This window comes from Microcebus murinus, chromosome 15, assembly GCF_040939455.1.
Source record: "Microcebus murinus isolate Inina chromosome 15, M.murinus_Inina_mat1.0, whole genome shotgun sequence".
In the NCBI taxonomy this organism is placed as follows: domain Eukaryota; kingdom Metazoa; phylum Chordata; class Mammalia; order Primates; family Cheirogaleidae; genus Microcebus; species Microcebus murinus.
In genome coordinates, this window is record NC_134118.1 from 26,648,122 (window position 1) to 26,719,372 (window position 71,251).

Here is a 71,251-nt window from a genome sequence, read left to right on the forward strand (position 1 = left end):
GAAAGAAATTAATTGGCCAACTGATATATATATAAAAAAATTAGCCGGGCATGGTGGCGCATGCCTGTAGTCCCAGCTACCCGGGAGGCTGAGGCAGAAGGATCACTCGAGCCCAGGAGTTTGAGGTTGCTGTGAGCTAGGACGCCACGGCACTCACTCTAGCCTGGGCAACAAAGTGAGACTCTGTCTCAAAAAAAAAAAAAAAAAAAAAAAAAAATTGTAGTTTATTATATCTCAAACAAGAAGCAATACAATTAATCAAAGTATGCACCTATACTATCAACACAATTTTGTCATCTTAACGATAGCTTGCTTGTGCCAGTAGCAATGCAGCCTGGAGAGAGTGATGATGAAATCAAAAAGAGTGTTTTCCACAGCTTGTTGAGAATTGAATATTTTCCCTTGCAAGAAGTGGCCCAAAGCCTGGAAGAAGTGGTAGTCAGTTGGTGCAAGGTTTGGTGAATATGGTGAATTACAGAGAGTTTCCAAGTCCAGCCTCTGTAGTTTGAACAGCACTATTTGTGCAACATGTGGTTGAGCAGGAGGATTGGCCTGTCTCTGTGGACCAATTTTGGTTGCTTACTCACAAGCATCCTCATCATTTTGTCCAGTTGGTTGCAGTAGACATCTGGTAATCCATTGACCAGGTTTCATGAAGCTGTCTGGATAATAACAACACTGGACCACCAAACAGACACCATTAGCTTTTTTTGATGAATATTTGATTTTAGACTGTGTTTTGGCACTTCATATTTGTCGCGCCCGCCTCGCCAGCAAGGAAGACGCGGCAACTGGAGTTCTTCTGACAGTGCTTTAATGGGGTTCCCTTTAGACTTACATGATGCGGAAGACCCAGCCCGGCAGCGCGCAGGCTGCTATAAACCCCAGAAGCACAACCCCTAAGCTGCGATAGGCCGCTCAGCTGTCGAGCCACCAAAGCATTAGTCCATATCAGGACCCTTTGTTTGCATGCTTGCGCCACAGGGCAACCGACAATTGCGCGTGCGCTGAACTTGTTAGCTGCTCTAGGCAAAGCCGGAAACAGGCGCCAACTTGTAAATGGCGTTGACACCGCGCCCCACATCTCCCCCTGTTTTATTAATTTAATGAGAGCTGAGCAACCGTTCAGCACCGTCCTTCGACCGTGCGATCAAGGTTGCAGAGCCTCACTTTCACCAGCAACCACCTATCCTCGTGCAATGAGCACAACTCGGAGGTGTGCAAAGGCTGGCTGTGGGATAGGAGACATGCCTTATTTGGTGCAATGGGAGAGACCCCTCAGAGTGCAAAGGCCATGTCTACTAAAATACCTGGGGGTAGGAGCGGGTGCAACCCAAAACTAGGCTAACCTTTTAGCATGGTCAACCACACCTGTGCAGACTGTCTCAGTTCAAGCGCAGCAAATGTCTGTGCCAATACCACATGGTCCGTGGCTGCAAGACTGAAACAGAGTCATAGAGCTAGGAGCTTCAACAGGAACAGGAATGTATCTAGGCAAGTGGGTAACAATGGCAGAGGGGTGAGACGTGGCATTCCAACACAATGTATAATTGCACGTATTAGAGGAACAGTTCACATGTGTACCAGAGGGTTTTTCCGTGGATACCACCCAGATAAACGGGGGCCAAACCCAGACAGGTATAGGGGCAAAGGTCGCGTTTCGCCCTCCCGCAATCACCCTCACAGAACCTTTAAAAGAGTCGCTAAAATTCCATGCGAAACTAGCATTCCCTGCCATACCCCCCGCCACTATGGACAGGGGAGCCAAGTCTGTGCAGCTTCCGTTAACCCCACACAAAACACAAAGTCCCCTTCAAGGAGAAGGATCTATTTCCCTCCAGTTTACTACTCTGCGTGTCCAACGGCAGGTACGCAGTGCCCAAGGAAACATTAGTAGAAAAGAGGCGGGGGAAAATTGGTGAGTTATGTGTCACAGGCATCGGCAGGGGAGGCACTGACAGGATCCCCCAGCGTGGCTCCGCTGCCATCCTCGCGATCATCCATACTGTCGTCAGGAGGAGTAGCCACTGGGTCCCCATGCTGCTCTGGAGGCTGCTGCACCGTTCTAGTCAGCCGCGTGGGCACCCAGATGGGATTGTCCTGGTCCTGTGGAAAAATACAAATAGCTCCCCTGGATCTCATTAACACTGGATCCGGGCCTTTCCATAGATTAGACAACACATCTTTCCACTTCACTAATTCTTTTTGTGGCGGAGCAGGCGTGACATGCCTGTCTGAGGCCGAACGTCCCTTGACATCTAAATTTAAAAAATTTAAAGTAAAGAGAGCAAAGGAGAGGCGTCCTTTGGGTGATAGCCCTAGCTGTAGGGCATCTCCCCCTTTTTGTTTTTGTAAGTACATTTTGAGCGTGCCGTGAGCACGTTCCACGATGCCTTGCGCTTGAGGGTTGTAGGGAAGACCGGTACGGTGCTCCACACCCAAGCGAGTGCAAAACTGCTGAAAAGATTTTGAGGTATAAGCTGGGCCATTATCTGTCTTAATAACCCGGGGCTTGCCCCAGGCTGCCCAAGCTTCTAGGCAGTGAATGATAACGTAACTTGCCTTTTCTCCAGCCAGAGGCGTGGCATGAAGGACGCCTGAGCACTTGTCAACAGACACGTGAACATACTGAAGCTTCCCAAAGGATGGGACATGAGTTACATCCATTTGCCACAGTTGTAGAGGACGCAAACCCCTAGGATTTACGCCCGTATGAACAACAGTGCGATAAGGAGCACAACTTGGACATTGCAGTACAATCTCACGAGCATCTGCACGTGTGATGCTGAACTTAAGTCGTAAGGTTTCAGCTGGCACATGATAAAGTTTATGAAAGTCTATGGCGGCGGCGTGGCCATCAGACACCCAGAGGGCGCGAGTGGCGCGATCTGCCATAGCATTTCCCGCAGCCATAGGTCCAGGTAACAAGGAATGAGCTCTGATATGCTGAATGGAAAATGGGTTTTTCCTATTTTGAATAGTATTCCTAATTTCTGTAAATACAGAAAAGACAGTACTCTTGGCAAGAATGTGAAAGGAGTTCTCTAACTGTTTAACTGCGTTGACCACATAAAAGGAGTCTGAGATGATGCTGATAGGTTCAGTGATGGTACTGAGAACCAGACCGACTACGGCACACTCTACTAGCTGAGGAGAAGAATAATTAAACTGTTTGGTATACACCTTGTCCTGAATGACATAGCTCCCAATACCCGTCTTAGAGCCATCGGTATACACATCCAAGGCATCAACCAAAGGTTGCAGTGAAGTTACTCTTGGGAAAATAAGCTCGTTCCGCATTGCAAACTGCAGTAAGGCATGTCTGGGATAATGGTTGTCAATGCTCCCCGGGAAGGTGCATCTCAATATGGTCCATGCATCAAGAGTGGCACATAAGGTGTTCACCTGATTGGCAGTATATGGACAAATCAGGCTATCAGGGTGACGCCCAAAATGGGATACAGCCAAACTAATACCCTTTAAAGCTATCTCGGCCAAACAGGTAGGATAGTGGCCAATCACCTTTCCTGGAGAGGCTTGAGGATGCACCCATAAAAGGGGCCCATCCTGCCAAAGCACTGCCGTAGGGAGCATGGGAGAAGGGAGTACACAGAGGGAGAAAGGATCATGGTGTTGAATGCGCACTAGTTGCGCCTTTTGAATGGCTTCTTCTACCTTATGAAGAGCCTTAAGGGCCTCAGGAGTCAAAGTTCTAGGGGACGTAATGTGTGAGTCTCCCTCTAGAATCTGAAATAATGGCTTCAGTTCTGCTGTGGTAAGACATAGGAAAGGTCGAAGCCAATTGATATCTCCTAGCAGCTTTTGGAAATCATTTAATGTTTTTAAGGCATCTCTTCGGATGGACAGTCTTTGGGGTACGATTTTGTCAGGGAGAATGCTACTACCAAGAAACGCGCCTACTTCTCCCTCTTGCACCTTTTCTGGAGCGACCAGCAAGCCTTTTTCCCTTAAGTGAGCCTGAAGGGACGCATAAGCTTGGCGAAGTACGCCATCATCACAATGACACAAGAGAATATCATCCATATAGTGTATAATTCTTACCTTTGAAAACTTCTGCCTAACCGGCTGGATAGCTGAGGCCACATAAAGTTGGCACATAGTGGGACTGTTAGCCATGCCCTGAGGCAAAACCTGCCATTGATATCTTGCATCAGGCTGCTCGTGGTTTATGGAAGGAAGCGTGAATGCAAATCGGCTTTTATCTTGTGGGTGCAGGGGAATAGAGAAAAAACAGTCCTTGATGTCCAAGATGATCAGACTCCAATGTTTAGGCAAAGCTGAGAGAAGGGGCAGTCCTCTCTGAACAGGCCCCATAAGCTGCATCTGGGCATTAATTGCTCTAAGGTCATGCAACAGTCTCCATTTACCAGACCTTTTCTTAATCACAGAAATAGGGGTATTCCAATGAGATTGAGAGGGTTCAAGATGCCCAAGAGTGAGCTGCTCTTGCACTAGATTATGGGCCGCGAGTAACTTTTCAGAGGGCAAGGGCCACTGAGGCACCCACACTGGCTTCTCTGTATTCCAGGGTATGGGCAGAGGATCCTCAGTGGCCCCTAAGAAAAACCCAGCCCGTGCCTAGAAGGTCGTGGCACAGGCTCTATAGGTTCAGTTCTTCCCTGCAAGTTCCTCCCAAGCCCTTTACCTGGGACACAGCCCATGCTTTTCATCAGCTTTTGACTTTGAACAGAATAGTCATTGGTCAATTTGAAGTCCAATTGCCATAGCAAATCTCTACCCCAAAGATTTACAGGCAGAGGTAGGACATAAGGTTGAAAACTACCCTCTCTACCCTCCTTATCCTTCCATTTCAGGGTCTGGGCGCTGATCACTGGAGAGGATGCATATCCCAATCCCTGCAGAGTCTGAGCTGAGGGGGCCAATGGCCACGTTTTTGGCCACCAGCGTTCAGAAATTATACTAGTGTCAGCTCCTGTATCTAGGAGGCCTGTAAATGTCTTTCCTTGTATGGTTAAGTCCATAGTAGGACGTTCATCTAAATTCAATGACAAATATGCAGTTTCCTCCAGAGGAGCCAAAACCCTTTTCTCCTCTGATTTTTTGTTTACTAGGGAATAAAGAATGGAGGCTAGGTAAAATTAGCAACTGTGCTATCCGGTCTCCTGGATATATGGAAACTATGCCTCTAGTGGAAAAGCAAAGAATTTTTACTTGCCCTTCAAAATCTGAATCAATAACTCCTGGGTGAATTATTAATCCCTGCAGAGTTGATGAAGACCTGCCGAGGACGAGTCCTACAGTATTATCAGGTAACGGTCCCTTAAAATCAGATGGGACCGGTTGGCACCCCATGAGGGGGGTTAATACTGTTGTGGTGGTGGCACAGAGGTCCAATCCTGCAGAACCTTTAGTGGCTCTCCTTGGCTCCCCGGAGGCGCTAGGAGCGACCTCTCCTGGATATTCCCCTGCATGGCCCCATATATTTGCGGGCCCTGGGATCGGGGCCCCGCCATCCGTTTTTTTTGCTTAGGTACAGGTTTTCCATTTTGATCCCGAACTATGGGTTTTCCATCCTTATCCTTCATCGAGCGACATTCAGAAGCCCAATGTCGCCCCTTGCCACAGGTAGGGCAGATGCCTGGCTGTTTGTTAGAGGAGCTCCCTTGCTTAGGAGGTCTTCTACATTGCCTTTTAAGGTGCCCAGGTTTGCCACAATTGTAGCAATTGCGTTCCTGCTTTGCTTGAGCTGCTAAAACAGCGGCCGCCAGGCCAAGGGGCAATTGCATCAAGTTACCCTTGACCTCCCCACGATTGGGCAAGCTCTTCCACGCCTTGATGGCTATGGAGTTGATCTGGGCATATACCTCCTCTGGGTAGGCGACCTGATTGTTGACCCACTGCCCCTGCCCTGTGAGCATGTCAAAATTCCATGCTGGTTGCCCGCGTTGGGCGTTTCTCCGGGATTGCTCCATGCACTCTTCCTGGTTAATGGACTTCCAATCTAAATACTGACCTGTAGTCAGTACTGCCTTGACGAGCTGACTCCAATCTCTGGGCGTCATTGCTGTATTGCCCAGTCTCTCTACCAAAGATAAGGTGTAGGAGGCCCCATGTCCCCAGTTTCGGACAGCCTCCGCCAGCTCTTTCAATTGCTTGGCGTTCACTGGCTCCCAGCCCCTTTGATTATTATTCTCAAAGACAGGAAAGGTAAGGAACAGCTCTTTTCGCTCTTCAGGGTGGATGAATGAGTCACCCTGCCATGCGCCTCTCTGCCTGGGGCGAGCGCCTAGTTCCTCATAAGGCGGGGCATACGGAGGCGGGCGGTACCGCCCATTCCTGTCTACTTTCTGAAAGCCTTGTACCTCTTTCTTTTCTAGTTCCTCATCTGACTCTGGGCCCTCTCCGCACTCTGACTCAGAGTCAGCAGTGTCCGACAAGTGAAGATTGTCAAAATCTGGTAAGGGGTCACAATTAGGCAGATCGGGTTGCGCTTTCCCTCCCTGCATTTCCTTTTCTAGAGCTCTACATTTTCTTATTCCCGTGGTCCCTCCCCTACTGCTTCTTTCGGAACTTGCGTCTTGCAAGTCATCTAAGGCTTTTTGGCTAGCCGCTACGCGCGGGCCTGAGCTTTCATCATGCAGGCACTCCATAATTAGGTTGTGAACAAGGAGGGTGCCTGGCCTCAGAGTCCCCGCACTACGAAGGTCCCGTCCTAACTTCCCCCAAGAGGGAATAGTCAAAGAACCGGAGTGGAGGAACCAAGGAGCTACACGGTCCACCTCCTTCAAAAATTTTATGAGGGTCCTTTCCTCACAGTGCACTCCTTGTGATGCTAAGAGGTTCTTAATAGGCCACAAAAAGCGCCGCAGCGGATTATTACCCATTTTTTGGAAGCAGGGGAGTTTTGGCCGTCCCACACGTCAGTTCTGAACTCACCTCTGTCGAGGTCGTCTCCGCTGGTGCCTCAAAGTTGTTTCGGTTCCTGGGTTTCGGCACCACTTGTCGCGCCCGCCTCGCCAGCAAGGAAGACGCGGCAACCGGAGTTCTTCTGACAGTGCTTTAATGGGGTTCCCTTTAGACTTACATGATGCGGAAGACCCAGCCCGGCAGCGCGCAGGCTGCTATAAACCCCAGAAGCACAACCCCTAAGCTGCGATAGGCCGCTCAGCTGTCGAGCAACCAAAGCATTAGTCCATAGCAGGACCCTTCGTTTGCATTCTCGCGCCACAGGGCAACCGACAATTGCGCGTGCGCTGAACTTGTTAGCTGCTCTAGGCAAAGCCGGAAACAGGCGCCAACTTGTAAATGGCGTTGACACCGCGCCCCACACATATTCATCCAACCATTGTGCCAAACACTTGTGAAAAAAGGATCCATTTTTCATTTTTCATTTGTCAAAAAGAATCCATTTTTCATCACACATAACAATATGGTGTAGAAATGTTTCGCCTTTGTGTCGTGGCAGCAAGCTTTGAGACAATTTCTCTTCGGATACTCCTTTGATTCATGGGGAATCCATCTATCCAGCTTCTTTACTTTGCCAATTTGTTTAAAATGGTCCAGTATTGTTGGAATATTAATAGTAACCTCAAACTTTACTGTTAATTCATGTGTAGGTTGAAATGGATTCGCTTCCACTACAGCTTTCAGCTCATCATTATCCACCTTGGTCTCAGGTTGCCCACGTGGCTCATTTTCAAGATTAAAGTTACCAGAAGAGGACTTGTCAAACCATCAATGTACTGTGCGTTCATTAGCCACATCCTTCCCAAACCCTTCGTTGATATTTCAAGCTGTCTGTGCTGTATTGGTTCCACAAAAGGACTCATACTTGGAAATAACACAAATTTTCAACTTATCCATGGTTTCACAAAAATTACTCTAAAAAATGTGAAAGATAATCACAAGACAAAACATGCATTTGAAAGACTGAGGATGTGCCTTCACAATAAAAATAAAACAAAAAGTGTCAAAGTGAAATGTCAGAGATATCAACTGTCAAACTTAGTACTTAAGGAAACCGGACATTTCATACTTAATAACCTATTTACTTCCTCTTAGTTCTTCCCCTCGCCCTCCTGTTTGTATTCGTCCTTGTCTTATTGTAGAAATTATTTCATAGACATCTGGCTATCCTTGGTTGTCGTTCATATTTAAAATAAAGGACTGATTTTCTGGAGGGTCTGTGGACCTGGGCCAATAGTGGACTGGCGAGTTTTGGGGCGTCAGATGGAGGCCTGGCTATTTCTTGGGGGGACCTTCAAATGTTAACGTCTGTCATTCTTTATCTCTAGGAAACTTTATCTCAGTTTCCGCTGACATACGCGTCCAACCTCCCGACAGCAGTAGGGGGAGGGGAGATCAGCCGGTTCGCCCAGTTCCGGAGTCTAGCGAGGAAAGAGATGGGAGGCGCGCTCCGTGCTGACATTTCCTTCATGCCACTCTGGTTCGCTACGCCCGCACTTCTCCCTCCTTCACCCCCTGACCACAGCTCCCGCTGCTCGCATCCACAGCCAGTCTTCATGCTCGGGGCCCCTGCACCCTACTTGCCCTGTCCCTCTCCGGTCTACACTGACTCTCCTGCTTTCTTGCCTGATCTGCAAGGCTCGCTCACTTCTTCCCTGCTGCGCTCATGCCGATTCGGTTAGTTTGCCAACCAGCAGCATCTCGGCAACAGAGCCCGTGCTTTCTTGTCACGGAGAAAAAAGTGCTCTCTCTCTCTCTCTCTCTCTCCCTCTTTCTCGTCCAGTCCGGATTCGGGACTGGGTTGTTACCCTGCACCCGGGAGCGGGCAGGGAAGGGTAGATGGAAGAGAGGAAAAGGGCGAGAAACGCTGAATTCTAGTTCAGATTGAGAGGAAAGCCTGGAGAGTTGAATCAAACTTCCTGACTCTGTCGAGAAAAAAAAATACAAAGAACTTTCTATTAATTTATAGGGATTTACTTTTCCGTTTCTCAGATGAAACCATAAAGTATAAAAGTAATAATAGCACATACTAGCACACAGTCATCGTAATATTGGAAGATTATATTCATTTGGGAGCTTTTTTACAGCAGGTGTCAGGATGGCCGAGTGGTCTAAGGCGCCAGACTCAAGTTCTACTTCCTCAAACTGAGGATTCTGGTCTCCGCATGGAGGCGTGGGTTCGAATCCCACTTCTGACACGAGCTTCTTTTGCGCCCTCGCTTTAATCTGTCGCTTTCTCAGACGTTTCTTTGTTTTCATTCTTCGTTTGACCTTTTCCTTTTCAATCCTAACAAAAATGATGGACCCTCAATGAGCTCTCTCCCCTTCCTTTCCATCTTGCTCACTACTTAATCATGAATCACGTGTTCTTTGCTCTGGTTAGTTCATTAAAGGCACATTTACTAAATGCACACTAACCTAAGGCAGCCTCGGGGGAAAATTAAGGTGATGGGAACAGAAAGACATACGGCCTCAGTGATTATAGCCTGATCCTGATCTCACGGATTAGGATCGCATGCTACATATCATTACTAGGTGTCAGAACCGATCAAAAATCAAAATGCTGGAATCGAAAGCAACACGGTTAACTCCGTGTTGCAAGGCAAAATGAGGAACACGAAAGGTTCCACCGAGATTTGAACTCGGATCGCTGGATTCAGAGTCCAGAGTGCTAACCATTACACCATGGAACCCTCCTCTACAACACATGCACACATGCTCCATCTGGGGTCTCTTTTCTTGTTTTCTCAGAGACTACAATTAAAAATAAAATACCTTGAAGCTCTGACTCCAGGATGGAGGGGGGCATGGGCAATATACATAACCTTAACATTTGTACCCCATAATATGATGAAATAAAAAAAAATGACTCATCACCTTAGATTCTTTCTGGAAAAAGTTGGCGGGGTGATTAAATAGATACAATACAAAACAAAACAAAAAAACCCCAAAAAACTACTTTAAGTGAAAGATCTACATTTCTTCCTAATTTATGTAAAGTAATTTTTGCAGGGACGATTTTTTTTTAAGGAAAATCTCTGCGCTTCTCCGCGGAGAAGCAATAGAAGTGTCAAACACTGTGATGGGAGGGGAAGTGGGAGGGGTCTGTACACTGTATCCCCTTCTTCCCAGGTTTCTTACCCGCTATCTCAGGGGCAGGGTAGGATCCTGATCCAGGAATATGGTTGTTCCTGGAGATTTTGATTTGCTGTCATGTCCAACCCACGAAAGGACAAATTGGATTTGTCTCACCATTTGAAAGTGAGAAAAGTAAAATATAGTATCTCCTCTGTACAGTTTCACATGTTCTTTCCGTCACATCTGTAGACGCCTCCAGAGCAACCTCGGAGTATCTTGGTACTTCGCTTCCCTTGAACTTCACTCACTCTGTCCCCTCTGGTCTGACCCAGTATCTTGGTACTTCCCACTCACCTGTAATCATAGGCTTAAACTTTGAAAATCTGTCCTCCCGCTCCAAAATGCCTTAAGTGCAGGACTGAGTCTCACTTTTTTGATAGCCCGAGGTCTGGTACTTAGTTTATCAACATTTGCTGTATGAACGCATAAATGAGAGGATGATTGAATGAATGAATGAACGAATGAATACTTAGTAGAATAGCCCATCTTCAGACTTTTTGCCTTTTAGACTTCTTTTTGCACTCACTCAATAGGCTAAATTTGACAGAGTTGAAAGGTGCTAATTTCTTCTTCTTCTCCTTCCTCTTCCCTCTCCCCCTCCTCTTCCTCCTTGGCCATCTTTTGCCTTTCTGAGTCCTAGCTCCCAGGAGGATGTTTCAGTGTTCAGATGGCCCCACAAATAGGGATCCTACAGTGTGAATTACCAATTGAGGATATCATAGTGCTGAACATAGTCATTTGTTTTTTCAAATCTTAAGATAACATGATTATTTATCTAGTAACTGTAAGAATATGTAACAAATAGACCATATATGTAGCATGACTTGAAGAAATACTCAGGCATAAATTACTACTTTAGTCAATATATTAATAAATATTAATTATCAGCCATCTATGTTTAATGTGTCTCTGGTAGTATCTCAAGGCTGCATTGCTAAGGAACCCTTGAATCATTTTCTGGCATTCATTTTTGTTTATCTCAAACCAAGAAAGGTACCTGCCACAAAATGCCTGCTTAATAAATATGGATTGAATTGAATACATCTTTTGGGAGGTAAGGAAAATACAGTTAAATTTGAGGACTTCTGGCTAAATTACTATAAAATGTTCTTAAATATTTACCCCCTTCCTCCAAACACATAAACTTTCCATTCTATTTCTTTGAGACCCCTAGCCTTAATAAATAATCTAAACTATCTCAGACCCAGCTAAATAATGGACTGGGTCTTTCTTCTTTAGCTAGCATAGGTATCTTTTATTAGTAGTATTATTATTTGATTTTTTTGAGACAGAGTCTCACTCAATTGCCTAGGCTAGAGGGCCGTGGCATCAGCCTAGTTCACAGCAACCTCAAACTCCTGAGCTTAAGCGATCCTCCTGCCTCAGCCTCCTGAGTAACTGGGACTGCAGGCATGGGCCACCATGCCCAGCTACTTTTTTCTATATATTTTTAGTTGTTTAGCTAATTTATTTCTATTTTTAGTAGAGAGAGGGTCTCACTCTTGCTCAGGCTGGTCTGGAACTCCTGAGCTCAAATGATCCAACCGCTTTGGCCTCCCAGAGTGTTTGGATTACAGGCTTGAACCACCTCCCGGGCCCTTTTATTATTATTATTCTATGAGCCTCCACCTTATGCGTCAAAAAAAAAAAAAAAAAAAGACACGAATTACAAGAGGAAGAAGCGGAGGAGGAAGAAGAAAAAAAAATAGAGAAAGAAAATAAAATTAAAATGTCCATTGGTTTTAAAATGATATCAGGGCCTCAAAAGCCTACTGCTCAACTAAAGACCTTAAACTGCCTTCTGAGAATAGGGAAAGGGAAAAAGGGTCTACATGACCGTCATCTGTTTATTTCAGCCTTAGCACAGATATCCCCTGGAAAGAACAGTGAATAAAGACCTGAGAAATACGGCAGATGGCCATGGGTTGGTTTATTTATTCTTGAGTTTGATGTTAAGAAGCCTGAATGTTTTCCTTGGAATTGCCCATGCTGGTTCACAAATATTGCAAGGTGAATGGAAATTCATGAAGGACACTGAAGGCAATGACTGAGAGAAGAGATGTCTGAGCCACCAAATCTGAAACAATTTGTTTTCTGGTAATTTGAGCAAGAACAGTTTTCAATCCCCTGGTAGCAGAGTTGAGTCCAGAAAGAGCAAGTTAGTATGGCATAATCACCAGTAAAGAACCCAAGTTAGCTGGAGTGTCCTGTGCAAATGAGGCTTCCAAGCACATGGCTTTACCTAAAACTGAAGATCACAGGGTCTTCCTGGCTCCTCATCTCTGTGTATCTTGTTCATTTTACAAATTAGAAAGACATTCTTTCATGTATTTATTCTCTGAAATTTACCTACATATTTATTTAGTTTTCATGATATGGGAAAGCAAAAGAAAAATGGGAAAGACAAAACTCATGGTATATAGAGAAAAGCAGACTATTACACAAAACTTTCCTTAAACTATGGTTAATGCTAAAATAAGTGAGTGATTGATCCTAAAATAAGTGAGGGATTGAGCAATAGCAGAACACACACAATGCGTACCAAGAGGAATACCAGATTAAGCGCAGGTAGCATGAGGAAAGTCTGCCAGAGGAAAGAGGAGCTAAACTGAGGCCTGCTGTATGCTCTCCAGCACGGGGCATTTCTTTGCTGTATGTGTCAGAGTGGGATTTTATTTATTTATTTATTGATTGATTGATTGATTGATACACAGTCTCACTTTATTGTCGGGGTTAGAGTGCCGTGGCGTCAGCCTAGCTCACTGCAAGCTCAAGCTCCTGGGCTCGCCTCAACCTCCCGAATAGCTGGGACTATAGGCATGCGCCACGCTAATTTTTTCTATATGTTTTTAGTTGGTCAATTAATTTCTTTCTATTTTTAGTAGTGGGGGGGTCTTGCTTTTGCTGGGAAGGGAGTCTTCCCCTTGCTCAGGCTGTTTTCGAACTCCTGACCTTGAGAGATCCTCCCGTCTGGGCCTCCCAGGGTGCTAGGATTACAGGCATAAGCCACCGTGCCGGCCTCGATCTCATTCTTTAAGTGAAAGTTGTGCCATATTGGGGCCATATGTCTAAGGCTTGTCTTCCCCAGTAGGCATCAGGGGAGGGACCCTCTCTCCTGTTCCCCTCCATATCCTTAGTACCTGATTGTAATTCTGGAGCGGGTAGGAGGGAGAGTTCAAGGGAAACTTCCAGGAGAAAGCAACTGCTAACCTGAGGCCCAGAGGATGAAAAAAGCGATGCTACCGAAATGAACTGCTTGGAACAAAAAGAGGGCGCCCCCAGAAAGACAAAGAGACATGCTGAAAAAGACGGAGTGCCTGGAGCTGGTCGAATGTAAGGACAGTTGCGTGGCAAGGCGCGACGCCTTTTGTACAGCACCACAGCTCAGATCAGCATAATTAGGGTTCCAAATGGCAGGTTCAGAAAGAATTCATTTCCTCAGTGGCGAAGGCAGTACCTGACCCCAGTTGCAGCGGATTCAGGAAGACTGACAGCCATTCACTGTCCATCATGTATTGAATAATCTAATAAGGACATACTGCTGTATATGCAAGGCCCAAGTAAAAAGCTGGCACATAGTAGGTGCCGAATAATTTTATTTTCAATAAACGAATGAATTAAACAAAGGTCTGTTATATATTGGACGCCTCTGAGTGGTGAAAATACAATGGTGGTCAAAGAAGTAAATTTCACACGGTAGGTACTAAGTCTTTATAAATTGAAACAATTAGCTGGAGGCCTATCATGTGTTAGACATTGCATCTATGAGCGTCATCTCTGGCCCCTGGGAAAGCAGAAGTAGGAGAGCCAACCTGCTCGACTAGGGAGGCTGTGAGAATTGTCCACACTGGACTCAAAAATAGACGTATATCTGGCTAGAAAGATGACCAAAAAACAGCCCTGGCAGCGGTGGGATTCGAACCCACGCCCCCGAAGAGACTGGAGCCTTAATCCAGCGCCTTAGACCGCTCGGCCACGCTACCTCCCATGGGCCACTTCTTCCTCTGCACTTCCTGGGGAGTGAATATCGCCCCTTCTCAGTCGGGTCAATCCTCCCCTCCCAGAAGGCTACCTCCCTTCCAGCGCGCCGTCCCTGCGGGCGCTTTTATTCGGCATTTTCTCCCGCTCCCCACCAAAGCCCGAGAACCCCCTGACCCTCAACACTTAGCTCCCTCACAGCTTCCAGGTGGTCCCTGAATGGGACGTCGCAGGTGGTGCGGGAGGAGGCTCCTGCCCACGTTTGCCACAAACGCAAGGAAAAGGGGGCGCGGAGACGGAGAGTTCCCGAAGGCTTGTGGGCTCCACACCCGCCTGTACTCCAGGGAGTAAGCCCCCGGAATGAAGGAGTGAGAACAAGTCCCGCTTTGGGTTTGAGCCGGTTGCTGATAAGGAGAAGCAAGGAAAGAACCCTGTGACCTCCTCTTCTCACCGTTTCGGGGGACCCAGCGCCTCCACAGAACTTCACAAGGGAGACAAGAGAGTGCAGTGCAGTCCTTATTATTTAAGTTTTGTTGGCCTTTCAGAGGGTGGCGCGTCTACGAAAGCCCCGATCATAGAGGAAAATCTGCTGCCTCTGGCCAAGGAGTGAGACAAGAAATCTCGGGCCTGGTGCAAGACTTTTGCAAACTCCGGGCTCAGTTGCCTTCACAGCCCCTAAAATCTCCGCAGAAAAGTCCATAGGGGAAGTGGGGTTGGCTCCTACTTTGTGCTTGGCTTTGTCAACCAAATTATTTTAGACGCGAATTGAATCACAATTACACCTTATTTTGAAACACTATGATTCAGAGAATTTAAAAGTGATTCTTTCCTTTATTGGAAAGACGAAAAAAAGAAAGGAAGGGGGGAGGAATAAATAAATAAATAAAACGGATTCTTATAGTATTGTTGGTAGGTGCCCCATAAGGAGCCAGAGGCCAGTTGCCTCCTTAGCGCAGTAGGCAGCGCGTCAGTCTCATAATCTGAAGGTCCTGAGTTCGAACCTCAGAGGGGGCAACGCATATGTTTTCTTTATTCTTTGTCCTAATTCAAAAGAAGCAAGAAAATGAAGGAGATTAACAAATCTTTGTGTTTCCTCTCTACTTTTTCCCTAGAAACGTGTATGCAATATGTCTTGTAAAAAAATCCAAGGAAATTACTTTGATGAGACTGAACGGATAATTGGCTGTTGTTCACTTATGAAATAGTGATTTTCACTAAGAATTGAATACACAAAATTCTTCTGTTGTTTTTTTTTTCTCGTAACAATTGCAGATAGAGCTGGAAGATTTTTCAAATGTTTTTCACATATGCTTGTCAATTCTTTTTAATAAAACGCCAGCGTCAAGAAACCTGCCTGTTCTAGGGTGCTGAGAAAGAGAGGAGAGCATGAGGTTTGTACTGTAGGGCAGAGGAATGTGTAGGACAGAGGAAGGGCAGAGGAATTTGTAGGACAGAGGAAGGGCAGTGGAGTTTTTCCAATTGTCGGGAATTTACTTGGGTGGGGCAATGAGCTAGCCGCAAACCTTTGCTTCTGGTCATTGCTTGCTTGCTACACCGCTGTATGGGGAATTATGGGATGAGGTCATTAAAGCATGAGCGACTGGTCCATCAGGCAATAGGGGGCAACCAACCCGCCAATTATTTCAAAAGGCAATAGTGGGCAACCAATCATTTTAAAGGTCAACTCAAGATCCATGCGTAGTCAGCTTGTGCGCAGTTTGTGCACCATGGGGATAAAAGGCATGCTGTTGTTCCAGTCCGGGTCCTTGCCTGTGAGAGTGGCCACTGCGTTGGTGCTCTGGGGCTTGGACCCTGGCTAGCCAGAAAATAAACCTCCTCTTGTGTGATTGCATCCTCGATGTCTCTGCTTTTCTGTCTGGTGGGGCTGTGGAAGGTCGGTCCCTAACATGTACTGAGGGTGGAGAAGATGTAGTATGGTGCAATATATTTTTTATTAATTCCTGACTTGGATATCTTTTACCATTCTTCTAGAATGTCTTACCCCAGGTCGCCATGACATCGTATACGAAAAACAAAAAGCCAAAAAACCAAACAACAGTAAAAATCCCCGCCCCCTAGCCCCTTATCATTACATTGGACCTTTATTCCAGCTTCTGGTGCTGTTGACCGAATCTAAGTCACCCAAACTATAAGACAGTAGGAAGAGATAAAAAGACAAAAAAGAGTTAAAGAAGACAGGCTGATATTTAAAGTCAAGATGAGCCCCTGAATCAAATAATAGTGAAGAAAACTGATATTTATTAAAAATATCCTGCTCTTGAGCAGCTACTGTGTACCTGACACTATTGAAAGCTGTGACTCTGTTAATTTATTGTCTCTCCGCTTCAAATCCACCCTCATATGTTGGGTCTGGGTGTCTGCAAATTACGTTTGCCAAACACCTTTGTTCACTGGCTTTCTCTTAGGTTCTGTCAATAAGAGGAACCAGAGGGAGAGTGGAAGGTGGGAGGAGAGAGGAAGGGACTGCTTTTTTGAGTTTTGCTCTTCCTGTCAGGACACTCCAACAATGGCAGTGGAGTCCAACATCTACGTGTTCTTTTTGCTTTTTATTTTTTCACATTCAGGAGAAGGAATGGGTCAACCCCGTGAGTGGAGGAGACTAATGTGTCCCTCTCGCTGTGCCCTTACATAAGTATGGCAGCAGCAGCAGTGGCAGGCCAGTACTTCCTGCTTAGAGCTCCCAGGTGCCTTTTCCCATTGGTCCTAACCTCTTCCTCTTCTCTTTTGTTCCTCTAACCTTGCTGGGAGGTAGCTACTTCTTGTGGTTATTATCTCTGGGTTACCACGATTTGCCCAGGTGCTTGCTGCAATACTTAGTCTTGTTTCTTCCCTTCCCTTCCCTTCCCTTCCCTTCCCTTCCCTTCCCTTCCCTTCCCTTCCCTTCCCTTCCCTTCCCTTCCCTTCCCTTCCCTTCCCTTCCCTTCCCTTCCCTTCCCTTCCCTTCCCTTCCCTTCCCTTCCCTTCCCTTCCCTTCCCTTCCCTTCCCTTCTCTTTTCTTTTTTTTGACAGAGTCTCACTCTGTTGTGCGGGCTAGAACTTGGTGTCAGCCTAGCTCACAGCAACCTCAAACTCCTGGGCTCAAGCAATTCTGCCTCAGCACCCCAAGTAGCTGGGACGACAGGCATGCGCCACCATGCTCGGCTAATTTTTTTTTTTTTGTATATATATATTTTTAGTTGTCCAGCTAGGGTCTCACTCTTGCTCAGGCTGGTCTCAACTCCTGAGCTCAAACAATCCTCCCACCCTGGCCTCCCAGAGTTCTAGGATTACAGGCGTGAGCCACCACCCCCGGCCTAGTCTTATTTCTTAACTAGACCCTGTCAAATACAGAGGGTTGCAGGGATAGCAATGTGCACAACAGAAAAAGCTCCAGCTCTCATGGCATTTACATTTTAGTGGGAAATGACAGACAGTAAACTCTTAACCAAATATATAAAATGTCAGGCAGTTATACACACCATGAAGAAAAAGAAATTACAGTGAGAAAATACATATTGAAGGGGAGGGTGCTACTATATTATAAACCAGGGAGGAGGCTTTCTGATAAGGAGGCATTTAAGCAGATGCCTGAAGGAAATGAGTGAGTGAGCTATGAGGCTATAAGGGAGAATGGAATTCCAGGGCAAGGGAACAGCAAGTACAAAGGGCTTGGCAGGAATGTGATTGGCATATTCAAGGAACAACAAGAAGACTAATGTGGCCGAAGGTCAGTGAGCAAGATAAAACTTAATAGGACATGAGGGGGTGAGTATGCATGTAGATCACATAGGGTCTTAGAAGTCATGATAATGATCAGAGAGGGAATTTATTGTGGTAGGCGAGGGGGGTGGGACACCAGAGAGTTAAACTAGTAAATCCAGGAAAAATTATGGAGCTCAGCCAGATCTTCAGAAAAAGAGATTCTTAGTAAGGAAACAAAACAAGTACTATTAATAAAAACTATAATTCAAGAAAAAAATTTCCTAATTAAAATCAAAAGCTTCCACTCTGCCCAGTGGCTCATACCTGTAATCCTAGTACTCTGAGAGGCCAAGACAGGAGGATTGCTTGAGGCCAGAAGTTGGAGACCAGCCTGAGCAAGATCGAGACCCATCTCTACTAAAAATAGAAAAATTAGTTGAGTCTGATGGCATGAGCCTGTAGTCCCAGCTACTTGGGAGGCTGAAGCAGTAGAATTGCTGGAGTCCAGGAATTTGAAGTTGCAGTGAGCTACAATAATGACACTCCACTCTAGCCAGGGAGACAGAGCAAGACCCTGTCTCAAAACAAAAAGAAAAAAGAAAAAAATCAAAAGCTTCAAAAGTATATACTAAAAGATCACATCATTTGCCTGAGAATATCAACCTTGAAAGAGAAACATCTAACACATATTCTAGTACTTTTACTGGACTCCTAAAGAAAAACGGAAAAAATCATTTGGACATTTAGGCAAAGAGCACATATGACTCTAAGAAAAACAAGATTTGGCCGGGCGTGGTGGCTCACGCCTGTAATCCTAGCACTTTGGGAGGCCGAGGCGGGCGGATTGCTCAAGGTTAGGAGTTCGAAACCAGCCTGAGCGAGACCCTGTCTCTACCAAAAATAGAAATAAATTAATTGACCAACTAAAAATATATATACAAAAAATTAGCCGGGCATGGTGGCGCATGCCTGTAGTCCCAGCTACTCGGGAGGCTGAGGCAGTAGGATCGCTGAGCCCCGGAGATTGAGGTTGCTGTGAGCCAGGCTGACGCCATGGCACTCACTCTAGCCTGGGCAACAAAGTGAGACTCTGTCTCAAAAAAAAAAAAAAAAAAAAAAGAAAAACAAGATTAGATTATCATTAGACTATTGACAGCAATCCTTTATGCCAGAAGATATTGAAATAGTAGATTTAAGATACTCAAAGAAAAAAAATTGTGGCCGGGCGCGGTGGCTCACGCCTGTAATCCTAGCACTGTGGGAGGCCGAGGCGGGCAGATTGCCGGAGGTCGGGAGTTCAAAACTAGCCTGAGCAAGAGCGAGACCCCATCTCTACTATAAATAGAAAGAAATTAATTGGCTAACTAGTATATATAGAAAAAATTAGCCGGGCATGGTGGCGCATGCCTGAAGTCCCAGCTACTCGGGAGGCTGAGGCAGGAGGATCGCTTGAGCCCAGGAGTTTGAGGTTGCTGTGAGTTAGGCTGATGCCACGGCACTCACTCTAGCCTGGGCAACAAAGTGAGACTCTGTCTCAAAAAAAAAAGAAAAAAAATTGTGAGCCAAGCATTTCATATCCATGAACTTATTTACAAATATAAAGGCACAAGGTGTTATCACCATGCAAAAACTCAGGAATATATATATTTTTTTGCTTTAACCCTTTCTAGCAAATCTACTTAAAACCACATTTACACACAAAAAACCAAGAAAGGAAAACATCCTTGCATAACTCCTGGGAGGCCCCAGGCACATGATTTTTTTTTAAGACAGATTCTTATTCTGTTGCCTAAGCTCACAGTAACCTCAAACTCAAGTGATCCTCCTGCCTCAGTCTCTGGTAGCTGGGTCTACAGGCATGCGCCACCATGCCCGGCTAATTTTTTCTATATATTTTTAGTTGTCCAGCTAATTTCTTTTCTATTTTTAGTAGAGACAGGGGTCTCGCTCTTGCTCAGGCTGGTCTCAAACTCCTGAGCTCTAACGATCCTCCCGCCTCGGTCCCCCAGAGTACTAGGATTACAGGCATGAGCCACCATGCCAGGCCGTACTTGCTTCTTCTTTGAAACAAATTTTTTTTAAATTTTTTGAGGTCTGACCTTATTTATTAGTTACTCCTAAAAATTCTTATTTTTAACTGTACTCAGATTTACAAGTAGAATCTTTCAGAGAGCATAACCTGTGTCTCTTGGCAATCTGTTCCTGGCATTTTTCTTTGGCCTCCTTCATTCTCTTGGCCCTACATTTAGCATATTCTGTGGCCTGTTCCTTATTATTTTTTTGGAACTCTATTTCCTCAGAGCAACATCTGGCATTTGTGTTGCAGGACATGTGGAATAACAAGACGCTGATTATTAGGTCCTTTGGTCCTAGGTTTCCCTTAAAGAGTTTTCTGACAACATATTGATGGACATCATCTTTTTTAGAGAGATTGAAAAGTTTGTGGATCTGCTAGCTCTTTTGGGCCTCAGGTGTCAAGGCAGCATTATAGTATCAGTTAATCCAGGAATATCCTTCTTTCCTTTTTTTTTTTTTACAACAACCAAGTTGAGAATGCTCAGATTGACATTCCCAATGCAACCCTCAAAAGACCTGTACTTTCTTTCTCCAGTTCTCCTTGGTCTATAGAAGGAGTGCCCCATACTCAGTAGCAGGCAGCTACCACACCATGGATCAAGGCATCCTGCTTCACAGGAAAACCTTATTTGTCATTCCACCACTGATTTGAAACCCATAACCCTTCCAATCATGACCCAGAGCATCGGCAGCAATTTCTGTGGCCATAGGCCTCTCATGAAAAGTATGAAGTTTCTGTTCATCATTCACTTCAGTAAGTTCTGGCAGCCAGTGACTGGTAAGAAGATGTTCAGCTTCTTGTTGAAGCAGCTGATCACCTCCGAGGTGCCATGAAAAAGAGCTTCTTAGACATTTTTGGAACCTGGTGTGGCAGGCAGACTTTGAGATGGCTTCCAATAATCTCTATCTCCTGGTATTCACTTTCTTGTGTAATCCTCTCTCTTCGACTTAGGCTGCATATGGCAACTTATTTTTAACCAATATAATATGTCAACAGTGATGGGATGTCATTTCTGTGATTAGGTTTCATAGACTGTGACTTCTGTTGCCTTCTTAGCTTGTAGTCTTTGATAAAGTAAGCTGCCATCTTGTAGAAGCCAATGTGACAAACAACTTAGGGAAGCCTCTGGCCAACATCAGCTAGGAACTCAGGTCTTCAGTTCAGCTCTTGAGGAACTACGTTCTGCCACAATGCAAATGAGCTTAAACATGAATCCTTTCCCAGTAGAACCTTCAGGTGAGAACCCAGCCCTGGCTGGCTGATATCTTGTGAAAGACCCTAAAGTACAGCATCCAGCTCAGTCATGCCTGGACTCCTTAGCCTTAGGAATGACCAGATAATAAGTGTGTGTTGGTTTAAAACACCAAGTTTGTTGTTATTTCTTACACAGCAATAGATAAATTATAAATTTGGATTTCTAGATTTAACCATGCAGTAGAGTCACCTGAGGATCTTATTAAAAACACAAATGCCCTGGCCTCATGCTAAAATATTCTGATTCCATATACCTGAGATGGAATCTGGATTTTTAAGAACAACCCCAGGAGATTTGAATGGAAGCCCTAGTCTAAGACATGCTCTGCCTATATCCCTTTATCCTACATTGTCTGTCACTGGGGAGATCATGTTCTCCCAAGATTATTTTTGTTTGATCACTGGTCACTTACTGGTCAGAACTAGTGGCAGTTGCCTCAGGTTTCCACAAGGCTCATCAAGAGCAGAACAAATGCTCTATGCTTCCCAGAGAACTCTCAAAGGATCCAAACTGCCCTTTCCTATTCTGCTTTATTTTTGCTTTTCCCTATAAACAGCTTTTTTTGGGAAGTGAACTGCTGAGAGGAATGAATCACCTTCATACCTTCTGCCCTCTGGGTTTCCAGGGGAGGTGTGGGCCCAAGTCTTCTTCCTTCTAGATGTTCCCTGGTTTCTCTGCACCTTTTTTTTTTTTTTTTTTTTTGAGACAGAGTCTTGCTTTGTTTTGTTGCCCAGGCTAGAGTGAGTGCCGTGGTGTCAGCCTAGCTCACAGCAACCTCAAACTCCTGGGCTCAAGGGATCCTACTGCCTCAGCCTCCCAAGTAGCTGGGACTACAGGCATGTGTCACTATGCCTGGCTAATTTTTTTCTATATATATTAGTTGGCCAATTAATTTATTTCTATTTATAGTAGAGACGGGGATCTCCTTCTTGCTCAGGCTGGTTTCGAACTCCTGACCTCAAGCAATCTGTCCGCCTTGGCCTCCCAGAGTGCTAGGATTACAGACGTGAGCCACATTGCCCGGTCTCTCTGCACCATTTTTCCTCACTGCCACATGTCACTAGGTTGAGTCTGCACAGCCTTCTCTGCACATCGGCCCAGTTTATGTTTTTGCATCATCTCTTGCCCCATTCTGACTCATTCTTCCCATGAAAACAGCATAATCTTTTAAAATCACCTGCCAACTTCACCCCTCCCTCACCTCGATCAATATTCTCTCAAGCTCTCTGCACTCAAGCTCCTTAGGTCTTTCAGGTCTCTGAAAGTGCTCTGCTCTTTGATCTTCCTAGAACACTGGAGCCACATTTTTGTACAGCTAGTTACTACGAAGCCTTCATTTTGCAGTTTAAAAATCAGTTACTGGGAGAAGTCTTCTCTAATCCCCTGGAAGAAGTAATTTCTCTTTATAATCTACTCTCTTGGAGATGGGGGAGGGCGTGTAATTTTGATGTGCATAATTTTGTCTCACCTTAATTTTCTACCTTGATGTTCCCTTTATACTGATTTAAAGCTATTAACATTTTTAATTTTGTCTTATAGTGGTTGTGTAGATCACCTCAAATCTGATTTTGAATAGTAGCATGAATAAATATGTAATCAGATATGTACCATGTGACAATCATCGTGTTAAACCCAGCCTTTGAGGAGGAAATTTCTGTTGTAGGATTTAAGGGAGGAAAGCAGATGAGAGATTAAAAACTTGTCTAAAGTGACACAATCAAAACGACTAAATACAATGCTCTAAACAATCTTTAATTTTACAATAATAGGAGTAATAATGTTAACACCTAATTTTCATTGAACTGTTGGCATGTTGCAGACATGATTTTAAGAGTTTACTTGCATTATCTCATTTAATTCAAAAACTCAGATCATGAGATTATAGTTGTTTATTTCTCTTTTATTCTTTTTTTTTTTTTTTTAATTTTTTTAAGATTAGTCAAGTGCAGTAGTGAGGAGGGGGGAAAGTAGTAGAACAAGGAGTTCAATCTGTAACTGACTGTGAACAATCACGTGAGATAACTCACTACCTTCGGACCAGCCAATATAGTTGTTTATTTCTCTTAACATCTTGTAATCTGAACTTTTTCTAGAGAGCACTCATCACAAAAGCTGTTTAAGCAGTTATGGTGTAATTCATGATTTGATGGCTGCTTTTCTCTTTAAAAGTGTAAACTCCCCAAGGGCAGAAGTGATACCTTTCCACAGCTGTAAACCCTGGGTAAAGCAAAACGCCTTGCTCAAAATAAGTTCTCAAAACCTATTTTTGTGCGCTCTTTGTGCCTGACTATCGTGGCCCGTTTACAGGACGGGGGATGAACACAGAACATAAAACACAAACACAGAACACAAAGAAAAACACAGACACACGTACAAATGGTTGACTCAAGTAATAATACACCGGGTCAGTTTTATTTTTATACTCTAAAAGATTAAAGTTAGTTCCTTGTATGTAACCACCCAGGCGTGGCAGCGATAGCCATAAATTCCAGAATGCATAGCCTTAGGGAAGCAGATATCCCCAGACTCAGAGTTTCAAGGTGGTTGCTCTAGGTACTAGGCATAGATAAAGGACCAAGATTAGCAAGGATGGACAAGGTGAGCCACAGGGCGCATTTCTTATCCCCAGCTTTTCTTAGGGTGATCTCCTAAAATCTTTGGCTAAACCCCGGAGGCTGTGCCTGGCTTAGGTCAAAATGCCCCTCCCTTGAGGGGTCTTACCCGTCATTGACTAACCAGCCATCTTAAGAGGTGTTTATTGTGTGGCCTCCAGACCCCCAAGGCTGTGGGGTGGGGTAGCTCAGCTTGCTTACTTGCAGCTCAGGTCCTTTGTTATGCCTCTAGGCAACAGCCTTGTTTATCTCAAGGACCTTGTCCAGAACAGATTACTTTCAAACACTTTGGGCAGAACACGTACATTATTCACTAACTTTAATTCTTAAACTAGGAAAATATATGTCAGTCCCCTACACCAGACATTCTTAAGGTCACCAGGGAGACAGGGCATAACCTTTGCAGACTAAAGACAAGTAAACCAGGTGATTAGGTCTCTAGGTATATATTACTTTTAGAAGTAGTTGTTTGAATTACATTACACAAGGTTGGGAGTTAAAATTTTTCTGCCAGCTGGGGGTATAGTTGTGAGCTATGTTGCAATGGAATAAAATTGGTAATAGAGAAAAGGAACATCAACAGAATTAAAGAAAACTTCAAAATTTTGTTCATGCACCTTTCTTCACACTAGAAAATATCGGAACAAGTCTTCCCTGAGAGCCCGGATAGCTCAGTCGGTAGAGCATCAGACTTTTAATCTGAGGGTCCAGGGTTCAAGTCCCTGTTCGGGCGTCAGATATCACTTTTATAGTATCTGCTTCTAAAACGCGTGCCATTGTATGCCAGACAGGTACGGGAAAAAGCCTGCTGTGGTGTGCAGCACGGATTACAGAGAGACGCTGTAAAAACGACAAAAAAGAGGAGAACTCACAAAACCCTTTGGGTTCAAATATTTCGGCCCACAAACAAAAAAGATGAATGCCTGAGACCTTACAGTGGGACAACCTCAGATTTTTGTGAAGAAAACAACATTTAGGGAACACCCTAGAGTAGTCATTAGATTTTATTACTCTTGTTATCTGATTGTTTGTGCACAGAGCAACCTTCTGTTGTTCTGTGCTTTTCCAGTGTAGAGTTTATTTACATAGGAGGGAATATGCTGATCATTTACCAAAATGGCTATACTATGTTCACATTCTGGCTTGGAAATTCTGACATTTGGTTATTGTGAGTCAGTCCTGCAAGCCTGAAAATCTCTGGGTGAATTAAAAAATATTTTCTGATTCTGAAAAGGAAAAGAACAGATTCTGAATGGTGATGGCTGCAACACGTATTAAACATTTTCTCAGGAGCTAACTGAACAGCCTGGTGATCCAGCTGTTAAGCCTCCCCCAAATCCTTAACTGCATCTCTTTAACTGTGGCAGATGCATGTTCCTGGAACCAGCCGCTGAGGATCCAGCAGACACTAAAATGTTCCTGTGCCTCCTTAAGTCTGCACCAGAAGGAACTGTTGAGAGAGCTGTCCTGAAATACAAACCCTGGGGTCCAGACATTTTGGAGGACCTTCCCAAGGAGCGTCCTCTCTTTTTCCAGCACAGGCTGGGCCAGAGAGGTGTAGTGTGCAGAGTGAATTGTATTATGTGTGACTACCGAGGGGATTATTGCACATAATCCAAATCTGAGATGTTGATTGCCTAGAGTAAGATAGTGACAGGAAGTATGAAAGGAAAACAACAACATTTACTATTATAATTAATTCATTTATTTGCTTGAGAAATATTTATTGTTTATCAGATACTGTGCTAGGCACTGGAAATATAGGAGTGGATAAAACAGATTCAGTGACAACTCTACTGGCATTTACAATCTAAGAGACAGGGTGGAGAATAGAAAATAAAGGTATTTAAAAAATCAAAGGACAACCAAGGCGGGCGGATTGTGCGAGGTCAGGAGTTCGAAACCTGCCTGAGCAAGAGTGAGACCCCCGTCTCTACTAAAAATAGAAAGAAATGAGCTGGCCAACTAATATATATAGAGAGACAAAAAATTCGCTGGGCATGGTGGCACATGCCTGTAGTCCCAGCTACTCGGGAGGCTGGGGCAGGAGGATCGCTTGAGCCCAGCAGTTGGAGGTTGCTGTGAGCTAGGCTGATGCCCTGGCACTTTAGCCCACGCAACAGAGTGAAACTCTGTCTCAAAAAAAAAAAAAAGAAAAAAAAGAAAGGACAAGGAAACTGTATAGTGATAAATTCTATGAAGAAAATAAACCAGGTCGAGGTAATATGATGGGAGGCTGGTGAGTGACAGAAAGCATGGTTTATTAATTTCCTAGGGCTACCTTAACCAATTGCCACAAACTAGATGGCTTAAAACAACAGAAATTTATTTTCTCACAGTACTGGAGGATGAGTTCAAAATCAAGGCATTGGTAGGGCTGTGCTCCCTTTAAAGGCTCTAGAGAACAATCCTTCCTTGGCCCTTCCTAGCTTCTGATGGTGACTAGCAATTTTTGTATTCCTTGTCTTATGGTAGAATAATTTCAATCTCTGTCTCTGTCTTCTTTTTTTTTTCTAAATTTTTTTCCCCCGATTCTCAGCATCTACTCTGCCTCTGTCTTTACATGACCTTCTTCCTGCTTGTGTGTCTTCTCTGTGTCTTCACATGGCCTTCTGTGAAGACAGAGTGACACCCCAGTCCAGTACGATCTCATTTTAATTTAAGTAATTACATTTACAAAGATCCTATTTCCAAATAGGATTACATCCTGAGGTTCCAGGAGCACAGGCATTTTTGCTGAACATTGTTCAATGCAGTATAGATGGGAAAGCCAGTCAGGACCAGACTATATAAGGAGGTCATGGCAAGGAGATTTTGTGTATATATGAAGAAGAAACAAGACTTACTGGGAACATTGAATATTAGAGTTTTTTTCCTATCTGTCCATTCATTTTTTCCAGTAAATTATGTTGCACCGGTAGGATACTGTCCCAAGAAGTAATTGAAATCAGAGGAACTTGGATGAAGCAGCTTGCCCAAGGAGATAGACGGTGGTAACACGTCAATACATGTAAAAGAGAACTGAAGAAAGAGATCTGCCAGAACTTCAAAACCGGCAGGAAAGTAGAAAGTTGAGACTTGGTCTCTTTTACAATACAATATCCATGCAGTTCAACTAATTGTAGACTCAGACTCAGTCAGAACAACTTCGGCAAAGTTTGGTGGTGAAGGAAGTTGGGACAAAACCGAACTGCCCCCTCTGAGGTTCGAACTCAGGACCTTCAGATTATGAGACTGACGCGCTGCCTACTGCGCTAAGGAGGCAGGTGATGAGGACTCCTCATTGTATACATTTAGAACTGAATTTTACATTCAGCTTAACTATCCAGGTTACTTCATCTTGAATTTATAAAATGCAGTGTTTATATGGAACGTCTCAAAAGCTCAACAGCTTCCAAAAACCTGAATCAGACGAAGAAAGTCGCTACTGACCCTGCTGCTTTTGTCCCCCTCACGAAGAACTGATAAACCCTACTTTTTACAGAGACCAACCAGCTTCCTCCCTCACTTATCCTCTCTCCTTCTATACCGGGTCTTTTCCACCGGGAAAGTCTTCAGGTGTTTACTATCTTAAACAACAAAACAATTTCCTTTGACCAGGCGCTTCAGTCTCCAGCTATCGCTCTTCCATTTTGCTCCTGCACAAACTTCTGGTAAGGCCGTCTGTCCTGGTTTTTTAAAACACCTCCCCAAGTCCCACTGGCTTTTCCACCTCTGCACGCTCCCCATCACTCCTCCGTCTCCAGGAAGTCCAAAGGGGCTCCGGGACATCCGGGACTCAGCGGTTTAAAGATGGAGGTGCGAACTCCTGAGAATCTGCTAGTATGTGAGAGCTGTAGGCATAGGAGAAGGAGGAGGTGACAAGCTTGGTTTACCCACTGTTTTGGTTCGCCAGAAGATTGTCCTGGTTTAAGACCCATTTCTCGGGAAAGCCCTTCCTGAGATGTGAAAAGTCCCGGTTTATGGTTTTCAGAGATGGAGGCGGAAGGTTGGAAAAAAAGAAAAAAGAAAAAAAAAGTAACAGCCCCCCCCCACACACACACACCTCGCCCAGAAGCTGAATGAAACACTGATTGTACTGGATGTCAATGGAATGGACAGGGCTTAGAATTATCCTTATTCTGGGGTGGTTGTCACTGTTTTTCACCCCCCGGCCGCTGATGATGACAACCATAATTTTGGGTTCGCTATTATGGGCCATCTAGGGTTGCTTCACTTGAGTGATGCTACTTAAACGCTTGATGTTCAGTGTTTGCAGTCGTTGGCGTTAACAACCCGTCTTTGACTCTGTCTGTAGGTTGTTGCGTTGAGATAGTGCTAGGTTGTATTGAGATAGAGCTAGTTTAATTTTTAATATGTGAATATTATGACCATATTTTCTAAGAGTTCAGATAATGAAAATGAGAACAATTATCATGCAAACGCCAGCATGACCCAGACATCACTAAAAACAACTCTAAATGTGTTGTTTTAATGACAGAAAACATACAACTCGATTTGGAGGATAAATAATCAAAACAGCATACTGCATAATATTCAACAAAGAATTTGGATGTGAAAGCTTTTAGGGAGACTGAGTCTTAAAAATCTGGGATGAGGCCGGGTGTGGGGGCTCACGCCTGTAATCCTAGCACTCTGGGAGGCCGAAGCGGGTGGATTGCTCTAGGTCAAGAGTTCGAAACCAGCCTGAGCAAGAGCAAGACCCCCGTCTCCCCTATAAATAGAAAGAAATTAATTGGCCAACTAATATATATAGAAAAAATTAGCCAGGCATGGTGGTGCCTTGCCTGTAGTCCCAGCTACTCGGAGGCTGAGGCAGCAGGATTGCTTGAGCCCAGGGGTTTGAGGTTGCTGTGAGCTAGGCTGACGCCACAGCACTCACTCTAGCCAGCCTGCGCAATAAAGCCAGACTCTGTCTCCAAAAAACAAAAACAAAAACTTCTTACCAAAGAAAGTGAAAAGATCTTACATGCTAATGTCCTGCTCACCTTGTACACACAACACTGAAAAAGGATTGTGATTTGTTTACCTGTGATATTGAGGATTTTGTGGTTTATTGAGGTTGATGGTAACTTTATAGTTTCCTCAAAACGTGCAGAGGCACTTAATGAGATTTTTTACTTTATAGGAATAAAAGGAGACAGCGTCCTTAGATGTGTACCTAAAAGACGGCAATCAAAATTGCTGGCAATAGAAAAGATGTTGAAATGTTGGCTTGTTGTAAAATCATATTTTCAAACTGTGGGACAAACAGAAATGCCACCTCTATTTTTTCTTTTCTTTTTCTTTTTTTAGACAGAGTCTCGCTTTGTTGCCTGGGCTAGAGTGTCGTGGCATCAGCCTAGCTCACAGCAACTTCAAACTCCTTGTCTCCAGGGATCCTCCTGCCTCAGCCTCCTGGGTAGGTGGAACACCCAGCTAATTTTTTCTATTTTTAGTACAGCTGGGGTTGGGGGCCTCTCACTCTTTCTCAGAGCTGGTCTTAAACTCCTGACCTCAAGCCAATCTTCCACTTGGGACTCTCAGAATGCTAGGATTACAGGTGTGAGCCACCACACTTGGCCTTTACCACTGTAATTTGAAAATACTTTCAGGATAAGAATGGAGAAAAGGACTACAGTAAAACAGAAATTTATACTTTCATTTGTTTGAAATTGTCAAAATTTCAACAAATTTAGTTCAAAGATCTAATTGGCTATTATTGGCAATTCATGAATCAGGCAACATCTCATCTATAAAATAGAAAGATACTCCAATGAGCCCAGCAGAGAAATGGGATTTATGGGTAGAAAAGGCTGAAGAAACATAAACAAGGAACAAGAAGCAGATTGGTCATTTCAAACTTACTTTTCTTACAGGGTTAAAGCAGAGGGTACTTTCTTATTAGGCTGGCCCTTTCTATTGGTTGCAGTGAATCTCTTGGTTTTCTGGAAAACTGAACTATTTTAAAGTTTAGTTTTGTAAATTAAAATAAAATCTTAAGGCTCCCAGCTGACAGATGGACCTCCTATTGGTCAAAGGGATCCAGAAAAACCCTAAAGCTGAGTTGTTGACCAAGAGAAGGGAGGTCAGATATGCTTCCTCATGACCCACTTCCTTTGTGGAGATATTCTTCCTAGCAATAAGATTCTAAATCATTAATAGGCCTAAGGCTATAAAAGACAGGCTTAAACCCCATCTGCAGGCCATCAATTTACTTAACAGATCACTTGAGTTTCAGTAAATGTTCAATGGCTTGTCTCTCATTAACAGACATGCTTATCTTAAGTTAAAATATTCCAAGCCTTTAGACAAAGCTTCATTTCTTTAACAATTAGAAATCAAAGAATCTTTAAAATCACCTATAACTTGTAAACCCCCAAGCTCCCTCCCACTTTGGGATGTCCGGCCTTTTGAGGCCAAACCAATAAAAACCTTCCATGTGTTGACTTATGATCTTATGTGTAATTCCTGTCTCCATGAATGTGTAAAACCAAACTGTGACCCAGGACCGTGGGTATATTTTCTTAGGATCTCTTGAGGTCATGTGCTTCAGGCTAGTCACACACATTTGGCTCAGAATAAACTTCTTTAAATTATTAAAGGGTTTAGATTTTTTTCTGTTAACAGTTTGATTACTTGGCACCTGACACACTTGACTCCCTTCTGGTTTGGTCTGGTCTTTTGGGGCCTAGTGCAGGAGCTGGGTCCAAATCTATGAACTCCCATAAGTTGTAACAATGTTATGTTGTATAGATTGTGACACAGAAAAACTCCTAAACTGAAAACAAAATTCTATTTTTTTTAATAAGACTGCTTCAGAATGTCAAAAAAAGTACCAGAAAAGGCAGCCACATTAAATAAGACTTTATCAATTTCTTTACCAAAAGTATAACTTATTTGAAATGTAAGTTTTATTTCACAAGTTCAAATTACTGATATGTTTTAAAACCATTTTCCCTGAGAAAGAGAGGTTTAACTTATGATGACATTCAATATTCAATGTGCTTTGGAGTATTTAAAAATTATGAACATCTTAGACATGTGTATGATATGATGAATTTATAGATTAAAGGACCTGATTAATAGCTGGTCCATCAAAACAAGCCTGTAGATACAAACTGAATGGACCTTGTGGGGATGCTAGATACTAATTCCTGCCAGCCTAAAAACCTGCTGTTGCTAGTGAGTAAATTTCCAAATACCCAATGCTCAAATGCTTTAGTTGAGAGGATATTTAGTGTGATTTTATCACATTGGAACCATACCAGGAATCTAAGTAATATTGGCTTGATAAGAGCAGAATTGCAAGTCAAAGTGAATTTTATCTTTGAGTTTATTCAGATTGAGCACTATCTTAGAGAAACTAAAGATGTCCTAAATGTTGTAGCTGGGTCATAGAAACAATACTGGAAAGGATGAAGATATCCTACTGACGTATGGGACAGAAAGAAACATGCCATTGTTATTTTGTATTAAATTTAGGTAGTAATAGGTAATTTTTATTAAACATAGGACAAAACAGCTAATGGTTTTGCAAGCTAGTAATGCTTATAATCATGAAATCTAAGTTGTATTAATATAAAGAGGGAAGTAAAGATGTGAGAGGAAGGGGATCATATTCTCAAGGAAGGTGATCATATTTCCACAAGAAGACTGTTCTAGATTTTATCTGAAAATATGTTTTTGTTACTATCTCCTCACCCTTTTCTTCTCCCCCCTTTTCTCCTCATCCTCCTCCCTCTTTCTTCTTCAATTTGTGAGATCTCTAAATTCTCAGTCAGTTCTCTTTGAGCATGTTAAGAAGATAATTCCCACCAAAGCATCCACCATCAGCTCTGTAGCTTTCCTTTCTTTCAGCTCCAAATCCAGTCTTGCTGACGCAGGAAATCTCAAAACATTTTAGCATGCAATAGCATTTCTTCTGCATGAAAAACTATGTCAAGGCACCAGACTCACAGTTTGTTATTCTTTTGTTTTCTTACTTTTTTCAAATCTCACTTCTCCAGATATATATGGCATGGAGAAAGGTCTCAGTAAATGTTGGCTGGCAGAAGTAGGGATTGAACAATTCTCTGCATATATTTACTACGTACACAAGACGGAAATACACTGAACATAAAATTATACAGATTTTATGGTTTCTACCATTGAAAAATTATGTATGAATAAGGACAAGAACTAAAAAAAAAAAAGAAAGAAAACATCCATAACCACTGTGGGGCTGGAACTGTGGTTATCTTTTGCCTTCTCTTTTTCTTCTAATGTTCTAATATGCTAATGATGTAACAAAAATATGTAGAACCATCAGGTGCTAAAGTGTCAACAACCTTGTCATTTGCTGCATGGGCTGCTGACAACAGCAACATCGACCCAACCTGGGAGTTTCTTAGAAATACAGACTATTTGGACCGCACCCTAGACCTATTGCGTTACAGTCTGCCTGGCAGCGAGATCCCCAGGTGATTTCGTGTACATACTGAAGTTTGAGAAGCACACTCAACACAGTCCTTCACTCTTTCCCTTATTAAATGTACAGCTATTTGTTTAACTACCCGTTTTGTGAAGATTGCGAGCACAACACAGTAAGGGTTGCTCAATCAGCCCTCGGCGGGTGCTTTCTGCGTCTCTGGCTCAGTCCTATCAGCCACTCTGGCACCGGGAGTGGCAGTGGGCTGGGCGCCAGGGAGCTGCCGCTCGGCCCCCCCTCCTGGCAGGCGCGCCGCGGCCGCAGCCTGCAGGCCCCCGCCGCCGCCGCGTGGAGCGCCGGGCGCCGTGGCGCGCGCCTGTAATCCCAGCTCCCCGGGAGGCTGAGGTCGGCGGATCGCGGGTGCCCGGGGCTCCGGGGCTGCGGCGCTGCGTGGAGCGGGCGTCCGCACCGAGCCGGGCACCAACATGGGATTCCTGGGGGAGCCCGGGGGTACCAGGTTGTCTAAGGAGGGGGGACCCGGCCCAGGCCGGACACGGAGCAGGTCAAACTCCCCGTGCTGGGCTGCGGTGGGACCGCGCCTGCGAGCAATGCCGGCAGTTCCGCTCGAGACACCTGACGAGACCCGACCTCTTTTTCTGTTACTTTCTTTCTCAGGAGTTTCTTCTTTCAAATCCCCAGCGTTGTTTTTGCATTACAGAAAACCACGTGACTTCACTGATAGGGTTTGTAGATGTTACTTTTTTGTTCAAATTGCATTGCTTGACAACTTTATAATCTAAGAAAGAGATTTGCAGCAGATCTGAATTTCCAGCGTTTTGGGGGATTTCTCAGAGAAAACCTGTGTACAAATATTCTTATTGGATTTGACAAAAGACCTAAAGAGTCATTTCACTAAAGAAGATATACAGATGGCATGTAAGCACGTGAAGATGTTTTTTCAATATCCTCAGCGCTAGAGAAATGCAAATTACAACCACAGTAAGATATCACTGTACACCTATCAGAATGGCTAAAATAAAAATAGTCGCAACACCAAATGCTGATAAGGCTGTATACATTGTTGGTGGGAACGTGAAATGATTTAGCTACTCTGGAAAACAGTTGGCAATTTCTTAAAAAATTAAATGTGCAAGTACCATACCACCTAGCGGTTGTACTGGGCATTTATCTTGGAGAAAAGATTTATGTTCACACAAAAACCTACACACAGTGTAAACAACCCAAGTGCCCATCAATACATGAGTGCATTAATAAAATGTGGTATATGTGGATTTCTACTCAGTCACAAAAAACAATAGTGAACTAGCATCTCTTGTATTATCCTGGTTAGAGCAGAGCCCATTCTACTAAGTATCACTCGTGAATTATCCCAAGAATGGAAAAACAAGCAACACATGTACTCACCACAAAATTGGTATTAACTGCTCAACACTTAAGTGCATATGTAGTAATAACATTCAGCGGTTGTTGGGCAGATGGGAGGGAGAGGAGGGGATGGGTATATACACACGTAATGTATGCAGTGCGCACCGTCTGGGGATGGACATGCTTGAAGCTCTGACTCAGGTCGGGCAAGGGCCACATACGTAATCTAAACATTTGTACCCCTGTTATATGCTGAAATTAAAAAAAAAAAAAAAGATTTGGGGGATTTAGCGTAAAAATAGAATGTAAAACATTTCAATAATTTTCATATTGATTACATGCTGAAATGACAATACTTTGAATATATTGGGTTCCAGATAATATATTTTTAAAATTTAAAAAAACCTGTACACAAATGTTTATGAGAGCTTTAATCATAACAGTAAAAAACTGGGACAGGCCAGAGGCGGTGGCTCAGGCCTGTAATCCTAGCATTCTGGGAGGACAAGGTGGGAAAATCACTCAAGGTCAGGAGTTTGAAACCAGCTCTGAGCAAGAGTGAGACCTCCTCTCGACTAAAAATAGAAATTAATTGGCCAACTAAAAATATATAGAAAAAATTAGCTGGGCATGGTGGCGCATGCCTGTAGTCCCAGCTACTTGGGAGCCTGAGGCAGCAGGATTGCTTTAGCCCAGGAGTTTGAGGTTGCTGTGAGCTAGGCTGACACCACGGCACTCTGGCGGGGACAACAGAGCGAGACCCTAACTGGAACAGACTCAAATGTCTTTCAGTGTGGTAAATGTTCAAACATATTGGTAAATGCATACCACAGAATACTACTGAGCAGTAAAAAGGAAAGAACTATTGATGCACCCAGCAACCTAGATGAATCTCTGGAGTGCAAAAAACCGGTCCCAACAGGTTCCATAATGTATGATTCCATTTTATATAACATTTTTAAATGACAAAATTATAGAAGTGAAAGACAGATTACCTGTTGCCAGAGGTTGAGGCAGGGGCAAGAGGGAAGTGGATGTGGCTATAAATGGGCACCATGAGAGATCCTTGTGGTGATGGAAATGTTCTGTATCTTGACTTTATCAATATCAATATCCTGATTGGGATATTATATTATAGTTTTTCAAGATTTCACCAATGGGGCAACTAGGTAATGGAGATATAGGATCTTCCTATGTTATTTATGATTGTATGTGAATCTATAATTACCTAAAAATTAAAAATTTAATTTAGGCCGGTCGCGGTGGCTCGTGCCTGTAATCATAGCACTCTGGGAGGCCGAGGCAGGAGGATTGCTTGATGTCAGAAGTTCGAAACCAGCCTGAGCAAGAGTGAGACCCCATCTCTACTATAAATAGAAAGAAAATTAATTGGCCAACTAATATATATAGAAAAAATTCGCCGGGCATGGTGGCACATACCTGGCAGTAGTCCCAGCTACTCTGGAGGCTGAGGCAGGAGGATTGCTTAAGCCCAGGAGTTTGAGGTTGCTGTGAGCTAAGCTGACCCCACGGCACTCACTCTAGCCTGGGCAACAAAGCGAGACTCCGTCTCAAAAAAAAATACAAAAAGTAATTATTTTTGCCGAAACCCGGGATCGAACCAGGGACCTTTAGATCTTCAGTCTAACGCTCTCCCAACTGAGCTATTTCGGCTCCGCCCACACTGTTTCAGAATAAAATGTAATGACTTTATCACTTCCATCTTTTTATCCCCTAAATATTAAGTATTTATTTTAAAAACACCATAACAAATACTGTGAGTGAACCAAAAATAAATTTAAAAATTGTTTCTGTCTTCAAACGGTTCACCATTTTAAGAGGAGAAAGGCAAGAAGACTACACAATTAATGCTACAATTTATTCCCGGTTGAATCCAAATATCAAAGCGCAGGACATCCCGCCATCCTTTTGAATTACTCCTTTTGCGATGTCACACCTTCTTGTTGTTCAGATTTTATTGGTTGGTGCGGAACAGGAGGTGGGTGCATGGCCTTGCGCTGGCTCATGAAAGAAGTGGGAACAGGAAACTAGCCACAGATGGAGTTCTCCATTCATAAGTTCATTTTAGAAGCTTTCTAGCACCTTCCCTGGTGGTCTAGTGGTTAGGATTCGGCGCTCTCACCGCCGCGGCCCGGGTTCGATTCCCGGTCAGGGAAAGCGACTTTTTCCCACCAGAAAGCAAAGAGGAAATCTCTAGTGAGTAAATCTTAACATTGGGTATAAGTGAATTTTCATTTTTCATACGAGTCGTTTCCTGCCTAGAAACCCTACGCCTGTCTTGGTATGGCAAATGAAAAATGATTTTCAGAGATTATTAAAAAATTATTAATGAATACTACTTGATCTGGTGTAGACCGAGATGCCCGGCACTTTACAATTTTTAACTCATCCAACTGGGTGATTCAGTGAGTGGGAAATTTCGAAGGCAAATGATGAACTTTAAAAGTTGGTTGCTGAGATTAGCATAACACGTTGGAAAGACAATGGTGAAGATGAGAGGGAAGAAATGCGGAAGTAGCTCCCGGGATATTTGATTTAAGAACTCGGCGTGCGGAGCTTCCGACGCCGCGAGAGCCGCCGCGGGGGTTAAAGGCGCGCTCCGGCCCCGCGGCTCCCGGGCTCCGGCTGGCGCGGGGTGCGGCCCCGGAATGCCGCTCAGGCACCCTGGATCCCGGGCCAGAGCGCTGTCCGGGCTGCCTGGTCTCCCTGGAGCCTCGACCTGTCTTCACCTGTGAACGTACAAATCACCCGTTTTCTTCCTAACAAAGGGAATAGGGGAAGGTCATACGCGTCAAAGGGAACTGCTGTCACAAAACCGAGAAACAGGCAAACGACGCATTCAGCATCTCTGAATGCACACCTGAGAAATTTACTGATAGCTACCCGAGAAAGGGCAGAGACTTTATTATTCTCCTGATTTTTGACAAGATTCGCTGTCTCTGTGCTAATTGGCTCCTGTCTGATAGTATTGAGGCATGAATCTTTAATACTTGGTGTCAATCTAAAAATAATCGAAAGGCTCGGGATCCAGTTAAATGAGTCTATTCTAAGGCAAAATGTCAGGGCCGTCCTAGAAAACACGGACACCAAAGAAAGGTGATCAATGTTCCCTGTGAGGAGGATCCTTTATATAGGCAAACACCAGGTGCTGACAGAATTCTATTTTCCATACAAGGGTAACACATACATACAAGATTTGATTGGCTCCTATTGATTACACTTCTAGGGGGTTGTTGAACTTTTTATTGTGAAGAGGTAACAATCACAAGGGTCTTTATCTCCAGAGTCATTTAGTCTAGATTTGAATGAAGACGGGAGTCTGGTTAATGTATTGCATCTCAACACAAAGGTCAGGAAGCAATGGTCAGGCACCAGAGAAGAAAAACAGCCGTGTTTCACCACTCTGCTTCCAGGGATTAATTTTTTCCCTTGGCATAATAGATTTGGAAGGTCCTGAAATTTTCTATTCTTTCCCCATTGCTCTAAATAGCAGCCAGAGATGTATTATTTATTATTTCTTTCTTATTACTTATAAAATTTCACTGCACATGTAACTTCTCCACAAACTTCCAAACAAAGATCATGATGCCCTTGATCTTGTTTTACCAATAGATGGGGGACATGATGTTTTATAAACATGTTAAATGAAGCAGTACTCTTTTTCTCATGAATTGTACATTCCCTTCTCCCCTCCTCCAACCCCCATACATAGATTCACAATTTTCAAAATTTTTGTGAGCTGGGACACTCCTTTGTCAACTAATCAGTTCTCTCCTTGAGTTAATAAACTTTGACACATTATGTAAGATCAATTTGACTAAGAAATTTTGTTTTGACATAAGCATAAAAGTAGTATAGTTTGTCAAATTCCTATGTGTACTAACTATTCTGTGCCTTTCTGTCTGAGGACTAAACTCTGATCTTTTTCTTTTGTCCAAATTCCTTTCTAAGGGGGCCTGATGAGTCATGCCTACAAATGATAAAATCTCACTAGCTAAGTTTTGTTAACTCAGTATAATGTGGTTTACTTCTCAGTCTGATTCTGGTATAGCATCACATGAAAGATAGAAGACCCTTATCTTAACTGCTTTCCTCTGAATCCTAATCTTTTAGACAAAGTCTAACTCTTTCAGCCAATTGTCAACTAAAGAATCCCTAAACCCTCCTATGACTTGTAAGTCCCAACTTTGAGATGTCCCACCTTTTCAAGCAAAACCAATCTACACCTTCCATGTATTGATTTATGACTACCTGTAATTCCTGTCTTCTTGAAATGTATAAAACCAAACTGTAACCCAACCTCACTGAGTCCACTTGCTCAAGGCTTCTGGGACATGGCTCAGGGTCATGGTCCTCAAATCTGGCTCAGAATAAACTTCTTTAAAATATTTTACAGAGTTTGGTTTCTTGTTGACAAGTCTAATGTTTCATAGGAATTCAACCCACTAGGCCTGGTGGCATTCACTTCCTGAACACCACCTCTTCTCGTGATATTGTACTTTGTCTCCTCTATGTGTAGCAGGAATCCTTTGGCTCATTGTTTTTAGGGAACAGTTTTGTTGGGACCCCAGAATATGCTCAAGGAAGGAACTATCTTGATTAATGTGTATTTTGTTTTGCTTTTTGTTTTTCCTTTTCCAGATAAAGCTAATTGGATTAGAGACAAAGAACTCTTCTTTGAAAGCTACATTATTTTCTTCCCTTCTTCTATTATAGCTATTACTCACTGTCTATGGAGGAAGAAAATCCCCCAGTTATGTATTTTTACACAGTAGATTTTGTTTACTCATTAGACCATTAACTGATTTCTTGTCAACTCAGAGCAAAAGTGGCCAAAATACAACATGATAAAACTCACATCAAGACAAGAGGATGAGGCCGGGTGTAGTGGCTACTCGGGAGGCTGAGGCAGTCGGATCTCTTGAGTCCAGGAGTTTGAGGTTGCTGTGAGCTAGGCTGAGACCACGGCACTCACTCTAGCCTGAGCAATAAAGTGAGACTCTATCTCAAAAAAAAAAAAAAAAAAAAAAAAAGAGGATGGGTGTGGTGTGGTGGCTCACACCTGTAATTCTAGTACTCTGGGAGGACAAGGTGGGAGGATCACTCAAGGTCAGGAGTTCGAAACCAGCAAGAGCAAAAGTGAGACCTCCGCCTCTACTAAAAATAGAAAGAAATTAAATATATAGAAAAAATTAGCCAGCTAAAAATAAATAGAAAAAATTAGCCCCGAATGGTGGCTCATGCCTGTAGTCCCAGCTACTCCGGAGGCTGAGGCAATAGGATCCCTTAAGCCAAGGAGTTTGAGGTTGCTGTGAGCTAGGCAGACGCCACAGCACTCTAGCTCGGGCAACGGAGTGAGACTCTGTCTCAAAAAACAAAACAAAACACACACACAGGCCGGGCGCGGTGGCTCAAGCCTGTAATCCTAGCACTCTGGGAGGCCGAGGCGGGCGGATTGCTCGAGGTCAGGAGTTCGAAACCAGCCTGAGCAAGAGCGAGACCCCGTCTCTACTATAAATAGAAATAAATTAATTGGGCAACTAATATATATAGAAAAATTAGCCGGGCATGGTGGCTCATGCCTGCAGTCCCAGCTTCTCGGGAGGCTGAGGCAGGAGGATCGCCTGACCCCAGGAGTTTGAGGTTGCTGTGAGCTAGGCTGACGCCACGGCACTCGCTCTAGCCTGGGCAACAGAGTGAGACTCTGTCTCAAAAAAAAAAAAAAAAAAAAAAAAAACCACACACACACACAAAGGACAAGAGGACAATAGAGGATGTAAATGGCTGTAAGAAAAGGACAACAGATAGGGCCAATAAATCAATCTATGAATATTGAGAGCCAGTAGACTTGTACTACACTAGTCACACTAGTCACCGTGGAAAATGAAAAATGAGCAAGACACAGTCTTACCTCTTACAACCCTTAAACCCCAATTTTCTCATTTATAAAATAGGAATAAGTTAGTATTTACTGTATAAAGTTGTGAGGAATAAGGAAAATAATGCACAAAAAGTACTTAGCCATACTATTGTCTGAATCCGTACATTATTATTGCCATTATCATAATTATTATTATTCTATGGTACTTATGTTGAGTGGAGGAGACAGATATTGTGTCAATGGAAAAGAACCCAAACTCTGTAAAATAATTTAAAGAGGTTTATTCTGAGCCAAATATGCGTGACCATGGCCTGGAGAGCCATGAAGAAGCCTTGAGCAAGTGGTCTCACTGTGATTGCATTACAGTTTGATTTTATACATTTCAGGGAGATAGGAATTACATGTAAAGTCACAAATCAATATATGGAAAGCATATATTGGTTTGAAGCAAAAAGACAAGACATCTTGAAGTAGGACATTACAAGTTATAGGTGGGTTTGAAGATACTTTGATTTGCAATTGGTTTAAGGAATGAAGTTTTGTTGTAAAGGCTTGGAATGTTTTAAGTTAAAATAAGGAAGTCTTCACTCTAGCCTGGACAACAAAGCGATACTCTGTCTCAAAAAAAAGATAAGGAAGTCTGTTAATTAGAGACAAGCCATTGGACATATACCAAGATTTAAGTGATCTGTTAATAAGTTGATGTCCTGCAGGTGTGGTTTAACCTTTGTCTTACATAACCTTAGGCCTTTTAATGATTTTGTATCTTACTGTTACAGAGAATAACTCCAAAAGGAACAGGGCATAACTAGGCATGTCTGACCTCCCTTCTTCTCATGGTCAGGAACTCAGCTTTAAGGGTGTTTTTTTTTTTTTTTTTTTTTTTTTGAGGGGTCCCTTTGGCCAAGAGGGAGTCCATTCATTTGGCTAGGGGACTTAAGATTTTATTTTAGTTCACATGAATAAGTTTTTTATTGGGCAGAAAACATGTTAAAATGAAGTGTGGAAAAGCACAGTGTGGCGTGTGTGTGTATGACAGAAAGAGACAGAGCAATCCGCAGGCAGGGTGGAGAAGGGCCTATTTGAAGTGGGCTTTGAAAACTGAACAAGATTTCTGTAAGCAAACAAAATGAAAAAGGGCATTCCAGGACAAGATATCAGGAGAAGCAAAAGCACAGGATTATGAAAGCTCTGAACCATTTAGGACTTTGACTTCTGAAATAGAAACCTGGAAAATCTCTGCTATGGATGTTGAGACAGTGTAAAGACAGGACTCAGGCCTTGCTTCTGACCAAGGGAGGCAACATGGGACAGCATGACCCAGCCTAATTAACTGTAGAAGAAAATAAATTACAAAAAACCACCAAAACCCAAATGACCTCCTAGTCACTGGAATTCAGTCCAAGAGGGGGACAAACCATCTGTCTCTTGAGTAATGTTTTCCAGGACCACTGAAGCAAGATGCTGAAGCTAGCTGATAAGGAAATTGGCTGCAAATAAACCATACCTATCTGGATCCAATCAATTCAAGCCACAAAGAACCTCTACACTGACCTTACCCTGACTTTTCCCTCATTATAATCCCATTTTAATGCTAAAAATAACACCTGGGGTGGAGATTTAACGTGCTAATGAGATATACCACACATAAAGAAACGTAATAAAACTATGCAGGCACAAGAAAATCTCCACTTCCACAGGCTTACATCTCATCTTTTTCCCTCCTAAGCTTCTTTAAAACTCTCCTGGAACTCCCCTCTGGGAGCCAGCCTGAGGATTTTTTCTTTGTGCTGTATCTCTTGTGTTTGAACATAAACCCCAATAAAGGCTTGCCTGTCACTCTCATTTAGCCTCTTACTAATTTCTTTTATGACAGCCCAACCAGGTGTGAGCAGTGAGGCAATCGATGGTATTCTTGTGAGGTTCTATTTGGTGCTCAGTAAATCTACATAAGATGAGGTGAACATTGAAAAAAGGGAGTAGAGGAAATAGTCAATGTTGTAATCTTCTTAGAGTGGGTAGAAGAATATCTCTTCCTTTGATTTGCATCTGTGGAGATAAACTTGTAATAGACATATAAGAGTTTATTTAGGGTAACAGTCCTAAGGTTATAATTGATGTGCACTCATCTTATAGGGGCTATCTGGAAGTGTTTGTTTGTTTGTTTAGGGCTGAAGGAAATAAGAAATATTTTACTCCAAAATACATTTCTTTGACATATTTTTAGATGGCAAACAGGAAAATGCCCCTAGGCTTAGGTGGGGAGGCTGGGAGAGAAATTTGCATCTGTAGAGAATCTCTGTTAAATGTAGCCAGGCCCTGCCTATTTGATCTGGGACGTGTTTGCTTAGAGTCGGACACTCTTAAAGGTGTGAATAAAAACCTTTCCTTGAGGGCTGTTATCCATGAGGTTTAGCTGCTTAACAAGACCACATTGCCAGCCAAGTTTGTTTTCTCCCTCGCATGCTCCGTGCCCCAAGAAACCCCTGTTTAATTACTTTCCAAGCCCCCCCATTTCTTAAAACAGGATGTCTGTACCTCACTGGGGAGAGGATGGCAGCGCTTGTGTGACTCAGTTCTTAGAACGGAAAAGAACCCAAACTCTGAAAATAGTTTAAAGAGGTTTATTCCCAGCCAGTACGTGTGACCAGGGCCCAAGAGTCACGTCCAAGAAGCCGTGAGCAAGTGGTCTCACTGTGTTGGGGTTACAGTTTGGTTTTATACATTTCAAGGATATAGGAATTATATACGCTGGGGCTCTCGGTCCCCGCGGCCCCTTTCTCTTGCGTTGTGACAAAAGGGGGCGCATCGCGGATCCGGGGGCTTCCTCCCCGCGCTTCTCCCAGGCCGGGTGGTGGCTGAACTCAAGACGGAGGTCCTTTGGCGGTTCTGGGGGAGCATCAAAAAGGGAAGAGTCACAGGACTTTACGTGAAAGTCTGAAGGGGGCGACATTAGCTAATAGGGAAACTGATGAGGTTTTTGTCGCGCGACAAGTGGTAGCGTGGCCGAGCGGTCTAAGGCGCTGGATTAAGGCTCCAGTCTCTTCGGGGGCGTGGGTTCGAATCCCACCGCTGCCAAGGTGTTTATTCTTAGTTGGCCTGGCCTATGAGACTTCTTTCTTCAATCGCAGTGTAGACATAGGAGACTTCTTTCTTCAATCCCAGTGTAGACAGACCCTTCACACATCTTCCACTGTCAGGCCCGTGTTTCCCCCATCTTGACTTCTGTTTACCCAGGAACCAGAGACAACCACCCCTAGAACAGTGCTCTTTCATTATACAGAAGCCAATATATTCTAGGTGCCCCAGATACAGCACTGAGTAACACAGAACAAAAAAACAGAACAAAACAAAACACAACTTTTATGGCATATACTTCATATATCTCCTTATTACAAGCAAACGAATGGATGTCAGACTCTTGGAATCTGCCTGCAACTCAAGACAGGTCCTGTGACAGAATACTTTATGTTCAAAATCAGCTACTGTTCTTCCTCCAGCCTCTCTGTAGTGTGCTCATTTCATGTTTGGGAACCTGTATGTGTACTGAAGAGATGACTCTAGGGAAAATACAAGTGCCTTGCCTTGCCGCACTACTGCCGGGCACATCCCACCAGCGCACGTGCCTTCATTCCTCTGCCTGCTTCTGAGCACCCCACGTCTCTGTGGACTTTGGGGGAACCCTCCCTGCTCTGAGCTGTTCTCTCTGCACACATCACGTCTCTCTCATTCTCTGGGCTTTATTCCTGGAAGCCTTCCCTAATCTCTCCCTCCCCGTCCTACCAGCTACAGGATTACATTTAGGGAAGATATGGAGAGGCCACGGAGAGGAACATCACACATGGTCTGTCCCCGCCCTCATGGAACTTAGAGTTTAGCGGAGTTCTCATAGGGCTCTGAAGCATTTGATAAATTATTACCCAAATAGGGTACAATCTGTACTAAAAAAGAGGTAGCTCTCTATGTGTAGGCTTCGAATGATGTTCTAGATTTAAGAAAATAAAGAGGTTAGATAATCTGTATTGAACGACAGATGGAAGGACAATCACCAGATTGTTCCGAGTGGTTACTGTTGAAAGACAGTTGTCCATGGGTCTCTCAGTTTCAGCATGTACGGTAAGCTAGTCTCTGTACTGTTTTTACCAACAACCAATTCGCTGATTCTCCATGGACACTAACTAGGTGTTCAACAATTTAATTCTAACACTACCAGAAGTTAGTGATCCCATAGGTTAAGGAATCAGACCCACAAGACCATCCTCTAGAAGCAAGTGGCAAGTCCCAGGACTCTTGTACTTTTCACTGGCTATAAATTGGTGGTTTCCATAATTCCCTGCTCATACTTGATAATGTGTTAGAATGGCTCACAGAATTCAGGTACACTTCTTACTTACATTTATCAGTTTATTATAAAGGATACAATTCAGGACTGGGAGCGGTGGCTCACACCTGTAATCCTAGCACTCTGGGAGGTCCAGGTGGGAGGATCACTCAAGGTCAGGAGTTGGAAACCAGCCTGAACAAAAGCCCCGTCTCTACTAAAAATAGAAAGAAATTAATTGACCAACTAAAAATATATATAAAAAATTAGCCAGGCATGGTGCATGCCTGTAGTCCCAACTACTCGGGAGGCTGAGGCAGTAGGATCGCTTGAGCCAAGGAGTTTGAGGTTGCTGTGAGCTAGGCTGACGCCACGGTACTCACTCTAGCCTGGGCAACAAAGTGAGACTCTGTCTCAAAAAAATAAAATAAATAATAAAATAAAATAAAAAAGAGTTATCTCCTATAGATAATTAAATATTTATGAATAAAACACAATTTCTAAAATTTGCTTCAAAATAATCTTGAGCAGAGAAAGTGGGTGGGGATATAGATGAAAGAAAATTAACCCTGAGTTAATAATTGTTGAAGTTGGATGTACACATGGAGTTCATTTTTCCATTTACTCTTGCATGGGTTTGAAATTTTCTTTAATAGACTTTTTCTTTAAAACTGATGGAAAATTCTGACAGCATAACTTGGACTTGTTGATCTTTATTGTAGATTATCTGAGTGGACCACTTGCTGAGAAACTCCTGATGTCAGTATCTTTAGGTCTATCCTCCTGGTTGGATTTCTCATAGAAAACTGTTTTATTCCGCCGTTAGCCTGAAAGGTGAAAGTCTGACCCTCAACATTCTGAGAGGCAGTGAGGAAACTAGGATGGAGGTATTAGCATTCAAAAATATGCACATTTATTCAATGCTTCCTTTTGGAAACTGGTTAAAAAACTGAGTTTTATTTGGTGATTTTCCTAAGTCAATTATAACCAGATTGGTAACTCTTGTTTTGCTAATTTTTCAGAATTAGAACTACAGTTATCTTAGGGTTTCAAGCAACACTAATGTGTTTTAACATTCAACTATGTATTTGATCTTTGAATTCCTTCAACATCATGCTTACCAAATTAATTACCTTATGGTAGTCTATTCCAGTTGAGGATCTTTTAAATACACAGAATGTCTATCTGTAGCTTCTACCCATGGACTGTCCATCTATGCACTGGGATAACTAGAGAACAAGATTAACCCACTACTCACAAAGAGGTCCTTCAAAATTTTCAAGACAAATCAAAATCTTTCGCCAAGTAAAATATCTGAAATTTATTCAAATGCTCTCCCACAATGTTCATTTTAAATGTTCAGGAAATCTCAAAAGATTTCTGAAGGCTAAACTAGAATAATAATTTGGAGTTTCTTACTACAGGATTGAGTGTCAATTAGGAGCTTTTGAAACAGGTGTCAGTATCATAGCAATATTTTAGAATGACAATGATCATGTTGAAGATGGACCGGTAAAGGTAGAATCTAGAAGTAATCTATTTGGACTTAGTACAGAAGCTATATCAGAGAAACAGATGAATATAACAGATACTTAAAGCCCTGAAAAGATACAAAATGTATTAATAAATTTGAAAGACTATTTCATTTGTCATTCAAATGGACATAGCAAATGTTTAAGAAATAAACACTTAGAAAAATTTCCTTGTATTTATAACTCAAAGTGGGGCAGGCTTCATGTTCTTTCCATATGCAAACTGCTACTTGAACAGTGTACAGCTGATTTCTCCTTATCTGTAATTTAAAAATGTGCCCTCCCCCATCTCCTTTTCATCCTCAACCTCAACAATTCTAATATATAGAAGTACCATTCAAGCTTTGTGATGGAATAATAAATAAAGTGATGGAATAATATATATTTTCCTTCTGAGGTATTGCATAAATTTGTTCTGGGAAGTTGAAGGCTAATTGATGCTGCCAATCAGTTATGGTTCTTGAAAGAGGCAGTTGTTTGTACTTTGAAATGTTATCAGGGTCTAAGCATCCTAGAACTTTGACAATTTATTCTTTAACAATTTCTACATCAGGCGGGGCATGGTGGCTCATGTCTGTAATCCTAGCACTCTGGGAGGCTGAGGCCGGCCAATTGCTCAAGGTTAGGAGTTCAAAACCAGCCTGAGCAAGAGCGAGACCCCGGTCTCTACTATAAATAGAAATAAATTAATTGGCCAACTAATATAAATATAGAAAAAATTAGCCCAGCATGGTGGTACATGCCTGTAGTCCCAGCTACTCGGGAGGCTGAGGCAGCAGGATTGCTTGAGCCCAGGAGATTGAGGTTGCTGTGAGCTAGGCTGATGCCATGGCACTCACTCTAGCCTGGGCAACAAAGCGAGACTCTGTCTCAAAAAAAAAAAAAAAAAAAAATTTCTACATCACTGAATGGCTTCCCTTTTCCCTGGAGTATATAAGCTACTTTATAGGATCTTCAGTAGCTCATTTTCAGGTCTTATTGCTGCTTGAAAGAATTGTCTTTGCTTTTGCTTTTTCATCTTTTAATTTCTGCAATAGGACCTTTTGTGCCTTCCCCTTTAATTTAAAATATTTGTAGTCCTTATGAGTGTTATAATGCTAATGAGCATTGAATTTCTTTAATGTTGATATTACTGTATCACAAAGCAAGCAAATCCTCTTATCTTTAGCAGAAACAGGAAACTATTGCAATTCCCAATTCTCATTAAAAAAATTTGTTTTCTTTCTTCAGCATTCTGTTGGTCTTCTTTGACATGATGGGCTGTTAAATAGACAGAAAAATTACTGTCAAGCTAGGCAGCTATTCACAAATTCCACTTCAAACACAAACACGGTGCACCATTGGCTAAAGCTGACTGGCATATTCAACTCCCATAAACTCTCACCAACCAGCCTGGTGCAGTAGTGGCGCCAGTCAGGCAGGAGAAGTTAGAACTAAATCATGAGCATAGCAGCTGCCATTTAGCCCTTACAGCTTATTAAAGTTCTAACTGTGCTAATCAATCTGGGAGGATTATTTTGTTGAAATCTATTTTATTCTTTGCTATTCTAAATATGTTCATTTTAAAGATAAAAATATAAAAGTATAAAAGAGTATAAAATATTTAAAAAAATTAAAAATGTATTAATAAAAATAAAAGGATTTGTTTGTAAAATTTGGATTCAGTCAAAAGGCTGCACTTAAGGACCTAGAAGACAACATGTGGCCTTAAGGCTTTAGGTTCCCTGTCCCTGGTCTGGACAAATCTGGTTCAGGGCCAGAATCAGGACAATGATCTCAGGAGGCTGATTGAGATTAGATCATGATCTAATCGGACTGATTGCAAATAGGACTTTGGAATAATACTAATAACAATTTCTAAGTTTTCATGAAGAACTGTCAGCACTTGCAACTGTTCCCATTCTTTTTTTTTTTTTGAGACAGAGTCTCACTTTCTTGCCTAGGCTAGAGTGAGTGCCGGGGCGTCAGCCTAGCTCACAGCAACCTCAAACTCCTGGGCTCAAGCAATCCTCCTGCCTCAGCCTCCTGAGTAGCTGGGACTACAGGCACGAGCCACCATGACCGGCTGATTTATATATATATATTAGTTGGCCAATTAATTTCTTTCTATTTTTTTTTTTTTTTTTGAGACAGAGTCTCACTTTCTTGCCTAGGCTAGAGTGAGTGCCGGGGCGTCAGCCTAGCTCACAGCAACCTCAAACTCCTGGGCTCAAGCAATCCTCCTGCCTCAGCCTCCTGAGTAGCTGGGACTACAGGCACGAGCCACCATGACCGGCTGATTTATATATATATATTAGTTGGCCAATTAATTTCTTTCTATTTTTTTTTTTTTTTTTTGAGACAGAGTCTCGCTTTCTTGCCTAGGCTAGAGTGAGTGCCGTGGCATCAGCCTAGCTCACAGCAACCTCAAACTCCTGGGCTCAAGCGATCCTCCTGCCTCAGCCTCCCGAGTAGCTGGGTCTACAGGCATGCGCCACCATGCCCGGCTAATTTTTATATTATATATATTAGTTGGCCAATTAATTTCTTTTAATTTCTTTCTATTTTTATGGTAGAGACGGGGTCTCGCTCAGGCTGGTTTTGAACTCCTGGCCTTGAGCAATCTGCCTGCCTCGGCCTCCCAGAGTGCTAGGATTACCGGCGTGAGCCACCGCGCCCGGCCTCTTTCTAATTTTTTTATGGTAGAGACGGGGTCTCGCTCAGGCTGGCTTTGAACTCCTGACCTTGAGCAATACCGCCCGCCTGGGCCTCCCAGAGTGCTAGGATTACAGGCGTGAGCCACCGCGCCCGGCTAACTGTTCCCATTCTGATAGAACATTTAGATTATTCTATGATCCAAATTCTCATAAACTCATCCTATATAACTAGGAAGTAGGCAGAAATGTCTTTTCATAAGCCAAATAATACTAAAATTTATATTTTACTGACACGCAGATGCTGATGCTGTTTCTCCGCTTATTACTTTAGAGTTTTCTAATAAGCCTCTTTGTGTATTTTTCCAGCCAAAGCACTGAGTTGTTGGTATCCAAAGCTAACTCCTGCCTAGATAGTAACACTTTTGAATTAATGGAGGTGCAGTTCTTTCTCCCTGACACTCTTTTTCTTATAGTCCCTTACACCTCTCAATACCAGTGTGGCCCAAGGACGCCTTCCGTTCTGTCCTACTTCAGTCCCCGCACAGGCTGCCTCTCTTCAGGCACCAGAGTGCCCGGAGCGCATGAGAAGGCGCTATTCCCTCAGGGAGCATTTTCTCTTGGCAGGGTCAGCTCACCGTCAGGCTCACTAATTCCGTACGTCCCACAGTGGGCCCCGCTTTTGTCCTCTCAGGAGCTTAGAGAGCTTTGGAGGGCAGAAGGAGTCAGTTCTGGTCCATCACCCCGTCTCGCTTTATCGGGGCCCTGCAGCGGTTGCCGTCGCTCAGCCGAGCCCGAACACGCCTCTTCTTTCTTCCCCACTGAATCCCGCCCGGCTTTCCTGCGAGCGGTTCCCGAGGACGCGCGAGTGTCCCGGCCCGCGGGACCTTCTGTTACTCGCGGGGGTCGAGGGGGACCGCGCCTGAAAGAGATGGGCGAGAGAAAGGAACGAGACCAAGCGAAGGGTTGTCAAGGTCTGCTTTACTTAGATCCTTTGTTGGTTTTATAGGCATACAGAGACAAGGAGGGAGGCAGGGGCAGCGGGGTTTAGGGTCAATCAGTCACAGGAGTTGATCAGTCACAGTCTCTGGCGGCAAGCCTGAAATACCTTGCGGTTTTTCTCGGAACGGTCGTTATGCTTTTTTTTTGCAACTCAGGGTATTTCCGGGTTAAGAACTTTAAAGGCCTCGGTTCCTAACACGCGAGGAAGGGTTTCGGTTGTGCGGAGGTCGTCACAACCACAATCAGAGCTGCGCCCTCATCGAAGAGGCTCCTCCACGTGACTATAAGGCTAGACACCAGAAAGAGGAAGATTCCAGGGTGTTCTGAGAGGGTAGCGGAGGTCGATGGGATCCACGGGCTTAAAACTTGGCCTCCAGCCGGGACTCCCCGGCGTCACGCGGGCACAGAGACCCACAGCGCTGTGCTCGGGGAGTGAGTGCGCCCTACTCCATCGCTGGGTGGCTCCTCCGTGAGGAATGTGTACCCGGATGCCCTTCCGGAAACTAAACTAGGGTCAGCCTCCCCTCCCCTCCCCGCACTGTCCCAGAGAAAGAAGTCCTGGGAGATTACCCCGGTCGCTGTTAAGAGGGAACACGAAGGAGGAGGCCCTGGAGTCTCGGCTCGGCGGGAGGCGCGGGGCGCGCAGGAGGGAAGCGCCGTCTTCTGGCGAAGGCGTGTAATTACGCTTGCTTTGTTTTTGTGGGGGATCCGTGAAGGAAAGACTGGCACTAAGGAAATGGGAAGAGAAGGAAGAGGGGACACTGAGCAGGGCCTCAAGAACCTCACGCCCGAACAAATTCTGCCGGAGAACGTGGGCCGCAGCCTCTCTAATGCAGATGGGCGCTCCTGGGACTGGAAGACTTGAGAACGAAGATCGGCCACTAAAAGGAAACCGAACACAGGGCTCACCGAGACGCAGTTGCCGTGAAAAGGGGGAGAGGGCTGTCTGTCTCCTTGAAAGGACCGTCGTGGCCTGGATCTGGAACAGTTAGTTCTCCTTACAGTGACAGCCCAGCCAGTGCGTACCCCGTGAAGGACCGTTTTCCAATAGCGCCCCCTTGTGGCACTGAGAAAATGGCAGAAGTGGACTTAGACTCGCCTGCTTTCTTGGTTGGGTGTGCAAGCAGATATGAACTTATTTTGGGAGCCTGAAATTTGGAGATCATTCAGGGGGAAGAGGACCTCCAAATGAAAACACAGGAAGTTTTGTTAATACTGCAAGTGGAAGTTTGAGTTAAGATAAAAAGATAATAAAAACAATGGGCCATATTTGTGTTCAGAGTTCATAAAATTTTTTTGGATTTTTATCTATTTCTCATTGTTTATTGATACATAGATATACATATATTCTGGCATACATGTGATATTTTACATTTATATAACGTGTAATTTATATATATATTATATATAAATATATAATATATATTTTATATTTATATAACATGTAAAGATCAAATGAGAATAATTTATAATAAATATTTATCTTTTCTTTTTGCTAGGAACACTCAAATTATTCTCTTCTAGCTATTTTGAAATGTACAATAGATTATTGTTAACTAAAGCCACTCTGCTGATCTCTTGAACTCTGTTTTAGTCTTTCAAACTGCATTTGTACCTTTTAATCAACTTCTCTTTATCCCCCCTTTCCCTTCCCCTTCCCAGCCTCTGGTAAACACCAATCTATGCTCTATCTTCATGAGATCCACTTCTTAAGCTCCCACATATGAGTAAGAACATGTGATATTTGTATTTCTGTGCTTCGCTTATTTCATTTAACATAAAGACTTTTAGTTCCATCCAGGTTACTGTATCTAACACGACTTCATTCTTTCTTATGGCTGAATATATTCTATCATGGGCCAGGCAAGGTGGCTCACGCCTGTAATCCCAGCAATTTGGGAGGCCCAAGCTAGAGAATTGCTTGAGGCCAGGAGTTTGAAACCAGGCTGGGCAACATAGCATGATCTCCTTTCTTCAAAAACTTAAAAAATCCCGGACGTGGTGGCTCACGCCTGTAATCCTAGCACTCTGGGAGGCCAAGGTGGGCAGATTGCTCAAGGTCAGGAGTTTGACCTTGAAACTCCTGAACAAGACCCCGTTTCTACTAAAAATAGAAAGAAAATAATTGACCAACTAAAAATATATATACAAAAAATTAACTGGGCATGGTGGTGCATGCCTGTAGTCCCAGCTACCTGGGAAGCTGAGGCAGTAGGATCGAGTGAGCCCAGGAGTTTGAGGTTGCTGTGAGCTAGGCTGACGCCAGGGCACTCACTCTAGCCTGGGCAACAAAGTGAGACTCTGTCTCAAAAAAAAAAAAAAATTAAAAAATTAGCCGTATGTGGTAGCATGCCTGTAGTTTCACTTATTTGGGAGGCTGAGGCAAGAGGATAGCTTGAGCCCAGGACTTTGAAGTTGTAGTGAGCTATGATGAGGCCACTGCACTCTGGCACTCCAGCCTGAGCGATAGAGTGAGACCCTGTCTCAAAAAAAAAAATTCCATACTTTCTTTATCAATACATCCCATTGATGGGCACTTTGAGTGATTTCATATTTTGGTAAATAGTGCTGCAATAAACATGGGAGTGCAGATATCTCTTTGATATATTGATTTCCTTTCTTTCGCATATAACCTAGTATGTAGTTCTATTTTTAAATTTTTGAGTAATCTCCATAGTGTTTTCCATAGTGGCTATATTAATTAATTTTTTTTTTTTTTGAGACAGAGTCTCACTTTGTTGCCCAGGTTAGAGTGAGTGCCGTGGCACCAGCCTAGCTCACAGCAACCTCAAACTCCTGGGCTCACTCGATTCTCCTGCCTCAGCCTCCGAGTAGCTGGGACTACAGGCATGCCCCACCATGCCCTGCTAATTATTTGTATATATATTTGTATATATATTTAGTTGGTCAATTAATTTCTATTTTTTAGTAGAGACGGGGTCTTGCTCAGGCTGGTTTCGAACTCCTGACCTCCAGCAATCTGCCTGCCTCCGCCTCCCAGAGTGCTAGGATTACAAGCCTGAGCCACCACGCCCAGCCATGGCTGTATTAATTTACATTCTGATTAACAGTGTTTAAGGATTCTCTCTGTTCCACATTTTCCTCAGCATCTGTTATTCCCCTTCCCCCTCTTTTTTTTCAGGTGGAGTCTCACTCTGTTGCCCCGGCTAGAGTGCTGTGGTGTCAGCCTAGCTCACAGCAACCTCAAACTCGTGGGCTCAAGCGATCCCTCTGACTCAGCCTCCCGAGTAGCTGGAACTAAAGGCATGCACCACCATGCCCGGCTAATTTTTTCTATATATATTTTTAGTTGGTCAATTAATTTCTTTCTATTTATAGTAGAGACGGGGTCTTGCTCTTGCTCAGACTGGTTTTGAACTCCTGAGGTCGAGCAATCCGCCTCCTTGGCCTCCCAGAGTGCTAGGATTACAGGCGTGAGCCACCACGACCAGCCTCAGCCTGAGTTTTAATTCTCAAGTCTGAGAATTAAAAACTCCATTGGAATCTAATCACTGGGGAGCCAGACCTACATTTTTGTGTTTCACCTTCCAGGAGATCTGCAAGGTTCTCACAGTGAATATCAGAAAAAAATCCTCTCAAACTTCCTGAAGAGGAAAGATAAAATATTCTTTTGTTCTTTTCCTTTTATTTTTTATAAACTTTATTTTAAAAGAGCAGTTTTAGCAGACACAGAGATTTCCCATATACCCCTTCCCCTCACATAAACACAGCCCCCACTATCAATATCCCAGAGGAGCTGCACATTTCTTACAATTGATGAACCTTCACTGACACACCATTACTGCCCCCAAAGCCCACCATTCACATTGGTTCTCTGGGTGTTATACAGTCCATGGATTTTGACAAATATAAAGATAGGTATCCACCATTATAGCACAGAGCAGTTTCACTGCCCTAACAATCCTGTCCTCTGCCTATTCATCCCTCCCTCCCCAACCCCTGGCAACCTTTGACCCTTTTACCCTTTTGACAGTTTTTCCTTTTTCACAGTGTGACATAGATGTAAGAATGCAATATGTAGCCTTTCATTCCATGTTCCCATAAAAACCTCCTTGAAAAAATAGTCTGGAGCGATCAGTGCTTTGCTCCCAACACATGCAGAAACAGGAGACCCTGGGAGAACTGCCTCCCACAATGATGTCTTCTCTGCCACCTGGAATTTGTACAGTACTAATGGCACAAGTAAATATATAGACGTTGAAAATATGTAAGTGTACGCAAAGCTTAGTAGGCCTATGGAGTTATAATTCATACACTCTAATGTCAGCATTCCAGAAACACTTCATAGTCAATCCTCATATCTCTATTAGCTTCCACATCTCTTGCTATTGAAACAAAATAACTTTAAAAAATACAAAATAAGAAAATATTCTTGGTGTCTAAATCATAAGTAACTTAAAAATAATTGTTGGTGCTAGATTCACTGATAGTAGTATAAAGTTCTCCCTACTGTGTGTAAATTACAGGAAGAAAATGAAGCAATGTCATAGTTCATCCATGATAATCTGTCATTGCACAGATTCTGAGAGGTTTTTTATCAGATCCCATACAGAAATAAGGCTTCAGTACTTCAGAAAATTTATCAGTGAAAGAATGGATGTGAGACCTGTCATTCAGATTGTAAAAGGAAATCTCACCCAACTCGTAATCCAGGTAAATGCCAATTCCTCTGGGCTTTTCCTTCAGCAGAAGAGTAACTGGAACAGCACCTTGGGCCACATAGTGACCCTTCTGCAGCTCAACTGTCCAGCGTGTATTCTGTTCTGACCCGGGCCTCTGTCTCTTCCTGGAAAGGGAGTCTTTACAAACCCCCACGGTCCACGTAGGCTTGTCATCCACTCGGACTTCCCAGTAATGCCGGCCACAATCGAATCCCTCAGAACCCAGGATGACTGGATCAACTGTAAATCTCTTGGGATTCTGGTGAACTCTTCGCTTTTTCCTCACAAATGTCACACATGTTTTATCCTCAGACACAAGCAGATTAGGATGCGCTGTTTCCGGATCCAGAGTAACTTTTTCTCTGAACTTTCGTGTGATTTTCTGAAGAACTGAATACTGTGGAGGAAAATTGTATTCTCCTTCGCTCAGCTCGAAGGAGGAAGAGAGAGCCGGGGGTTGCAGGCTTTCACATCTGTGGACGACACGCTTGATGTTCATTAGCAGCTTCACGTCTGGCATCACACTCTTCTCTGCCACCTCCGTTAGCAGACCTTTCAGGGTGGAAATGTGGTCTGAAAACGCTGTGATGTTTGAGCTGAGTTTCTCCTGAATGTCCTCCTCTTTTGCCACTAACCTGGAGAGAGCCGCATCTTGCACTCGTTCTACACACTGGTCCAGGTCCTCAAATTCACATAATAATTCCTGTGTTTGCTTTCGCACCTCCTCTCGTAGTTCTAGTAGTTTCCTGTCCTGGGTGGCTACTAGTTTCTGAGCATCTGCCACTTGCCTCTTCAGGGGCTGGATGTAACCGCAGAGCCTTTTCCTGTGATGAGAGGCAGCCTCCTCTAGGGTCCTCACTTGGTGGCCCTGGTGCTCTGGGGCCTGAGTGCACAGGGGACACAGCACCTCCAGGTCCTCCTCACAGAAAACGCTCAGGACCTGGCTGTGCTTCTCACACAAGGGCATCTCTTCCCGCCTCTTTTCATTGCTGCTCGAAGTATGCAGCAGCTTGGCAAGGTCAATCATCTTTTCCAGCTGGGGGTTTCTCCGGAAGTGTCTCCCTCGGAATTGGTGACGACACACAGGACAAGGGAAAGTGTGCTGCAGATCTGCCCAGGATTGCTGGATACAGGAGTGACAGAAGTTGTGCCCACACTTGATGGTGACCGGGTCTCTCAGGTAATCCAGACACACGGGGCACATGGCTTCTTCCCGGAGCCCTGCCAGGGCTGCTGCCAGCGCCATCGGGCTGAGTGAAGGTCCGGACTGACCTGGGGTTTCCTCAGTTGTTGGCACTCTGTTGGCACCCCCCTGAGAGGCGGATACACCCTCAGAGCTCACTGTCCTTCCTGTTCTGAATCAGGCCTTGTCAATTACACACAACCCTTGACGTCCTGTGAGGCCACTGGCCTCAGGTGCCAAGGCAGATGCCCAGAGGGGTTCTGCCACCACCGGCAGCTGGTCAGCTGGACAGCCAAGCTCAGCAATTCTGTCGGTCAGTAAGCAGACTCTCAAGTGCCTGTTATTTCCTGGGGATAAAGAAAATATTCCTTCATTTAATAAAGATTACCCTCCTCCTGTGCCCTGCTCACTGCCACATGTGAGGCAACCATGGATTCTTCTCTCCACCCCCAGCAACCCACCCATGCCCTAGTCAGCCACACGCGGTGCACGATTCTGTGCAGTGTGTGTGGGGGTTGGGACTAGATCCCCTGTACCTGGGTTACATTCCAGCCTTAGTCACATACTATATGGGTGACCTGGGGAACGTTACTTAACATACTTCACTCTAGGGGAATCAAGTACACAAGGACAAATATCCCAACTTCAATCATTGCGATCTTGGGAGAAATCTAAAAGAGCATCTGTCACTTTTAGAATTGAACATGGTATTGCTGATAGCACTGGGTTGCATCTAGAGTGCATCTAGATGTCATCGTAGCTCACTGCAACCTCAAACTTCTGGACTCAAGTGATTCTCCTGCCTCAGTCTCCAGTAGCTGGGACTACTGGCGCATGCCACCATAACTGGCTAATTATTCTATTTTTTGTAAATATGGAGTCTCCTTCTTGCTCAGGCTAGTCTCAAACTCCTGACCTCAAACAATCTTCCTGCCTTGACCCTCCAGAGTGCTAGGATTACAGGCATTAGCCACCTCAACCAGCTCACCTAAGTGCCTTAACTGCTGCCTATACCAATTGTGGACCTGGGGAAAATTAGAAAATTCCCCATGACAGAAAGAACACTATGCTAGCTGGGAGTGCTCAATAAAATTGTTACAAAATATATGGAGCCAATAGCAAAGATACTACAAGGCACAAGAGGTGTGCTTAAGCACTTTTTTGAGGCAACCAGCTTAAACCAGCCCTCAAAACAGGGTGCTGTGGCTGACACTTGTAATCCTAGCACTCTGGGAGGCCCAGGGAGGCAGGTCGCTCAAGGTCAGGAGTTGGAAACCAGCCTGAGCAAGAGCAAGACCCTGTCTCTACTATAAATAGAAAGAAAGTAATTGGCCAACTAATATATATAGAAAAAATTAGCCGGGCATGGTGGCACATGGCTGTAGTCTCAGCTACTCGGGAGGCTGAGGCAGCAGGATTGCTTGAGCCAAGGAGTTTGAGGTTGCTGTGAGCTAGGCTGACTCCACGGCACTCACTCTAGCCTGGGCAACAGAGTGAGACTCTGTCTCAAAAATAAAAAAAATTAAAAAATAAAATAAAAGGACTGGATCGCGAGCTTGGGTTGCCTGAGGAGATGTGAGCTCCCTAGCACAGAGCAGGCGCTCAGGGGGCCTCGGCTCTCTGTCCTCCTACTCCCTGGGGTCCGCATCCCCACCTACCTGGAGCAGACGGTTCTGAAAGGGTCTTGCAGGATCTTGCAGGCAAGCCTAGGAGACTGTCCTCCAAGCCACTGGAGCACCAGACTGGTGGGCAGTGAGCTGCCATGGCATTTATACAGTGCTAGGAGGGTGGAGCTACCAGGGCCCCACACACCCAGGACTGCAGCTCCGCCCAGAGAAGGGCGGAAGACCCAGGCTGTTGGTGTGAGAGTTCAGAGGTCCTCCTGGGCAGGAGGGAATCCCCTGTGATTAATCAGGTGGGTGGGCCCAGAGCCTACACATGATCCGATTTACACCTTTGGTATCCTCCCTTGATGCTCCCAAAACACTTTAATCCCATCTTTGCAGATGAGGAAACGGACTCACAGGAAGTCTCAGTGAGGTCTCTCCAGATCTCTCCCGGGTGCGGCTCTGGAGCCCGCCAGCTCAACTAGGGTGCAGTTTCCCCTCTGTGCAGACGCAAACAGGGAGACTTCACCCTTCTCTTGCAGAGGTCTGTGTTGAGCCCATCTCCTGCTCCCTGCCCCCCTCAACAAGCTGAGTCTGTTCTGGTGACTGTGGAATTCCCTGCCAGCAGGGGGTGGTTATACAGACAACCCTGGGCCTGCCTGACACCCAGGAAGAGTAGGTGAAAAGTTCCAAGCCAAGGAGACAGTTGTGCTGCTGCTCATGGTTCACGCTCCCTGAATCATTGTCTCCAAGAAATGAAGCTTCTGGGCATAGGAACCCTTGGAGGAAACGGGTGATTAGGACACTGGTTTCAGGATGAAGCAAGAAGCCCAGGGCCAAGAGGCAACAGTGGTTGGTGTAGTGTCCTGGGCTCTGGGCATCTGCTGACTCCTTGTCCTGTTTGTGCCCCACAGGGTTGGTGCAGCAGCCATTAACATGACCCCACTCTTTCCAGTCCTTAGCCCTGCCCCATCCTGAGGCCAGTGCCAAGTCCCATTGAGTTCAATTTACTACAGGACCGTCTCCACCAGCCTGCACTGTGTGGCCTCTTCACTGATTTGCTTCTCTTCTCTCTGCCTCATGCCTTTCCATTCCCTGCATGGTGTCTTTTTCCAAATGGCAACTTTGACCATGCTCCTTAAAATACTGGAACAGCTGTTTTGGAACTGGAACTCTTAGAAAGAAGCAAACTCTTTACCATGTCCCCAAAGAGCCTGAACAGTCTGTTCTCCCCACACCAGTCTCAGTCTCATCCCTCCCTTCCACACTCACACTCAGCACAGGCAGTTCTTGTGTCTCAGGACCTTTGCACAGACAGCTTTTGTCTATGGGAAGCTCATGCCCCATATACATTGTTTCTTCCCCTATTACACTCACTCTTTCTTTTTATTTAAAAAATCTTTTTTATTCTGATCTGATGGCGCAGGAGAAAAAAAATAAAAAATGTTTAAAATTTCAGCACATTACGGGGGTAAAATGTTTAGGTTACATATATTGCCTTTGCCCCCCCGAGTCAGAGCTTCAAGTGTGTCTGTCTGCCAGATGGTGTGCACCACACCCATTAGGTGTGCATATACCCACACTCTTTCTTCAGACCCCAGCCCAGTGTGTTGTTCTCTAGGAAGCATTCACTGAGCCCTGACATTCTACAAAGTGTTACAATTTTTTGGAACATTATTCATTGGGTGCATCAGAATTTACAATTCATTACTAAAATTTCACATATATTCTTGTAAAAATCAAATATTTCATACTATGCTACAAATCTATAAAAAGATTGTCCTTATAAAATATAAACTCATGAATATCAAGTGGGGATTTATTTTTTTTTTCATTTTATTTATTTTTTCAGTATATGATGGGAGTACAAACATTTTGGTTACATGTAATGCATGTGTCCCACCTAAGCCAGGGCTACATGCATGTCCCTCCCCTATACAGTGCATTTCACTTTCATTAGTTGTGGCTTTATGCCCCCACGCCCCCCCCACACACCTGACCAGCACCCAATGAGTATTACTACCAAGTGAACAACTTATTGTTGGTAGTTAGTATCAATTTGCCAGACGAGGCAGCCCGCGCCTGTAGTCCCAGCTACTCCCATCTTGGGAGGCTGAGACGGGAGGATCGCTTGAGCCCAGGAGTTCTGGGCTGTAGTGTGCTGTGCGGATCGCGTGTCCACACTAAGGTCGGCAGCAATATGGTGACCTCCCGGGAGCGGGGGACCACCAGGTTGCCTAAGGAGGGGCGAACCGGTCCAGGTCGGAAACGGGAGTTAGTATCAATTTGATGATGAGTACATGTGGTGCATGTTTTTCCATTCTTGTGATACCTCACTTTCAAGGATGGGCTCAATCTCTTTCCAGTATAATATAGGAGGTGCTAGATCACCGTTGTTTTTGTGGCTGAGTAGAGGTTCATGGAATACATATACCACATTTTATTAATCCATTCATGTATTGATGGGCACTTAGGTTGTTTCCACATCTTTGCAATTGTCAATTGTGCTCCTATAAACAGTCTAGTGCAGATGTCCTTTTTATAGAATGTCTTTTGTTCTTTTGGGTGTCTGCCTAGTAGTGGAATTGCTGAATCAAATGGTAGTCCTAATTTTAGTTCTCTGAGTATCTCTATACTACTTTCCACTGAGGTTGTACTAGTCTGTAGTCCCACCAGCAGTGTGTAAGTGTTCCTATCTCTCTGCATCCACACCAGCATTTGTTGTTTTGGGACTTTTTGATAAAAGCCATTCTCGGCCGGGGGCAGTGGCTCACGCCTGTAATCCTAGCACTCTGGGAAGCCAAGGTTGATGGATTGCTTGAGGTCTTGAGTTAGAAACCAGCCTGAGCAAGAGGAAGACCCCGTCTCTACTATAAATACAAAGAAATTAATTGGCCAACTAATATATATATAGAAAAAATTAGCCAGGAATGGTGGCACATGCCTGTAGTCCCAGACACTCGGGAGGCAGCAGGATTGCTTGAGCCCAGGAGTTTGAGGTTGCTGTGAGCTAGGCTGAGTCCACAGCACTCACTCTAGCCTGGGAAACAAAGTGAGACTCTGTCTCATAAAAAAAAAAAAAAAAAAAAAAAAAAGACGCCATTCTAGAGTTAAGTGATATCTCATTGTGGTTTTGATTTGCATTTCCCTCGAGATTAGAGATGTTGAACATTTTTTTTTTCTTTGTTGAGACAGAGTCTCGCTTGGTTGTCCAGGCTACAGTGAATGCTGTGGTGTCAGCCTAGCTCACAGCAACCTCAAACTCCTGGGCTCAAGAGATCTTACTGCCTCAGCCTCCTTAGTAGCTGGGACTACAGGCATGTGCCACCATGCCCGAGTAATTTTTTCTACATATTTTTTGTTGGCCAATTAATTTCTTTCTATTTTTAGTAGAGACGGGGTCTGACTTTTGCTCAGGCTGGTTTCAAACTCCTGACCTTGAGCCATCCTCCTGCCTCAGCCTCCCAGAGTGCTAGGATTATAGGCGTGAGCCACGGCACCCAGCTGAACAATTTTTTTCTGTTTGCTGCCCATTATTCTGTCTTCTTTTGAAAAGTTTCTGTTCATGTTCTTTGCTCACTTTTTAATGGGGTTGATTGATTTTTTTTCTTGTTGATTTTCCTAAATTCCATATAGATTGTAGTAATATTTATAGCAGCACAATTCACAATTGCAACCATGTGGAAACATCTCAAATGTCCATCAGTACATGAGTGGATTAATAAAATGTGGTATATGTATACCATGGAGTACTACTCAAGCATAAAAAAACGATGGTGAACTAGTACCTCTTGTATTGTCCTGGATGGAGCTTGAGCCCATCCTTTGAAGTAAGGTATCACAAGAATGGAAAAACAAGCACCATGTGTACTCACTATGAAATTGGTACTAACTGATCAACACTTAGGTGCACACATGGAGGTAATATTCATCGGGTGTCAGGCAGGTGGGCGAGGATTGGAGGGGATGGGTAAATTCACAACTAATGGGTGCAGAGCTTACTGTCTGGGCGATGGTCATGCTTGTAGCTCTGGCTTGGGTCATGCAAAGGCAATATTTGTAATCAAAATGTTTGTACCCCCATAATATTCTGAAGTTTAAAAATAAGAAGAAAAGAATCCTGAGGGAAGTCTTCTTGGAATTAACCACTTCAGTGTGCCACAGTGGTGCTTTCTGTTTCTGCCTATAACCCTGATGACCAAGATCTTTGTTGTGACAAAGATATTGAGAGTAACAACAGAAGCAGTAAAGGTATTGGTAGGATCCTGGGTAGCCATCTGCTTTTAGGACTGTGGACCTCAATTGCTATTATTTGAATGTTTGTCTCCCCAAAAGTCATGCTTTGTAAAATATCACCAAAGCAACAGTGTTGAGAGCTGAGGCCTAACAGGAGGTGTTTAACTCACGAGGAAGGAGTTACTGCTGAACTCTGCTGAACCCTTTCAACTCTGCTGAAAGGCTTAATGCCAAAACCCAAAGGGCTTTGAGGAGTGACTGGCACCCCTCCTGCTCCTCCTCTGACACAGGAGGAAATGTGCTTCTCCCTCCAGAGGATGCAGCTCTGAAGGTGCCATCTTGGAGACTAGGCCCTTACCAGAAAACAAAAATGCTGGTGCCTCGATCTTGGACTCTTAACACCTACAACATTGAAAAATAAATTTCTTGTCTTTATTAAATACCTAGTCTCAAGTATTCTGTCATAGTAACATAAAGGGCCTAAGACATCAATAATTCATATCTACAACTAATTAATGCTAGATCTCACAATAGGGACTCTTCTTGCTCCGAAAAGGTGACACCAAATAGGCCCATATATGACATAGGATAGAATGTTTCCCTTGAGTGCTCTATGGAACAGGGGCCAATGCCTGGTGGAGACACATCTCTGAATGGTCACAGGTTAGGGACCTTGACATGAACCTACATTAGTCACAAATTATGCTGAATTCTAAAATAGAGAGATAGGTCTGAATGAGGCACATGGCCCACAGCCACATTAAGAGAGAACTGATTCCTTGCTTCTCTCCCTACATACCAATAATCATCAAAACTTCTGACTTAGCTCAGTTGCACATCTAACAGAGCCTGAGGAAAACTCAGCAAATGCAGCACAAAACAGCAGAGCTGGAAGTGCCACTTGTCAGGGGGCGGCAGAGCCAACTAGCTAACCAAAGTAAGAAAAGAAGCCCCCTCAGAGTGGAAGCCACCATCTCAATAATCCTTCTCCCAACACCAACTGATGGGAATAGACCTTCAACCACGACTCGGTTTACTGTTAATATTGACAATGCAACACACATAGCAAGAAGGTATGGAAAAGATCAGTAATTGCATAACTAGCTTTGTGGGAAATGAGGGTACCTACAGAGTAGGGCCACAAGTGACTTAATAGAGGAGGGAAAGGAGACTAGATTGGGCTTGTGGTGGTGGTGCAAGGACGGGGCTGCTGGGAGGGTTCCCCCTCTACCAGGGCCTGGCTTGGTTTGAACCTCCCACCTATAGCATAGGAGGGAGCAGCTGGGCCTCCTCATCAGTTTTGCCACTGGCAGGTTGTAAGAAAGAAGGGTGAGTCCCTCAAAATACCAGTCAATCAAACATAAAAAATGGAACCAGAATCTTTATTACAAGACACCTCCAAGAACACAAGAAGAAAAGATAACCATGCACAAACAAGTCCTCTAAGTACTTCATCTTTGGTCTGTGACAATCCTGATTGCAAGAGATTTTGAAGACTGTTCGATAGAGAAATAAGGCATAAGCTTTTCTGTGAACGTACCAGTGAGAGTATACAAGTATGATCTGTTATTCAGATTATAAAACGAAACCTCTCCCAAGTCATAGTCCAGAAAAATGCCAATTCGCATGACATGCACTGTCTTCCTTGTACTGCGCGTGCTAGTGAGGTACTGAATGTGCCAGCATCCCTTCTGTGGAGATGGCACTGTAAGAGCATCTCTGGGAAAAGATTCCTTACACACACCCAGCGACCATGTCCCTGTGCCTTTTACTTCCACTTGCCAGAAGTGTCTCCCAGCATCAAATTGCTCATGACTCCGGACAGCTGCATAGAAATGAAAGGTCTGAAGATTAAACATAGTGTTGGGGTTCATCTTCCTAAGTATCACACTTTTTCCATCTTTTGAGACAATCAGATTAGGGTGGGCAGTTTCTGGATCTAGTGTCAAATCTACCTGAAATGTGCTGATCAGTTTTTGCAGGCCAAAATAATGTGGAGGAAGACTCAAATTCTCCTTCTTTAATTCGTAGGAAAGAACTGCTGGAGTTTTCAGATTCTCGTACATGTTGTAGATATTCTTGATACCTGTCAGTAAATCCAGGTCTGTCTGAAAACATTTATCTCTTACTTCATATAACAGATGTTTTAGTGTTGATACATGGTCTGAAATTTGGCTTCGGTTTTCAAGCAGTTTTTCTTCAACACCCTTCTCTTCAGTGCATAGCCTGTTATGAATTGCAACTCGATCCTTTCTCAGGAAATGCTTAAGTTCTTCAAATTCAGACTGCAATTCCCTACTGCAGTGTTCTAACTTCCACCTCATGTCAAAAGTTTTTAAAACTGGAATTTCACACTGCCTTTTTGTATCTTCAACTTGCTTCCTTAGTGGTTCAAGATAGCTTTTGAGCTTCTTCCTGTGAGTAGCTGCAGCTTGCTCAATGGGTGTCAGGGGGTGACCCTGCTGGTCACAGGAGACCCTGCACTGGGGACACAGCAGCTCCAGATCCTTCTCACAGAACAAAGTCAGAATCTGACTGTGCTTCTCACACAGGGGCTCCTCTTCCTGTCGTTTTCTCTTGCTCCTCCTGGGGGTGGGAAGCTGCTTAACAGCATCAGTTATGTGGCACAATTGGATGTTCTTCTGGAGGGTCTTGTCAGGGCAGTGGTAGAGGCAGACAGGGCAGGGGAAGACATCCTGTAGGTCTTCCCAGCACTGGTAGATGCAGGAGCGACAGAAGTTGTGCCCACAGTCAGTGGTCACTGGGTCTCTCAGGTAATCCAGGCAGATGGAGCAGCTGGCCTCTGCTTGGAGCTCAGCCAGGGAGGCTGCAAAGGCCATTTTGTAGGCAGGGATCTGTCTGAGGAGACTTCTTTCAGGAGCTGTAATTGGAAACTGCTGATTCCTCACCACTCTAGCTCCTCAAAGCAACCCGAGGCCTTTCCTGGGTCCCAGGAAACTATAACCCCACAAGCGTGTATCTGCTTCTTTCCCTTCAGCTCTAGAAGCAGCTGCCAGAAGCTGCTGGGGTCCCCAGGCTCCTACTGATGGTGCCTTGGCACTGGATCCACCTCAACTTCAAGCTTGGCTATTTAGTTGTCTTCATTATGAAGAGCCACAGTTTCTAGAAGCAATGGAAATACATAGCCACGTAAAACATTCCACACTGTGGGACATTCACCAGGACATTAAATTAGCTTTCGTCTACATAAAAAAAAAAAAAAGAGAAGAAAAGAGAATAATATATATTAAAGCAATGAAGAACATGTACATGAATCAAAATAGTTAACTTTTTCCTGATTTAAACACAATTATTTTTCACATTAATAAAAGTCGGCTGGGCGTAGTGGCTCAAGCCTATAATCCTAGCACTCTTGGAGGCTGAGGCGGGCGGATTGCTCCAGGTCAGGAGTCTGAAACCAGTCTGAGTAAAATCGAGACCCTGTCTCTACTAAAAATAGAAAGAAATTAATTGGCCAACTAATATATATATAGAAATAATTAGCCGGGCATGGTGGCGCATGCCTGTAGTCCCAGCTACTCGGGAGGCTGTGGCAAGAGGATCACTTGAGCCCAGGAGTTTGAGGCTCACTCTAGCCTGGGCAACAAAGTGAGACTCTGTCTCAAAAAAAAAAAAAGAAAAAAGAAATTCAATGGAGACAGAGGAAATCTCATAATGAAAATTAATTATCATGTCTGAAAATGATTTCAACTTATTTATGAATAAGAGACTCTGGACATCTGACATTCATAGTGCAGCATGTATCCATAAAATTGTATTTAGTCTAGGGTTTGCCTCAACAGTTTCCGGAGTACAGGGATTGGGACATAAATTTGTGGATATGTACATACTGTTTATGGTACTAATTTTCCTACCATTTTACGTACCTCATACGTTCTCTAAGAAAAAACATTATTTAGAAGGCTAACCATTACTGTCAAAGTGTAGCCATTTCCCTAGCCAAGACAGCTTCATCTCTTAACGTCCTCCTAGAATCTCATCTTTCACTCGCCTACATTTTAGAGCTCTAAAATCCCTTGTGTCTCCTAGTCTCTTCCTCTTCACAATGGACACGAATCTGCTCCCATTCTCCTCCCACTCTAATCCCATCTCTCTGCCAGTCCGGATTCCTCTAAGGCCTCAGAACTCTCCCGAACTGAGATGAATCAAGTCTGTGGCAAGAGCAAGGCCAGGCATTAGGGCTGGTGTTCTAATGGCTCGGGTCACGTCCATAACCACTGCCGGACCTTCCCCTCCCTCCCAACGACTGCAGCCTCTTCTCAACTCCCCCGCACCCCCACCCTGCCGTTCAGGTGACCTCAACGTGAACCTAACCAGCACGTCCTCAGAGTAGCTCCCACACCACCCTGGTTAGGTCAGTTCCCCACTTTCGTCCTCATGGACTGTGGGGAGGCGCCCCGGCAGGGTCACCCCACACCCGGGCCGCCCGAGCTCCTGCCCTCTCCTGGGTCCCAGCTCACCTGCTCGTGTGCTGCCAGGGGCACCCCGAGGCCAACTCTCCTTCCACTTGCTCCAGGCTCCGAAGGGGGTCAGGAGGAACCCTCACGTCCCAAGTCAGCGGTGGCGGTGGTTCCCTCTGCACCGACACGGACTGATGACTCCTCCTTGGTCCAGGCCAGAACACGCAACCGCACGACGGGTCCGCTCACTTGTGGCGTCCGCATCGGCCTCCTCCACACCTTATATACCCGTGGAGCGGCTCCTTTCCGTCCTCCTATTGGACAGATTCCTGATGGATCCAATCAATGGAGCCAGCCAATCAGCGGCTCCCGAGGACATTTCCCATCGTCCTCTCTGATTGCACCTCTGCCTGGAGGTGCGGGAGGCCTGCGAGGGGCGGGGCCGGAAGGGTGGATCCCTGGTCTTTGTGTCTAATCACCTCCCCGCTGACGCTCCTCTAGCTTAATCAGTGGCTGATTCTGGAGATGGTTGACTATTCTCGTCTTGCCTTTGTCGGGACTTGCTGACTAGTCTTGGCTGTAGCTTCTCAGGCACTTTTAATAACTTCTTCCTTATGAAGGACGTGATTCCAGATCCAGGGCTTGCCTGTCTTCTCTATTTACAAAGTTTCCAGGATTTTTCCACCTACACTGCCTCACACACAGAAGGGAAGTGCCAGCAGAGACGGTTACATATTTCCTGCTCAGTCTGCCAGAGGGGGCTGTGGAGGGCTGTGGAGGAGGGAGGGTGTGCGCCTGGGCTGTACCCAGGCAGGCGCAGGAACAGGCTTCCCTGGGAGGAACGACTCAGAAATCTCCTTTGGGGTACGTGGGCTACAGCTTAAATAAGTCTCTCTGCGTGACCCTGGCCGTCTGTGAGGTCCTTGATAATCTCATGCACGGTGCACCGGTTTAGCTAATACCCAGGTGGTGACAGTCTGTTCCTCCAGACCCCATCTCCGTCAGAATCTTCTATGAATATGTACGGTGCCCTCCTGTCATCCCATTCTTTGACAGCAATCCTTTCGCCTCAGCCTCCCGAGTAGGTGGGACTACAGGCATGCACCACCATGCCCGGCTAATTTCTTCTATATATATTAGTTGGCCAATTAATTTCTTTCTATTTGTAGTAGAGACGGGGTCTCGCTATTGTTCACGCTGGTCTTGAACTCCTGACCTTGAGGGATCCTTCTGCCTTGGCCTCCCAGAGTGCTAGGATTACAGGCGTGAGCCACCGCGCTGGGCCAGCATCAATGTATCTTGGCACCCACTTCTCATCTATTCCATCAGCTATCTCCCCAGGGTAAAATGTTAGTAATGTGCTTTGTGTTCATCTGGATTTTTTTTTTCCTATAATATCCTGCCATCTAGATTAAATTAGTCATTCAAGGAATACATGGAGTTTTACTTTTTTGTGTCACCTATCATTTCAATAAAATGTTTAAAGTGTTTCACAAAACAATATGATGGAAAAATGCAAGAGATAAAAGTCATGCTCAAAAAAACTGTATCATGCCTCTCAGTGTAAACTGAGAGCCTAACTTTATTGCACCTTACAGAAAAGCCAACCTGGAAGTAGGGAAGTTGGGATTTCCTCATTGGTGGTCTGGAATTCTTTTGGAAATTTTATGATGGTATCTTGAAGGCTTTATTATTAAAAAATGTAAGAGGATAATAAATTTTGATTTTTGTTAAAAGCAAAGTGATGGATAAAATAAATATGTAGTCTTTCTCTTCCATCTGCAAAAGAGCCAGAATGAGAGCTTATTACTCTCAATCACTCTGTGATAAGAGATGGCCAGGTAAGTATGCTCATGATATGGGCTGTTTCTTTTCTTTTCTTTTTTTTCTTTTTTTGAGATAGAGTCTCACTTTGTTGCCCAGGCTAGAGTGAGTGCCGTGGTCAGCCTAGTTCACAGCAACCTCAATCTCCTGGGCTCAAGCGATCCTTCTGCCTCAGCCTCCCGAGTAGCTGGGACTACAGGCATGCGCCACCATGCCCGGCTAATTTTTTCTATATATATTAGTTGGCCAATTACTTTCTTTCTATTTATAGTAGAGACAGGGTCTTGCTCTTGCTCAGGCTGGTTTCCAACTCCTGACCTTGAGCGACCTGCCTGCCTGGGCCACCCAGAGTGCTAGGATTACAAGTGTCAGCCACAGCACCCTGTTTTGAGGGCTGGTTTAAGCTGGTTGCCTCAAAAAAGTGCTTAAGCACACCTCTTGTGCCTTGTAGTATCTTTGCTATTGGCTCCATATATTTTGTAACAATTTTATTGAGCACTCCCAGCTAGCATAGTGTTCTTTCTGTCATGGGGAATTTTCTAATTTTCCCCAGGTCCACAATTGGTATAGGCAGCAGTTAAGGCACTTAGGTGAGCTGGTTGAGGTGGCTAATGCCTGTAATCCTAGCACTCTGGAGGGTCAAGGCAGGAAGATTGTTTGAGGTCAGGAGTTTGAGACTAGCCTGAGCAAGAAGGAGACTCCATATTTACAAAAAATAGAATAATTAGCCAGTTATGGTGGCATGCGCCAGTAGTCCCAGCTACTGGAGACTGAGGCAGGAGAATCACTTGAGTCCAGAAGTTTGAGGTTGCAGTGAGCTACGATGACATCTAGATGCACTCTAGATGCAACCCAGTGCTATCAGCAATACCATGTTCAATTCTAAAAGTGACAGATGCTCTTTTAGATTTCTCCCAAGATCGCAATGATTGAAGTTGGGATATTTGTCCTTGTGTACTTGATTCCCCTAGAGTGAAGTATGTTAAGTAACGTTCCCCAGATCACCCATATAGTATGTGACTAAGGCTGGAATGTAACCCAGGTACAGGGGATCTAGTCCAAACCCCCACACACACTGCACAGAACCGTGCACCGCGTGTGGCTGACTAGGGCATGGGTGGGTTGCTGGGGGTGGAGAGAAGAATCCATGGTTGCCTCACATGTGGCAGTGAGCAGGGCACAGGAGGAGGGTAATCTTTATTAAATGAAGGAATATTTTCTTTATCCCCAGGAAATAACAGGCACTTGAGAGTCTGCTTACTGACCGACAGAATTGCTGAGCTTGGCTGTCCAGCTGACCAGCTGCCGGTGGTGGCAGAACCCCTCTGGGCATCTGCCTTGGCACCTGAGGCCAGTGGCCTCACAGGACGTCAAGGGTTGTGTGTAATTGACAAGGCCTGATTCAGAACAGGAAGGACAGTGAGCTCTGAGGGTGTATCCGCCTCTCAGGGGGGTGCCAACAGAGTGCCAACAACTGAGGAAACCCCAGGTCAGTCCGGACCTTCACTCAGCCCGATGGCGCTGGCAGCAGCCCTGGCAGGGCTCCGGGAAGAAGCCATGTGCCCCGTGTGTCTGGATTACCTGAGAGACCCGGTCACCATCAAGTGTGGGCACAACTTCTGTCACTCCTGTATCCAGCAATCCTGGGCAGATCTGCAGCACACTTTCCCTTGTCCTGTGTGTCGTCACCAATTCCGAGGGAGACACTTCCGGAGAAACCCCCAGCTGGAAAAGATGATTGACCTTGCCAAGCTGCTGCATACTTCGAGCAGCAATGAAAAGAGGCAGGAAGAGATGCCCTTGTGTGAGAAGCACAGCCAGGTCCTGAGCGTTTTCTGTGAGGAGGACCTGGAGGTGCTGTGTCCCCTGTGCACTCAGGCCCCAGAGCACCAGGGCCACCAAGTGAGGACCCTAGAGGAGGCTGCCTCTCATCACAGGAAAAGGCTCTGCGGTTACATCCAGCCCCTGAAGAGGCAAGTGGCAGATGCTCAGAAACTAGTAGCCACCCAGGACAGGAAACTACTAGAACTACGAGAGGAGGTGCGAAAGCAAACACAGGAATTATTATGTGAATTTGAGGACCTGGACCAGTGTGTAGAACGAGTGCAAGATGCGGCTCTCTCCAGGTTAGTGGCAAAAGAGGAGGACATTCAGGAGAAACTCAGCTCAAACATCACAGCGTTTTCAGACCACATTTCCACCCTGAAAGGTCTGCTAACGGAGGTGGCAGAGAAGAGTGTGATGCCAGAAGTGAAGCTGCTAATGAACATCAAGCGTGTCGTCCACAGGTGTGAAAGCCTGCAACCCCCGGCTCTCTCTTCCTCCTTCGAGCTGAGCGAAGGAGAATACAATTTTCCTCCACAGTATTCAGTTCTTCAGAAAATCACACGAAAGTTCAGAGAAAAAGTTACTCTGGATCCGGAAACAGCGCATCCTAATCTGCTTGTGTCCGAGGATAATACATGTGTGACATTTGTGAGGAAAAAGCGAAGAGTTCACCAGAATCCCAAGAGATTTACAGTTGATCCAGTCATCCTGGGTTCTGAGGGATTCGATTGTGGCCGGCATTACTGGGAAGTCCGAGTGGATGACAAGCCTACGTGGACCGTGGGGGTTTGTAAAGACTCCCTTTCCAGGAAGAGACAGAGGCCCGGGTCAGAACAGAATACACGCTGGACAGTTGAGCTGCAGAAGGGTCACTATGTGGCCCAAGGTGCTGTTCCAGTTACTCTTCTGCTGAAGGAAAAGCCCAGAGGAATTGGCATTTACCTGGATTACGAGTTGGGTGAGATTTCCTTTTACAATCTGAATGACAGGTCTCACATCCATTCTTTCACTGATAAATTTTCTGAAGTACTGAAGCCTTATTTCTGTATGGGATCTGATAAAAAACCTCTCAGAATCTGTGCAATGACAGATTATCATGGATGAACTATGACATTGCTTCATTTTCTTCCTGTAATTTACACACAGTAGGGAGAACTTTATACTACTATCAGTGAATCTAGCACCAACAATTATTTTTAAGTTACTTATGATTTAGACACCAAGAATATTTTCTTATTTTGAATTTTTTTTTTTCTGCTCCCCTCCCTTATTTTGTATTTTTAAAGTTATTTTGTTTCAATAGCAAGAGATGTGGAAGCTAATAGAGATATGAGGATTGACTATGAAGTGTTTCTGGAATACTGACATTAGAGTGTATGAATTATAACTCCGTAGGCCTACTAAGCTTTGCATACACTTACGTATTTTCAACGTCTATATATTTACTTGTGCCATTAGTACTGTACAAATTCCAAGTGGCAGAGAAGACATCATTGTGGGAGGCAGTTCTCCCAGGGTCTCCTGTTTCTGCATGTGTTGGGAGCAAAGCACTGATTGCTCCAGACTATTTTTTCAAGGAGGTTTTTATGGGAACATGGAATGAAAGGCTACATATTGCATTCTTACAACTATATCACACTGTGAAAAAGGAAAAACTGTCAAAAGGGTAAAAGGGTCAAAGGTTGCCAGGGTTTGGGGAGGGAGGGATGAATAGGCAGAGGACAGGATTGTTAGGGCAGTGAAACTGTTCTGTGCTATAATGGTGGATACCTATCTTTATATTTGTCAAAATCCATGGAATGTATAACACCCAGAGAACCAATGTGAATGGTGGGCTTTGGGCGGTAATGGTGTGTCAGTGAAGGTTCATCAATTGTAAGAAATGTGCAGCTCTGCTGGGGATATTGATAGTGGGGGCTGTGTTTATGTGAGGGGAAGGGGTATATGGGAAATCTGTGTCTGCTAAAACTGCTCTTTTAAAATAAAGTTTATAAAAAATAAAAGGAAAAGATCAAAAGAGTATTTTATCTTTCCTCTTCAGGAAACTTGAGGGGATTTTTCTCTGATATTCACTATGAGAACCTTGCAGCTCTCCTGGAAGGTGAAACACAAAAATGTAGGTCTGGCTCCCCAGTGACTGGATTCCGATAGAGTTTTTAATTCTCAGACTTAAGAATTAAAACTCAGCCTGAGGCCAGTCGTCGGGGCCCATGCCTATAATCCTAGCACTCTGGGAGGCCTAGGGGGCAGATTGCTGGACCTCAGGAGTTTAAAACCAGCCTGAGCAAGAGCAAGATCCCGTGTCTACTATAAATAGAAAGAAATTAATTGACCAACTAAAAATATATATAGAAGAAATTAGCCGGGCATGGTGGTGCATGCCTTTAGTTCCAGCTACTCGGGAGGCTGAGGCAGAGGAATGCTTGAGCCCAATAGGTTAAGGTTGCTGTGAGCTAGGCTGACACCACAGCATTGTAGCCGGGGCAACAGAGTGAGACTCCACCTGAAAAAGGGTGTGTGTGGGGGGATAACAGATGCTGAGGACAATGTGGAACAGAGGGAATCCTCAAACACTGTTAATCAGAATGTAAATTAA

At 44.2% G+C, this 71,251-nt stretch overlaps 1 long non-coding RNA gene and 9 other non-coding genes across 10 annotated transcripts; 5 read left to right on the forward strand and 5 right to left on the reverse strand.

Annotated features, from left to right (window-relative positions):
• Window positions 1–9,040: 9,040 nt before the first annotated feature.
• Window positions 9,041–9,146, forward strand: TRNAL-CAA (transfer RNA leucine (anticodon CAA)). The gene is made up of 2 exons: window positions 9,041–9,078; window positions 9,101–9,146. It is a non-coding gene; the product is annotated as a tRNA-Leu (tRNA).
• A 423-nt stretch (window positions 9,147–9,569) lies between these two features.
• TRNAQ-CUG (transfer RNA glutamine (anticodon CUG)) lies at window positions 9,570–9,641 on the reverse strand. Its single transcript has one exon. It is a non-coding gene; the product is annotated as a tRNA-Gln (tRNA).
• Window positions 9,642–13,987: 4,346 nt separating this feature from the next.
• TRNAL-AAG (transfer RNA leucine (anticodon AAG)) lies at window positions 13,988–14,069 on the reverse strand. Its single transcript has one exon. It is a non-coding gene; the product is annotated as a tRNA-Leu (tRNA).
• Window positions 14,070–15,005: 936 nt separating this feature from the next.
• TRNAM-CAU (transfer RNA methionine (anticodon CAU)) lies at window positions 15,006–15,078 on the forward strand. Its single transcript has one exon. It is a non-coding gene; the product is annotated as a tRNA-Met (tRNA).
• Window positions 15,079–24,370: 9,292 nt separating this feature from the next.
• TRNAK-UUU (transfer RNA lysine (anticodon UUU)) lies at window positions 24,371–24,443 on the forward strand. Its single transcript has one exon. It is a non-coding gene; the product is annotated as a tRNA-Lys (tRNA).
• Window positions 24,444–26,901: 2,458 nt separating this feature from the next.
• TRNAM-CAU (transfer RNA methionine (anticodon CAU)) lies at window positions 26,902–26,974 on the reverse strand. Its single transcript has one exon. It is a non-coding gene; the product is annotated as a tRNA-Met (tRNA).
• An 8,112-nt stretch (window positions 26,975–35,086) lies between these two features.
• Window positions 35,087–35,159, reverse strand: TRNAF-GAA (transfer RNA phenylalanine (anticodon GAA)). Its single transcript has one exon. It is a non-coding gene; the product is annotated as a tRNA-Phe (tRNA).
• A 431-nt stretch (window positions 35,160–35,590) lies between these two features.
• On the forward strand, window positions 35,591–35,662 carry TRNAE-CUC (transfer RNA glutamic acid (anticodon CUC)). The gene has a single exon. It is a non-coding gene; the product is annotated as a tRNA-Glu (tRNA).
• Window positions 35,663–42,383: 6,721 nt separating this feature from the next.
• On the forward strand, window positions 42,384–42,465 carry TRNAL-AAG (transfer RNA leucine (anticodon AAG)). Its single transcript has one exon. It is a non-coding gene; the product is annotated as a tRNA-Leu (tRNA).
• Window positions 42,466–48,837: 6,372 nt separating this feature from the next.
• LOC142876342 (uncharacterized) lies at window positions 48,838–49,891 on the reverse strand. Its single transcript, XR_012923231.1, has 2 exons — window positions 49,785–49,891; window positions 48,838–49,603 (listed from the first exon to the last, which is right to left on the reverse strand). It is a non-coding gene; the product is annotated as an uncharacterized LOC142876342 (long non-coding RNA).
• Between the last annotated feature and the right edge of the window lie 21,360 nt (window positions 49,892–71,251).